General features: G+C 42.7%; 3 protein-coding genes across 3 annotated transcripts in view; 1 reads left to right on the plus strand and 2 right to left on the minus strand.

The window, feature by feature from the left end:
* Window positions 1–624, plus strand: part of cpsf3 (cleavage and polyadenylation specific factor 3) — an 8,029-nt gene extending 7,405 nt beyond the window's left edge. Inside the window, exon 18 of the mRNA XM_038962970.1 lies at window positions 12–624. Within this exon, the coding sequence (XP_038818898.1) occupies window positions 12–113 (102 nt within the window). The 3' untranslated portion in view covers window positions 114–624. The remainder of the gene's footprint in view (window positions 1–11) is intronic.
* A 1,047-nt stretch (window positions 625–1,671) lies between these two features.
* Window positions 1,672–15,705, minus strand: adam17b (ADAM metallopeptidase domain 17b). Its single transcript, XM_038962971.1, has 18 exons — window positions 15,330–15,705; window positions 14,739–14,871; window positions 14,424–14,557; window positions 14,053–14,141; window positions 13,539–13,716; window positions 12,695–12,825; window positions 11,838–11,924; window positions 11,437–11,547; window positions 11,196–11,340; window positions 10,848–10,939; window positions 10,453–10,605; window positions 10,049–10,248; window positions 9,607–9,710; window positions 9,376–9,510; window positions 8,922–9,052; window positions 7,515–7,682; window positions 3,543–3,599; window positions 1,672–2,824 (listed from the first exon to the last, which is right to left on the minus strand). The coding sequence occupies exons 1-18, from the start codon at window positions 15,415–15,417 to the stop codon at window positions 2,402–2,404; spliced, it is 2,559 nt and encodes an 852-aa protein (XP_038818899.1). The 5' UTR covers window positions 15,418–15,705; the 3' UTR covers window positions 1,672–2,401.
* A 7,024-nt stretch (window positions 15,706–22,729) lies between these two features.
* On the minus strand, window positions 22,730–43,347 carry ywhaqa (tyrosine 3-monooxygenase/tryptophan 5-monooxygenase activation protein, theta polypeptide a). The gene is made up of 6 exons (XM_038962972.1): window positions 43,256–43,347; window positions 41,950–42,425; window positions 27,437–27,560; window positions 24,703–24,866; window positions 24,346–24,441; window positions 22,730–23,967 (listed from the first exon to the last, which is right to left on the minus strand). Exons 2-6 carry the CDS (start codon window positions 42,241–42,243, stop codon window positions 23,908–23,910), a joined length of 738 nt encoding a protein of 245 aa, XP_038818900.1. The 5' UTR covers window positions 42,244–42,425; window positions 43,256–43,347; the 3' UTR covers window positions 22,730–23,907.
* Between the last annotated feature and the right edge of the window lie 28,742 nt (window positions 43,348–72,089).

Raw genomic sequence — 72,089 nt, forward strand, 5'->3', positions numbered from 1 at the left:
CTGTTGTGCAGACGGTGCAGTATGAGGAGGGTAGTGCTGAAGATGAGACCCTGAGAGAGATGGTGGAGCTGGCTGTGCAGAGGCTCTATGACGCTCTCAACCCTGTCATCTGAGGAGAGCCATCCACCTCCTCCTCTCTCTCTCTCTGGAAAGGCAGCCTGTACCAGAAGCAATAGGCACGGCCCAACAGACCCCGGTTCCCAAACAGCATAACCCAGAGGCACTTGCCCACTTTTCTTTACTGGCAGTGCAGTACTGATATGGTCTATATGAAGAGTTTTCCCGTGTATTATTAATTGATATGTGTATGTTAGCCGGGCATTGATTACAGTGGATATTTTCTACATGTTGTCCAGTACTTGTATTGTAACGATTCAAAGTATGTAATGTCTTGACAACATTGCCCCCTCCGTTTCATTCCTCTGTAATTCTAGCTGCCTTATCACATAAAGGAAGAATCTGTGTTTGGAAAAGTGTAGATTCCGCAGGAATCAACCTCCCATTGACTTACGTTGAATTCTCAACGTGTAGACTTTGTATATCTGTATTATGCATTGCATTGATAAAATTTGTTTTCAAAAAATAAAGTAATAAAGGACCACTGGCCACATTTCTGAACTAATATTGCAGGTTTATAAAGTAGTTATTTCTGTGAATATATTCTGAAATATTAAGTGCAGCCATGTGAGCAATTTAATTAAATGGGTCAATTTCACTGCCAACGTAAAACACAGGAAGTGAGTCTCTGACATTTAATATATAGCCATTGTAACACCTGAAGACTACCTACCTGAGGCATGATACAAGTTAATCACACATCCAGATACAAAATACTTGTAGGACGCTGTTGGGGTATTTCATCCAGATCAAAGAATAAATGATATTCTGTATGTGAGAGCATAAAATACACAAAGAAATTCCTAAATATGGGATTTACAATGTAAACTTGATTAAACCCATAACAGGTCGGTGAGATCATGTCTGGCAGGAGTTCACAATGAAACAGAAAATACCAGACAATATGGCAAATAAAAGGTAGCTAATGCAACAATACATTTTCAAACATCGGATGAGATATTGTACGATAGTGGCCGAAGCCAGAATTGGGCGATTATATTATATAAATGGCTCGTGTGAGGCTAGAAATATAGACATCTTGCTGATTGTCACAATTGTCGTATGAAAGCATACAAATGATATCAAAAAGACGTTCAGCAATTAAGAGTTGAGTAACAATTAAGAGTTTTGTCAATCTTGCATATCAGACAACTCTGTAATGGTCAGATCTATCTCCATGCATAAGACACCATACATGTCCGGTTTGACAAATTACCTAATAACATTCAGGGTTTAATGTGGTAAACTGGGCGGGACTTCCAACTTTATTGGCTGATCCCTTCTGGTGACCCTGTTGGAGAAAGAAAGCTTCTGGTGACCCTGGAAGAAAATGGACTCCCTCAAAACGGAGATAGCCTCAATGGCTAAGATACAAAAATGAGTCCTCCATCTATCTCTATGAGTAATACTGGTTCAGGCTACGGTTCACAGAATTGAAAAGTAAACATTATGCTGGTTTTGTTATAAGTTACAGCCAACCAATGAAATACTTAGTAACAGTTTTGTAGACTTTTTCATGATAAATTCATCCCCCCCCCCCCCCCCCCCCCCCGGTTACATGTTGTCATGGTTACGAAGAGCAAAGCGGTAAACTAGTGTTATATTGCTGTGCCACAAAGTACATTAACTAGCACCAGGCCAATGATATTACAGACATAGCCACAGTACTGCTGGTGATGTATGCATACGGGTGTTAAGCATGTATTTGTTGACCTATTTTCAAAACCTGATATCAAACTGCGCCAAAAGTGTCACTGTCAACCTACTCAACTACATACACGGAGGCATGGTGTAACATGTTCATATGCCAGGCTGTGCAAGTGAGCAACCCAGGATAGTTTTAAACAATACATCATCAATATGACCTGGTCGTCGCAGGTCCTTCTAATTAGCCAGGCACTACAATTTACCAAGACAATTCTAGACTTGATCGTTTCATCTGTGAAAGATTGACTATGTTGATTTCTAATTTCAGTTCTGAAGAATTTAGCTTTTCAATGCTCAATCGGTTTCATTTTAGCCCAGTGGATCCTATTTTCAACTGAAGCTGCTCTCCAACTTCCTATAATACATTATATAACTCAGCCCACATATAGTATCAGACAAGTCCAGCTTGTTTTACTCTGTGGTCTGCCATTCAGTGGTGATTGGGTGAGCATCCTCTCCCACGCTCTCTCCTCTCCTCCTCCAGTCTCTTTCTCTCCCTTTTTCTTTCTCAGTCTCCTCTGTGTTAAGAGCCCTCTTTATCTCTCTCTCTCTCTCTCTCTCTCTTCCCCTCCCTTTCTCAGCACTCTGTCTCCTTGCTGTTGATGCGGATGTGGGCCTGTCTCTGGAGTCTGAAGGACAGGGCCTTGTCACTGCGTCGGGCCAGGGGCCCACGCTCTGTCAGATCCTCAAAGGAGTGTGGAGCCGAACTCCCCATGGGAAAGTCGCCCTCCAGAGCCTCTTCATCCAGGTGGGAGTCAATACTGGGGTCCTCCTGGATGGTGGCCATCCGTGGGCTCTCCAGGGGGGGCAGGGGACTCTGGCTAGGGCTGGGAGTGGAGGTTGGGACGTGGGCCCCAGGGGTTCGAGCTGGAGTTGGGGCTTGGATGGGGGGAGTGCTGGTCTGCTGGGGGCCAGAGGCCTGGAAGCGCAGGGCTGAGATGGCAGGGGGTTTGAAGATCCGCACGGAGGCTGACTCCAGACTACTCATAAACTCTGCATTCTGGAGACACACAAGCAGGGTCAAAGCCAAGGGTCAGAAAACCAAGATGACTACTGTGTATAATTTGTATATACAGTACCGGTCAAAAGTTTGGACACACCTACTCATTAAAGGGTTTTTCTTTATTTTTTACTATTTTCAAAACTATGAAATAACACATATGGAATCATGTAATCAAAAAAAGTGTTAAAAGTGTTAAGGGCTAATTGACCAAGAAGGAGAGTGATGAAGTGCTGCATCAGATGACCTGGCCTTCACAATCACCTGACCTCAACCTAATTGAGACGGTTTGGGATGAGTTGGAATGCAGAGTGAAGGAAAAGCAGCCAACAACTCCTTCAAGACTGTTGGAAAAGCATTCCAGGTGAAGCTGGTTGAGAGAATGCCAAGAGTGTGCAAAGCTGTCAAGGCAACGGGTGGTTAATTTGAAGAATCAAAAATATATTTGTTTAACACTTTTTTGGTTACTACATGATTCCATATGTGTTATTTCATAGTTTTGATTTCTTCACCATTATTCTATTATTCTATTCTATTATTCTATTATTCTATATTAAACCCTTGAATGAGTAGGTGTTCTAAAACTTTTGACTTGTACTGTGTGTGTGTGTGTGTGTGTGTGTGTGTGTGTGTGTGTGTGTGTGTGTGTGTGTGTGTGTGTGTGTGTGTGTGTGTGTGTGTGTGTGTGAGACATATATATGACTCAAACAATACTTACACTCGGAAAAAGCAGAGACTTGGTGGTCTGTTCATACTGCTGATCCAGTTTTTTATCCTGTAAGTGGGAAAAATATGTTAGATGTGATAATAACATGTGACAGGTACTATATAGCATGTTACATGTACTATATAATAACATGTGACAGGTACTATATAATAAAATGATAATAACATGTGACGGGTACTATATAATAACATGTGACAGGTACTATATAATAAAATGATAATAACATGTGACGGGTACTATATAATAACATGTGACAGGTACTATGTTACATGTACTATATAATAACACGTGACGGGTACTATATAATAACATGTGACAGGTACTATATAATAAAATGATAATAACATGTGAGGGGTACTATATAATAACATGTGACAGGTACTATGTAACATGTTACATGTACTATATAATAACATGTGACAGGTACTATATAATAAAATGATAATAACACGTGACAGGTACTATATAATAACATGTGACAGGTACTATATAATAAAATGATAATAACACGTGACAGGTACTATATAATAACACGTGACAGGTACTATATAATAACATGTGACAGGTACTATATAATAAAATGATAATAACACGTGACAGGTACTATATAATAACATGTGACAGGTACTATGTAACATGTTACATGTACTATATAATAACATGTGACAGGTACTATATAATAAAATGATAATAACATGTGACGGGTACTATATAATAACATATGACAGGTACTATATAATAACATGTGACAGGTACTATATAATAACATGTGACAGGTACTATGTAACATGTTACATGTACTATATAATAACATGTGACAGGTACTATATAATAACATGTGACAGGTACTATGTAACATATTACATGTACTATATAATAACATGTGACAGGTACTATATAATAAAATGATAATAACATGTGACAGGTACTATATAATAACATGTGACAGGTACTATATAATAACATGTGACGGGTACTATATAATAACATGTGACAGGTACTATATAATAAATGATAATAACACGTGACAGGTACTATATAATAACATGTGACAGGTACTATGTAACATGTTACATGTACTATATAATAACATGTGACAGGTACTATATAATAAAATGATAATAACACGTGACAGGTACTATATAATAACATGTGACAGGTACTATGTAACATGTTACATGTACTATATAATAACATGTGACGGGTACTATATAATAAAATGATAATAACACGTGACAGGTACTATATAATAACATGTGACAGGTACTATGTAACATGTTACATGTACTATATAATAACATGTGACGGGTACTATATAATAAAATGATAATAACATGTGACGGGTACTATATAATAACATGTGACAGGTACTATATAATAACATGTGACAGGTACTATATAATAACATGTGACAGGTACTATGTAATAACATGTGACAGGTACTATATAATAACATGTGACAGGTACTATATAATAACATATGACAGGTACTATATAATAACATGTGACAGGTACTATATAATAACATGTGACAGGTACTATGTAACATGTTACATGTACTATATAATAACATGTGACAGGTACTATATAATAAAATGATAATAACACGTGACAGGTACTATATAATAACATGTGACAGGTACTATGTTACATGTACTATATAATAACACGTGACGGGTACTATATAATAACATGTGACAGGTACTATATAATAAAATGATAATAACATGTGAGGGGTACTATATAATAACATGTGACAGGTACTATGTAACATGTTACATGTACTATATAATAACATGTGACAGGTACTATATAATAAAATGATAATAACACGTGACAGGTACTATATAATAACATGTGACAGGTACTATATAATAAAATGATAATAACACGTGACAGGTACTATATAATAACACGTGACAGGTACTATATAATAACATGTGACAGGTACTATATAATAAAATGATAATAACACGTGACAGGTACTATATAATAACATGTGACAGGTACTATGTAACATGTTACATGTACTATATAATAACATGTGACAGGTACTATATAATAAAATGATAATAACATGTGACGGGTACTATATAATAACATATGACAGGTACTATATAATAACATGTGACAGGTACTATATAATAACATGTGACAGGTACTATGTAACATGTTACATGTACTATATAATAACATGTGACAGGTACTATATAATAACATGTGACAGGTACTATGTAACATATTACATGTACTATATAATAACATGTGACAGGTACTATATAATAAAATGATAATAACATGTGACAGGTACTATATAATAACATGTGACAGGTACTATATAATAACATGTGACGGGTACTATATAATAACATGTGACAGGTACTATATAATAAAATGATAATAACACGTGACAGGTACTATATAATAACATGTGACAGGTACTATGTAACATGTTACATGTACTATATAATAACATGTGACAGGTACTATATAATAAAATGATAATAACACGTGACAGGTACTATATAATAACATGTGACAGGTACTATGTAACATGTTACATGTACTATATAATAACATGTGACGGGTACTATATAATAAAATGATAATAACACGTGACAGGTACTATATAATAACATGTGACAGGTACTATGTAACATGTTACATGTACTATATAATAACATGTGACGGGTACTATATAATAAAATGATAATAACATGTGACGGGTACTATATAATAACATGTGACAGGTACTATATAATAACATGTGACAGGTACTATATAATAACATGTGACAGGTACTATGTAATAACATGTGACAGGTACTATATAATAACATGTGACAGGTACTATATAATAACATATGACAGGTACTATATAATAACATGTGACAGGTACTATATAATAACATGTGACAGGTACTATGTAACATGTTACATGTACTATATAATAACATGTGACAGGTACTATATAATAAAATGATAATAACACGTGACAGGTACTATATAATAACATGTGACAGGTACTATGTAACATGTTACATGTACTATATAATAACATGTGACAGGTACTATATAATAAAATTATAATAACATGTGACGGTACTATATAATAACATGTGACAGGTACTATATAATAAAATGATAATAACATGTGACAAGTACTATATAATAAAATGTGACAGGTACTATGTAACATGTTACATGTACTATATAATAACATGTGACGGGTACTATATAATAAAATGATAATAACATGTGACGGGTACTATATAATGACATGTGACAGGTACTATGTAACATGTTACATGTACTATATAATAACATGTGACAGGTACTATCTAATAAAATGATAATAACATGTGACAAGTACTATATAATAACATGTGACAGGTACTATGTAACATGTTACATGTACTATATAATAACATGTGACAGGTACTATCTAATAAAATGATAATAACATGTGACAAGTACTATATAATAACATGTGACAGGTACTATGTAACATGTTACATGTACTATATAATAACATGTGACGGGTACTATATAATAAAATGATAATAACATGTGACGGGTACTATATAATAACATGTGACAGGTACTATGTAACATGTTACATGTACTATATAATAACATGTGACAGGTACTATCTAATAAAATGATAATAACATGTGACGGGTACTATATAATAACATGTGACAGGTACTATATAATAACAACATGTACAGTATTAGGTGATTGATGACAACACTCAGAATGTCTGAATACGGGCATCTAATGTATTATTATGTGTTAAGAAAAAAAAAACTACAGTTCCCACAATGCAACACACACAACGTGAATCTAATGCCTTGCTTGGCTACACACCAATGTATTTTGCTAGCTCAAGAATCTTGTAATCACAAGTAGCTAAACCTACGCCCCAGTTTGTCATTCATCAAGGAACAAACATAACGCCTACCACACAGTGAACCAGGATGCTGAGGGGGACCCAGAAGACCAACGAGAAGACCACCACAGAGCCCACGATGTTGTCCGCCAAAAACTTCCGAAACGTGTTGATGTCCAGCTTGTCAATGAAATCCCACAGCCTCTCAATGACATCCTGAACTTGCTTCATACATTTACCCTGAATAAGACAAAAATATCACATACTAGTTACAAAACCATAGAAATAGAGAATAGAGAACTAGAGAATAGAAAGAAGGCCCTCAGACCACAGCAATCCAGAAAAGAAAACTGTACAGCCATGCAAGACTTGTTGCTAGATGTGACCGAAATAGCTGTAAGTAGCAATAGAAGTATTGTTGTCCGTTAAAAGTATTGTTGTCCGTTAATTTACTCCAATTAGGGAAGGGATGGTAGGGTATGGGGGGAAAGTATCTCCATTTTTTTTTTAAATAATAAGGGGATTAGCAATTATGCAAACAATTCAATTGATAAACGGACACTACCAGCAGTACTACACAGTACTACACCTGCACCTGTCGACAACACAAGTTGTTCTGCTTCCACGAGCACATCCAATGCTAGCATCAGTAATTCTACATTTGTTGTTAGCCCAGCTAGCATGGACACTGACAGTTGTGAATCTGATGCAGCCGAAGAGCTACTGCCCCCTTACCCGGGAAACACCGAACAACAGACAGGGACATTGGACCATCGAAGAGGTGCAAATATGATGAGAACTACATTGATTTGGGGTTCCCTTACACTACCGTTCAAAAGTTTGGGGCCACTTAGAAATGTCCTTGTTTTTGAATGAAAAGCACTTTTTTGTCCATTAAAATAACTTCAAATTGATCAGAAATGCAGTGTAGACATTGTTCATGTTGTAAATGACTCTTGTAGCTGGAAACTGCTATTTTTTAATGGAATATCTACATCAGTGTACAGAGGCCCATTATCAGCAACCATCACTCTTGTGTTCCAATGGCCAGTTCTGCGCTATTCTGTGAAGGGAGTAGTACACAGTACGAGATCTTCCGTTTCTTGGCAATTTCTCACATGGAATAGCATTCATTTCTCAAATAAGGTTTTATATGTAAGATGGTTTAATAAAGAACAAAATTATTGATTATTATTATTATATTATTTGTGCCCTGGTCCTATAAGAACTCTTTGTCACTTCCCATGAGCCGGGTTGTGACAAAAACTCACACTCATTCTTATGTTTAATGAATGTATCGTATAGTGTGCGTGTGGCAGGCTTACAATGATGGCAATAAACAACAATTGAGAGTGCGCTGACCCTGGTGCTAGAGGGGGTCAGCAGCTAGAGGTTGAATGTCTGAAAGGGTACGGGACTATAAAAAGTTTGGGAACCACTGCACTAGAGGGTAAGGGTCAGAGGTCAGGTGTCACTTACTGCTCCGTCACAGAAGCCCACGGTGCAGGGTTTTCCCTTGCGGAGGTAGATGTAGTCCCCTCCGTCGTCCTGGAATGGGGCGCACACTCCACTGGTGCTTCGACAGCACACTTTACATGACGAGTTGGTTTCTAGAGAGGGTAGGAAGAACAACACACTGTAGTATCTTTTAAAGGGGAATTTTACTGTAATTTTTTTATTTTTATGTATTCGTATTATAAGTAAAAGGCATCTTTAATAAAGCAGAACACTTAGCGTATACAGGTTCTATGTGGCTCAGTTGGTAGAGCATGGCGCTTGTAATGTCAGGATCGTGGGTACAATTCCCGCTGAGGCAACCCATACAAAATTCAATGCAGAAATAACTGCTTAATGGCATATGATATGATATTATGTCTTGAGGTTGGATTAGTCCACTACAGCCTTTAAAGGAGGGGTGGTGAGGGGAGCGTACCATTGCAGGCGCAGGACTGCAGGTTCTTGACGGCCTCACAGAAAGGGATACACACACCGTCCAGACACTCTCCGTTGTCCAAACACACGGTCTCGTCAGGGGCGTTCTCAGGAGACGGACACTCACTACTGTTGCCTGGGAACAAAAATATGACATTGTCATTGTTCCTAAAAGGACATAGAAATGTGGAGGGGCTCCCTTTCTGGGGGATATCAGGTGATATCAACTTACCTGTGCAGTAGGACCTGCCCTTACAGGTGGCACTGATGGGCTCCTGGCACACCTTGCCCTCCCTCTCATACTGGCACTGCTTACAGCATGCACTGTTCATGTCACTACACCGAGAGAGAGAGGTTCTAGGAACAGAGGTAGGGTTCTGACAACATTTGGTGGTCGTTTATGATATGTTGTAAGAATGTTGTATGAATGTTATAAAGAATGAATCTTCTCTGTGATATCACCCTGAGAGAGAGAGAGAGAGACAGACAGAGAGAGACAGAGAGAGAGACAGAGACAGAGACAGACAGAGAGACAGAGAGACAGAGAGAGAGATCGGTCATGGTAATACAGGGTGATATCACAGAGAGAAGATTCATTCTTTATAACATTCCTAGAACCTAAGTGGGTGTGGTGTGCAGGTATCCGGGGTTTGGTGGTTCCAGAGAGGGCTCACCTGCACTTGGCTGTGGGGCGGAGCTTGCAGTCGGAGGTACAGCAGCGGTCATCGTTGATGTGCAGCAGTCCCGGGTCACACTCCTCGCCCTGTTCCACCCTGCTGTTCCCACACACGTTACTGTTCCTCTCCCTGAAGCACACTGGAGCCTTGTTCCTCAGACGCTTCACAATGGAGATCTTACTGCAGTTGGAGAAAAGCTGGGGATACAAAACAAGGTCATGAGCCGTGTCCAAAACTGGCACCCTATTTCCTCCTTTGCGCACTACTTCTGACCAGAGCGCTATGGCCTAGGGTGCCGTTTTCGGACACATCCATAATCCTTCTTGGTGTAATGAAGACTTAAGGTTTGCTTGAGATTGATGTTTGGTTTGTCGAGTGGGGGAAAAGGAGGGTATTTGAACCTTGTTGTTGACGTGGTCTCCGCTCACAGCGATGGGGTACATGACGTATTTGCCCCCCTGGTCTTCCCTGGGAGCACAGTAGGGGATGTTATCAGGGTCGTGCTCTGCCCCAAAGTTATGGCCCAGCTCGTGAGTCGTCACCAGGTCTGCCTCCTGAGGGCAAACCATAAGGAAAGGTCATATTAGTGAAATATGATGGTGCCTATTCCAGACAGAATAATAAGTATTGCCTTTGTGTACATTTGGATGTTCCAAATTCTAAGCCTCTTTTTTAAAGTCGCAGATTAAGCCTAGTCCTGGACTAAAAAGCATGCCCAATGGAGAATAGTTTTTTTGTCCAGGTCTAAGTTTATTCTGTGTCTGGGATACCAGCCCAAAGAGTCTCATAAACCCACCTTGGTCAGAATAGTTTTCCCATAGTTCTTAGTGCTGGTGAGCCCTGTGTTGAGATAAATAGCTCTCGTCTCAGGCGAAGACGGAGGGCACTCTGATGACAGAGAAGGCAAACATTTTCCAATATCAGTTTACCAATGTCAGAATTGTGGTCAAGGTTAATGTGTTGACTGTTGTTGACGGGAGGCTTATTATCTGTCCCAAAATGGAACCTTATTCCCTATATAGTGCACTACTTTGGACCAGTGCCTTATGGGCCTGGGAGAATAGGGTGCCATTTAGGACAAGGGACTTGCTCAAAAGTAGTACACTACATAGGGAACAGGGTGCTATTTGGGACGCAGACTTACTCTCTGAGCAGAGGCCCCCAGGGATGCCCTGTCTGGAGGGGGCCACGTAGGCCAGGCCCAGGGTCCCCTCGTCAAAGTCCTGGTAGGTGAACAGGTGAGCCAGACACACCTTGGACGCGTTGTCTGCTATGTCCACACTGAATTGCTGCGATGAGAACAAAGAGGGAATACTATGGCCTATTATCATACAGTATACGACTACTATGATGTCATTACTCAGATGATTACACATGCTGCTCACCTCCAAAAGCTTCTTCACGTCCCAGACATCCTTGCCCTCGACGGGACTTCCCCTCATGTTGAAGTGGGCCTCCCCTGGAGGTACGCGGGTGGGGAGCTTCTCAATGATGATCTACATTGAGGATTAGAGATTGAGAATGATGGGAAGGAAGAATCTATCATCAATCCCACCTCATGGTAAAAAAAGAGCAGTGATCATCTGTTCCGGCAGCATGGCAACGGAGCGTCATGAGATGGAATCCTACATAGAAACTGTCTAAATAAACAGAAAATACAGAAGGAGGACGAGGCTCCATTCTCCTTAAGAAATAAAACAGGGGAAAGGGGTGGGGGGTGGGAGATCTGAGAGGTGGTAGTGGAACATATCATAGGGTGATTCTCAGCCTGTCTCAGCTAACTCACCTGTTGGATCTGAACCCCGTATCCTTTATACTCGTCATCCCACGACGTCGACCTGTAGATGTCATCCACACGGTCAATCAGCTCGATCTGACCGACCAATCAAAACAGGGAGAAAGGTATGTGGTGTTTTTCACAGACAACCATCAAGCCAAAGACCAACCCACACAACATAGGTTCCAACCCACACAACATAGGTTCCAACCCACACAACATAGGTTCCAACCCACACAACATAGGTTCCAACCCACACAACATAGGTTCCAACCCACACAACATAGGTTCCAACCCACACAACATAGACAACATAGGTTCCAACCCACACAACATAGGTTCCAACCCACACAACATAGGTTCCAACCCACACAACATAGGTTCCAACCCACACAACATAGGTTCCAACCCACACAACATAGACAACATAGGTTCCAACCCACACAACATAGGTTCCAACCCACACAACATAGGTTCCAACCCACACAACATAGGTTCCAACCCACACAACATAGGTTCCAACCCACACAACATAGACAACATAGGTTCCAACCCACACAACATAGACAACATAGGTTCCAACCCACACAACATAGACAACATGGGTTCCAACCCACACAACATAGGTTGCATCCCAAATGGCATCCTATTTCCTTTATAGTGCACTACTTTTGACCAGAGCTAAATGGGTTAAATGTGGAAGACACATTTCAGTTGAATGCATTCTGTTGTACAACTGACGAGGTATCCCCCTTTCTCTATAGGTCCTGGTCAAAAGAAAGGGCACTACAAAGGGAGTAGTGCACTACTTTTGACAAGAGTGCCATTTGGGACACACATTACATCTTACTGAACAGCGCCCCCACCAGGTAGTTGAGGGTAGTGCTCTCCTCGCCACGGCCCATCTCTTGGAAGAAGCGATGGTCAGCCACCAAGAGTAAAGGACAGGTGTTCTTCCTGTGGTCATGGGCCTGTCTCTTCTCTCTGACCAGGGGCTCTGTGGATGAGTGGGGAGGAGATCATGTTTCATTGCCAGTCAGTGCCATAGAGACGTTGTCAAGCTGAACTACACACCACTTGTATTTTCTACACTACACAACCCTAAATAGAGCACTGGGCAGATTCAAGATCTCATGCCATACAATTAACAACAGCGACTGAGATCACCGAGTGCTTCTCGTAAAGAGTGACTTGGTTCTCACACCATAACGTCAGGGAACGCGGCTATGTCGTCGTCATCATCATGGGTCTGCCATTACAGCTCACTTCAAATATACGTTTTTTATTTTATTTAACTAGGCAAGTCATTTAAGCTAGCGTGAATAGCGGAATAACGCAATGAGGGTATGGTTATTAATTTAACAGACACTGACAATGTGACCAGGGCTTTAGGATAGCCTGATATGTGAATATGTTTAGTTTGACTGTTGGGTTGCATTAGATGGAGTGGTCACTACACGTGGTTTGGACTTATGAGGGACAGGATTTTACTGTGATCATTATTTGGGGAAGCTCCACCCCACATTCTTCTCTCGCAGTCAACTATGAGTTCAATCCTACTCCCCCCACACTCACTCGTGCTCCCCTACTCCCCCACTCCCTCGTGCTCCCCTACTCACCCTCTCACTCGTGCTCCCCTACTCACCCTCTCACTCGTGCTCCCCTACTCACCCTCTCCGTCTTCACCCTACTTCCCTCTCTCCCACTTACCTTCCTCCTCATCCTCCAGTCTAGCTGATCTCATACTCTCAGGCAGCAGGTCATTGGAGTCAGCCTTCACGTAGCCACAGACCTTGGGCGAGGCCAGTCGGCTGATGTTCCTTATGTGCTCAGGACGGTATACCAGCAAACGGCCATCGGGGGGCGCCGACGTAAACCTCCACAGGGGCTGAGGAAGGACAGGGAGTCAAAAAAAATAAGATTTGGGGTATTTTGACACTTTATTTAGACAGTATGGGAATCAGAAGAGGATTCAGGCAGGTGAGAGAAACATTGGGAAGGGTGGGCACAGGGATTGAGCCCTGGTCTCCGGTGGGGAGATTTATATATGTGAAATATGCCAGGAGTGTTACCACGGCTCTGCCCAGAAAGGATGATTTAATATGATTATAAACTCAGGTGGATTATACACAGAATATTCCTCACACACACTGAGACATTTCAGAGTAGATTGTCATATTGTTGTAATATCACAATCTGCTGTTGAAATAGTGTGATACCATACCTCAATGTTGTACTCTGCTCCGTCAGTGAGGATGTGTGCCGAGAAGTCATTGTCATCAATATGCGCCTGCACTCTAGAGTTCTCCTCCCCTTCACATGGACAACACTCAGTAAACAACTATGTTGAGAAACACCACAAAATATAAACAGGGGACAAAGCCAAATTCCTAAGGCATTAAGAGACGTTAAAGTGATAGTTTACTCCAAAATCAGATGTTAGCCAAATGTTTTCGGACCTCAAAAGTGGTCCAAGATTGATGAGTCCAGATGATACTGGTAGGCAATCTTTTATAATCAATTTAGCACTTTAAAGCCCCTTAATGGACCTCGATCTGGTGGCTGCTGAGCCCAACCATGTGGTGTCCGTCTTACCTATGACATGGCCGGTGAAGAAGTTCTGTCTGTTGACCTCGTAACTGTCCTCCTGTCCATCCTTATCCACGAACACGGCACTGAAGTCCTCTGTGAACAGCTCCGTGTTGGTCCTCAGATACAGCTTGAAATGCCTAGCACACATAAACAGAGTAAGAAACAGGGTGAAAGTAAAACACAAATATCATTAAAAAGATCAGTGACTAGTGCAACTGAGGCACTGACATTTCATTTGCATCCCAATTGAACCCTAGTCCCTATATAGTGCACTACTTTTGACCAGGGCCCATAGGGACACAGCCGTGGAGTTCCTACCTCTGTAAGGCAGTGAAGCTGAGATGTCGTTCCACGTGGGTCTGTGTCTGGAGGTCCCGTCGCCGGACCGAGTGAGTCTGGAGACTGGCGAGGGGCAGCACCTCAAAGTCTGAAAGCATGGAACTGAGGAAGTCTGAAATAAAGGCAGAGGATAACAGAACAGATAAGTACAGGACACATTTTCCTGACTAAATACCAACAACACAAGAACGTTCATATACCAACCTATTCAACCTAAAACTATTCCGTTTTATTCGATTCTATCAGAACAGTTCTCTCATAACTCTCAGTGGAAGTTTTCTCATAACACATCAAGTGCCAGGGGGGTTAACCCAGGAGTTATACTATTATTGCTGCCATAATTGCTATATTGGCGTGTACACGTGGTTGAATATAGTCTCACATGCAAAGTCTGAAATACTTTTTCCTTCAGATGTTATTTCCATATGGAAAATACTATTATGATGTATTCTTTGGCAACTGTTATGTGTGTGGGATGTCTGGTTTGTGACCATTCCCCATCTCGAGTAGCATAAACTCATGACATCTGTTTAACTGAAAATCAAGTTAGCCTAGGCTCTCTCCACTCACCATATTCAGGATCTACAACCTCCGCAGGCGGCTTTGTTGCACCATTCGTTAAAAATAGAGAAACTATAAATAAAAAGACTATCTGCATATCGGTATTTATGGGTGGAACATGTAAAAAAAGAAAAAATCCATACACTGGTCAAAAAAACTGTTTCCACAGTATTTGTTGTATCGGGATAATCTCTCCAAAAGCCCACTAATTGAGTTGTTTCCGAATACCAAAGGCAGGCAACAATTTAACAAAGTTGATAGCAGCAATGTAACAAAATTGGTACGGTGACCATGGAGCAAAACATTCAGTTGTTCCGCAACTATAACCGATTGTTAAAAGTCGGACTTCTAGTTTCGGCAAAAATATTTGTTCTTGAAAACCAGCTCCCGCATACCCGGAAGTGTTGTGACAGAAAAAAAATCACATTTACAGTTGTTCACTTTACATTAACATGACGCGTAGCCTACACACTATTTTCACCGCAATCTATCCCCGGTTGTAGACTAATTTTACCCCCCAAAAATTGAAATTGTTCTTCTGTAGATCTGTGTTCGGAGGATCTTGCAGAACATTTTTGCTTCAGTCACTGCAGCTCTTATATAAGGATAATAAAGCTTTAGCAGCAGCAGAGGGATTGCGAACCGAGCGACATCTGGGCTGATCTATTTTTAATGCTTGGACATCCCATTTTAACGTCTAACATTTGCGTTTAAAATCCCAACCATATGCCTAGGCCTGGGTAGTAGTGTGTGTATAGACCTATTCTGTCAACGTGAAATTATTGTCATTTTTACTTTCAAATAAGATTTTTTTTGGGGGGGGGGGGCGTTCACTGACAACGCTGAAACAACCATGAAATAACTTATCGTATACAGTAACACGCCTATTACAGTTACCTTACATATTATATTCGTGCACAAATATACATTATGTAATAAGCATTGAATCAAATTAAGTAGGCCTACTATATGATGTAGAGGTAACTGCCAAAATAAAGAAAACACTTTATTAAATGAAGGATACAAATTAACTGAAGGTAAATGAAGGATACAAATTATATTGAAAGCAGGTGCTTCCACACAGGTGTGGTTCCTGAATTAATTAGTTAAGCAATTAACGTCCCATCATGCTTAGGGTCATTTATAAAAATGCCCAGTTGCCCATTGATTTGGCTACTATGGCTAGAACAAGACATTTCAGTGACTTTGAAAGAGGGGTCTGAAGCAAGCAAGTGTGTGTGTGTGTGTGTGTGTGTGTGTGTGTGTGTGTGTGTGTGTGTGTGTGTGTGTGTGTGTGTGTGTGTGTGTGTGTGTGCGCGCGCGCTTGTGTGTGTGTGTGTGTGTGTGTGTGTGTGTGTGTGCGTGTGCGTGTGCGTGTGCGTGTGTGTGTGTGTGTGTGTGCGCGCGCTTGTGTGTGTGTGTGTGTGTGTGTGTGCGCGCGCTTGTGTGTGTGTGTGTGTGTGTGTGTGTGTGTGTGTGTGTGTGTGTGTGTGTGTGTGTGTGTGTGTGTGTGTGTGCGTGTCACGAGGAGTGTACTCATTACATCTTGCAACGGAAACCATTTAAGAAGCAAACAGAACAGGGAAGGGACCTTTAGAAACTCTCTTTCAATAGAAACTAACATTTTCGTTAAACGTTTTCAGTTTGAAGTAAACGTTTTCTGGTGCAACAGAATGCGAAACGTTTTGCAACAGGATTGGCATAATGAATACATCCCTGATCTCAACCCAACTGAAAACTTAAGGGAGATTCTAGAGTTGTATTACATCCATTTTCACTTGGTTGGTTTTGCACATATAAATGGAATCACTAGAACGGGTATTTTGAGTGTATCCCAGAATTTAAAAAAAAAAGAGATTGTTGATGGTAAGTGGATGCTTCTTAACCTTCTGTGTACAACAACAAGACAAGTTGCAGCCCTCCAATAGAGTTCCAGTCATCTATGCGCATTGAAGCTGTTCTGGCGGATCGTGGTGCCCCAACACCCTATTAAGACGCTATGTGTTTCCTTTATTTTGGCAGTTACCTGTACATTAAAGTGGTGAGCTCTATTCTTGAAGTGATGTGAGATGGGCTTAAAAGCCTGCTATTTTCATTCTCCAGTCTCAGTCTGTCTTGAGAAGTCTATTAATATTATGTCTGGGCTTTATGAGACTGCTGGACGACAGTGGTAGCCTACAGTAGTTGGTCTGAGATTCGATATTCGCCAGACAGACATAGCGAACAATTTGAGCTATATACCTCAGGTTATTTATGAAGAGAAAAAAGTGTACAACATTGCACAGGTTTTATTATTTTCATAATCACACGGAAACAGTGGAGGCAGCCTGTAACACTGTCAATGTAACTAGTTAGGGACCGTCAACAAAGTGCATGATCACTATTCACACATTTCAATACTTCTACCAATAACATACCAACCTCATTTCAACTGTTGATTATTCCTTACAAAGAGAGGCATGATGCACATGCCTTTGGTTTTCTCATAAAATCATTCCCAGTTATAAATACACTACCATTCAAAAGTTTGGGGTCACTTGGAAATTTCCTTGTTTTTGAAAGAAAAGCAAAACAAATTGTCGATTAAAAAAACATCAAATTGATCAGAATTACAGTGTAGACATTGTTAATGTTGTAAATGACTATTGTAGCTGGAAACAGCTGATTTTTTATCGAATATCTACATAGGCGTACAGAGGCCCATTATCAGCAACCATCACTCCTGTGTTCCAATGGCACGTTGAGTTAGCTAATCTAAATTTGCTAATCCAAGAAGGCCAGCATACCGGAGTTGCCTCTTCACTGTTGACGTTGAGACTGGTGTTTTGCGGGTACTATTTAATGAAGCTGCCAGTTGAGGACTTGTGAGGTGTCTGTTTCTCACACTAGACACTGTAATGTACTTGTTCTCTTGCTCAATTGTGCACCGTGGCCTCCCACTCCTCTTTCTATTCTGGTTAGAGCCAGTTTGCACAGCCAGTTTGCACAGTTTGCACTGGTGAAGGGAGTCTTCAGTTTCTTATCAATTTCTCGCATGGAATAGCCTTCATTTCTCAGAACAAGAATAGACTGATGAGTTTCAGAAGAAAGTTGTTTCTGGACATTTTGAGCCTGGAATCGAACACAAAAATGCTGATGCTCCAGATACTCAACTAGTCTAAAGAAGGCCAGTTGTATTGCTTCTTTAATAAGAACAACATTTTTCAGCTGTGCTAACATAATTGCAAAAGGATTTTCTAATGATCCATTCGCCTTTTAAAATGATAAACTTGGATTAGCTAACACAACGTGCCATTGGAACACAGGAGTGATGGTTGCTGATAATGGGCCTCTGTACGCCTATGTAGATATTCGATAAAAACAATAGTCATTTACAACATTAACAATGTCTACACTGTATTTCTGATAAATTTGATGTTATTTTAATGGACAAAAAAAGAAGCTTTTCTTTAAAAAAACAAGGTATTTTCTAAGTGACCCCAAACTTTTGAACAGCAGTATATATATATATATATATATATATATATATATATATATATATATATATATATATATATACAGTACCAGTCAAAAGTTTGGACACATCTACTCATTCCAGGGTTTTTCTTTATTTCTATTATTTTCTACATTGTAGAATAATAGTGAAGACATCAAAACTATGAAATAACACATGTGGAATCATGTAGTAGCCAAGTGTTAAACATATCAAAATATATTTTTAAATCTGATATTCTTCAAAGTAGCCACCCTTTGCCTTAATGACAGCTTTGCACACTCTTATTCTCTCAACCGGCTTCATGAGGTAGTCACCTGGAATACATTTCAATTAACAGGTGTGCCTTGTTAAGAGTTCATTTGTGGAATGTATTACATTCTTAATGTATTTGAGCCAGTCAGTTGTGTTGTGACAAGGTAGGGGTGGTATACAACACATAGCCCTATTTGGTAAAAGACAAAGTCCATATTATGGCAAGAACAGCTAAAATTAGCAAAGAGAAACAACATTCCATCATTATTTTAAGACTTGAAGGTTAGTCAATCCGGAACATTTCATAGAACTTTGAAAGTTTCTTCAAACGCAGTCGCAAAAACCATCAAGTGCTATAATGAAACTGGCTCTCATGTGGACCGCCACAGGAAGACCCAGAGTTACCTCTGCTGCAGAGGATAAGTTCATTTGAGTTAACTGCACCTCAGATTGCAGTCCAAATAAATGCTTCACAGAGTTCAAGTAACAGACACATCTCGACATCAACTGTTCAGAGGAGATTGCTTGACTCAGGCCTTCATGGTCGAATTGCTGCAAAGAAACCACTACTAAAGGACACCAATAATAAGAAAAGACTTGCTTGGGCCAAGAAACATGAGCAATGGACATTAGACCGGTGGAAATCTGTCCTTTGGTCTGATGAGTCCAAATTTTTGGTTCCAACCGCCGTGTCTTTGTGCAGGTGATAAGGAAAACGCAGTCAGATGAGTACACTCTTGGAAAAAAGGGTTCCAAAAGGGTTCTTCGGCTGTCCCCATAGGAGAACCCTTTTTGATTCCAGGTATAACTATTTTGGGCTCCATGTAGAACCCTCTGTGGAAAGGGTTCAACATGGAACCCAAAAGGCTTCTACCTGGAACCAAAAAGGGTTCTTTAAAGGGTTCTCCTACGGGGACAGCCGAAGAACCCTTATTGGTTCTAGATAGCACCTTTTCTTCTAAGAGTACATGACAGGGGATTTAGGTGTGCAGCATGTCAGAGAGGTAAGAAAGCCAGGACATGGAGTGGAGAGTGGATGTGATGTTTTCCCAGGTTTTGGTGCGGATGTAAGGAAGTTTCGGTTTCCAGTGGTTGAAGAGCTGCTGATATTTTAAAGTTTCAAATATGTATATAAAATTGTGTAAGTGCTTTGCTTTATGTGGAAACCAAATGGTGTGCAATGTGTGCTCCTATCCTGTGAACAATACAACATTGGTTTGAGATGCCCAGGTCATGTGATCAAGGACACAGCACCATCTCGGCTGCTTCTCTAGTTATAAATGACATATACTGAACAATAATATAAACGCAACAATTTCAACGATTTTACTGAGTTACAGTTCATATAAGGAAATCAGTCAATTGAAATAAATGAATTAGGCCCTAATCTATGAATTTCACATGACTGGGCAGGGTCCGCCCTCCCAGGCCCACCTTGGCTGGGGAGCCAGGCCCAGCAAATCAGAATGAGCTTTTTCCCACAAAAGGGCTTTATTACAGACAGAAATACTCCTCTGTTTCGTCAGCTGTCTGGGTGGATCGTCTCAGGCAATCCCCAACAGGTGAAGAAGCCGGATGTGGAGGTCCTGGGCTGGCGGGGTTACACGTGGTCTGCAGTTGTGAGGCCGGTTGGACGTACTGCCAAATTCTCTAAAACGGCTTATGGAAGAGAAATGAACATTCAATTCTCAGCAACAGCTCTGGTGGACATTCCTGCAGTCAGTATGCCAATTGCACGCTCCCTCAAAACTTGAGACATATTTTTTTACTTTCTTAAAACTTATTAAAGCATTGTTGGTTAAGGGCTTGTAAGTAAACGTTTCACTGTAAGGTCTACACGTCTTGGCATTGTGTTGTGTGACAAAACTGCATATTTTAGAGTGGCCTTTTAGGTGCACCTGTGTAATGATAATGTTGTTTAATCAGCTTCTTGGTATGCCACACCTTTCAGGTGGATGGGTTATCTTGGCAAAGGAGAAATGCTCACTAACAGCAATGTAAACAAATGTGTGTACAAAACAAAACCTTTTTGTGCATATGGAAAATTTAAGGTATCTTTTATTTCAGCTCATGAAACATGGGACCAACACTTTACATGTTGCGTTTATATTTTGGTTGAATATTGTTTACGCACTAGACAGGAAACAGCACCGCGCTGCCCTTCATATTGATCTGTCGAAAGCATTCGATACAGTTGATCATGCACTCCTGCTACGGATGCTATCTGAAATTGGTTTAGACCAAGCAGGCCTGCTCACAATGCTTGAACGGTTGTTCTCAGGGCACCATTGGAAATGAGACCCTGGTCTCAATGAGTTCCCCTGGTGTTAATAAAGGTTAATAAATACATTTAATATATTCAACCATGTCTTCTCACAAATGTATGGTTTATAAAATGTCATTTTTATTAATGTTACATAGATGTTCCATAGGCAATTACACATTTTCACAAAGGTTTGGGGACTACAATCAATGGTTAGCAAAAACACTAAAGTGGTCCGAATCTCTAAAGACAATCACTGGACAAACCAAACACCCTCTAACATGTGCACAAACCTGCAATGAAAAGTACGAAGCAAAAACAAATGGGATTTTTTTGTATGCAATATTGATTCCCATTCCAGTGTACATTGAAAAATGGGCATGCATTACTTATTTTGTCATTTCACTATTATTTTTTATTTTTTTTTGTCTTCATAAAAGTGCCACCTTTTTACTGTCAGACATGCTAAAAGAGTAACAAATGGTCACCTCAATGTTGAATAATATAATAACTAGGAAGGAGTGTTGTGACCTTCGAAAAGGGAGAGACTTTGTAACAAGAGCCCATGTATAGCACATGCTCCGCTGACAGTCTGCATCCCAAATAGCATGTATATAGTGCACTACGTTTGTCCAGAGCCCTAGGGGCCATGTCAAAAGTAGTGCACTAATATAGGTAATAGGGACACAACCACTGGCTGGACAACCACAGCAGCTTCATACAATACAGGTGGCAGGAGTGTTCAAGTTACCATACAATTTGCATCCCAAATAGCACCCTATTTCCTTCATAGTGCACTACTTTTGACGAGGGCTCTGGTCAAAAGTAGTGCATAATAAAAGGGAATAGGTTGCCATTTGGGACAGAACCAACATGACAGGTTGGCTTACATGGTCCAGCAGGTGCTGGCAGATGCAACTACCTTGCACCCTTTTTGGAAGACCAAACCGTGGAGGCACGCCAGAATAGCTGTAAAATTTGGGTCAGCTTGACATGTCTTTCCCTCCCCACCATATGCCCAGGCTGCTCCATGCTCGCCGTTTGCAAATGGTCTTTCATAACGTACTAAATAGATCTTTCTGGACACACACATATATTTATTTGAACAGTGAAGCAAAACATTTAATTTGTCTCTTCACTCCAGCAATATGGACTTGAAATCAAATGTTTTGGATTGGAAATCAAATATTTCATACTAGGCGACAGTACAAAATGTCACCTTTTAATTTGCCTTTTTTATTAAACTATGCAAATCAGTTAAGAACAAATTCTTATTTACAGTGACGGCCTACCCCGGGCCAAACCCTAATGACGCTGGGCCAATTGTGCTTCGCCCTATGGGACTCCCAATCGGCCGGTGGTGATACAGCCTGGAATCGAACCAGTGTCTGTAGTGACGCCTCTAGCACTGAGATGCAGTGCCTTAGACTGCTGCGCCACTCGGGCGGTCTATTTGAGGGTATTTTCACTGTTTAGAAATGAAAGCACATTATGCATCTAGTCCCCCCCATTGTAAGGTGTCATAAGTATTTAGACAAATTCACTTAGTGTATTAAATGTAGTCAAAGGTTTAGTATTTGGGCCCATATTCCCAGCACGCAAGGACAACACCCGAGCTTGGGACTACAAATTGGTTGGATGCAATTGCAGTTTGTTTGTTTGCTTCAGATTATGTTGTGCCCAATAGAAATGGTAAATAATGTATTGCGTAATTTTGTAGTCACTTTTATTGGAAGTAAGAATAGAATGTGTCTGAACACGTCTACAATAATGTGGAAGATACCACGATTACGGATAATCATGAATAATGATGAGTGAGAAAGTTACAGATGCATAAATATCATACCCAAAAGAAAATCCTAACCTCCACTGTTATTGGTAATGGTGAAAGGTTAGAATGTTTTGGGGGTACGATCTTTGACCCTCTAACTTTCATCATTATTAACAATTCATTCATGATTATCCGTAATCATGATAGCATCAACATTAACGTAGAAGTGTTCAGAAACATATTCTATTCTTATTTACAATAAAAGTGACCACAAAACAACAACACATTATTTACCATTAATTTCTATTGGGCACAAAATTACCAGAAACAACCAAAACGAATTGCCAAAAAAAAAGGAAAGTCTGTACTGTTGTCTCATAAAACATTTGATCTCAAATCCAAAATGCTAGAGTACAGAGACAAATTAAAAGCTTTAGCATCACTGTCCAAATAAATATGGGAGTGTACATACACATACATCCTATATTGTCATGTTGAACAGACAGTTAATGTTAAAGTGAAGCGAATACTTTTCCACAGCAGAAACTGCACGTCAGGAAGGCCGGGACAAACACAAACTCAGGAATGGCAATATTATTTACTTTAAATTAATTTAGTTTTTATTCATACCGAAAAGTCGTGGTGAAAACGAAAATTATTTAAAATTTGCCATACACTGACAGCTCCTTGGTAACGACAGGCGCTCATTACTAGAATCATTTCAAGTGGAACAATGAGGAATGAAGTGTAAAATATTTTTGGGGGTCTTTCTCTTTTTTCTTGGCGAGGAAGGACAGGGAGCATCTCAGTTCTCTCCTTCCTCTCCAGTCTCTGGCTCATCTGCTGCATTATCAGACGTCCATAGCTGAAACACACAAGACAAAAAAACATTAACAATGCACTGACCAGAAGCATTTCAGAAGTCACTATCTAAAAATGGACACACTCACTGTATTGTAAGTCACTTTGGATAAAAGTAAAGCTAAAATGGTATATTATACATGTGCTCCACTTAGGTCAAATCATTTCAAACCCCTATACCCTAGCTAATCATTCACAAAATGGTACTGCCTCCTGCTTGAGATTAAAACACTAAACTAAGGGGGGTTGCAGTCGGTGCCTGTGTGGGTGAATGTATGTAGGTGGGATGTGTCCACTCATGTCGCTCGGTGGAGGGTGGGCAGATGTGCTGCAGGAGTGTCCAATCCCGTGGCGCCGTGGAGGGAGGCAGGAGGGTACTTACTGTGAGGTTGTCCCTAAGCAGCTGCATGATGAGGGTGCTGTCTTTGTACGAGTCTTCGCTCAGCGTGTCGAGCTCAGCGATGGCGTCATCAAAGGCCTACGAGCACACGCACAAATAATCAAACGGTTGATATATGCATATGAACAAGGAGATGAAAGGTGGAGAGAGAGAGGGCATATAATACAGCTCTGTCCCTGTATAGTGCGCACCCACATAATGGCACCCTATTCCCTATATGGTGCACTTCTTTTGACCAGAGCCATATGGGTCCCGGTCAAAAGAAAGCACCGTATAGGGAATAGGGTGCAGAGTGAGACGCCGCCAGTGTGGGCTTCTGTGTTGTGTCATTATCCCGACCTGTTTGGCCAGTGAGCAGGCCTTCTCTGGGGAGTTGAGGATCTCGTAGAAGAAGACAGAGAAGTTGAGGGCCAAGCCCAGGCGGATGGGGTGGGTGGGCTGCATCTCCTTCTTGCTGATGTCAAACGCCTCTTGGTACGAGTCTTGAGAGTTGGATATCGTCTCTGTGGGAGAGGAGGGGGGGTAAGAAGGAATAATTAAAGATAGAGCTCCGACTCTTAAAAACATTCTCTATGTCCCAAATGGCACCTTATTCCTTATATAGCGCACTACATTTCAGGCCCCTAGGCTCAAAAGTAGTACACTTCATAGGGATAAAGGCGCTATTTGGGACAAACCGATTGTCTCGGTTTCATTTCACAACCTTTGTAAAAATGTGACTTTGGTCAGGAAGTCATGTGTCTCCAGGCATCCATCACTGCTCCAGATGGAGTCACTTTCCTTTCCCTGCTCTGGCCTGGCCAATGTTCTGACCATTGTCAGCCTATCTGAAAGTGTTTCTGAGAGCTATGCCTATATGAGATAATGGACTTATAAATATCCTTTGTTGAGCACCGAAGCTACAAATAGTGCCGTGGCATTAAGAATAACAAAGTACCGGGGGGCTCTAAGGCACTGCATTGCATGCAGTAGTGCTAGAGGCGTTACTATGGTCCCGGGTTCATATCCCGAGCTGTGCCACAACCAGCCGTGGTTGGGAGTCCCATAGGACGGCGCACAATTGGCCCAGCGTCGTCCGGGTTAGAGGAGGGTTTGGCCAGTGGGGTTTTACTTGGCTCGTCGCGCTCTAGTGACTCCTTGTGGGGGGCCGGTTGCCTGCGGGCTGACCTCGGATGCCAGTTGAAAGGTGTTTCCGCCGACACATTGGTGCAGCTGGCTTCCGGGTTAAGCTGGCGGGTGTTAAGAGCGGTTAGCCAGGTCATGTTTCGGAGGACGCATGATTCAACCTTCGCCTCTCCCGAGCCCGTTGGGGAGTTCCAGCGATGAGACGAGATCGCCAAAAAATTGGGGAGAAAAAGGGGGTAAAATCGAAAAATATATGTATAAAAAGAATAACAAAGTACCAAATAATCCCCTGATATGGTCCATGTGGACCTAATTGCAGAGTGCCTGAAGTGGCTGCCAAAATAAGCCAGCGAGCGTTATGCTACTAACTGATTAGACCTAGGCCTACATTTCAACTGTTCATTTGTAGCTGGTGCCAGACAGAGACACATCCTCCCCTTCCCCGTTTCAACCCCGTCCATCTTCAATTGGGGCAGGAGGGAGGGACGAGACCCCCAGGAAGGGAACATTCATACACCCATCTCCACGTTCAGAGCCCAAACTAACTCAGCCTGCAATAAATCAACAAACTTGAATCCCCTGAAGCTAGAGGTCTGGATGGCGCTCAAACACACAGAATGTATTTACATATTTTTTTCTTCCAGAGGGTGATGCATGCTTGAGTAAACGCTTGTTAAATACCTTCGAGCTCTATAATGATTTGAGGGGAAACAGGAAAACAAAACCAGATGCCTTATCAACACATACTGTCTGACAACAAAACAATATCAACAAACAAAAAGATAACTGATGAGCATTCCAAATGGCACCCGGTTCATTTCCCTTCTAGTACACCATGGTTGACCAGGGTCCAGGGATTTGGTCAAAATTAGTGCACTAAACAGAATAGGGTTCCATTTGAGACACAGAGCTGCTGTCCTCCCTGGTACACTGTCTCCTCTACAACATAACCATCATTTCATTTCATGGCCAGACTATAACCTCATAAGCCCCTGTAATCCTTTCTACTACAATGCAGTTTATGATTGAGTCTTTTATCCACTGTAAACTCCTGGCTCCAGATACAAGGAGGGACAGGGAGACCAGTGGGAGCTAGGGCTGGGAATTGACACGGACCTCACGATACGATATTATCACGATACTTAGGTGTCGATAAGATATGCATTGCGATTCTCACGTTTCTATATGTATTGTGAATTGATACGGCGATTTGATGTTCCAAACATATTGCTCACTACATGTCCGCTACAGAGGGAGAAGAGAAAACGAGTTTTGATCAGTCAGGGAAATAAGTGCTGAAAACATGTTGCTCACTATTTAAAAAGAAGATGGAGAACAAGCTATAGGCTGTTGGGCTCCCAAGTGGCGCAGCGGTCTAAGGCACTGCATCTCAGTGCTAGAGGCGTCAGACCCTGGTTCGATTCCAGGCTGTATCACAACTGGCCATGATTGGGAGTCCCATAGGGTGACACACAATTGGCCCAGCGTCGTCTGGGTTAGGGTTTGGCCGGGGTACGCCTTCATTGTAAATAAGAATTTGTTCTTAACTGGCTTGCCTAGTTAAATAAAAAAATACCAGAGTTTTGGTGCAGGTACTGCAAACTAGCGCTAGCTAACACTACCTACACTAGCCAAAAATAAATAAAAATGTTCACAAATTGAAACTTGGAGTCAAATATCGATATAATATCATCCAGAAATAATATTGCAATATGTAACTATCAATCCCCCACCCCCCCCCCCCCCCCCCCCCCGTCCTGAGAGAATGAATCTGAGTCCCAAATGACAGCCTATTCCCTATATAATGCACTACTTTTGACCAGGGCCCTTAGAGAATAGGGTGCCATTTAGGACATGGTCCATGTTCAAAAGTAGTAACATATATGGGGAATAGGGTGCCATTTGGTACGTAGACGGCGACTGATCAGTCCAGAGGACCAGTACTTACCCTTCTTGTCATCTGCGGAGGCCACCTCAGCCAGGTATCTGTAGTAGTCTCCCTTCATCTTCAAATAGAACACTTTGCTCTCCGCATTAGGAGCATTTTCAATCAAATATTTGCTCAGCAGCCCCTGAGGGAAAAAACCGACAGGAGGAGAGTTAATATTAATGTGAAGAACTATTTGAGACGCATGTCTGCGTCTCAAATAGCACCCCATTCCTTACATAGTACACTTGGGCCCTGGTAAAAATGTGTGCACTATATAGGGTGCCATTTGGGACACGTCCCAACTCATTTTGTACACAGACAGGATTCCAAGACAGGCCACAGTTCAATAATTAAAATTGGAGGGAGAAAATAATTGGAAGAAATGCTTAGAAGTTGTAACTTCAAGTAAAAAAGTATATTTTTCATTAAATGTGACCTGCTTTGAAGAGGAGAAAGAAAATACTGTGGCATCCAGAGGGGGAGTGCTTCTTCAGCAACAGAAAATATCATTTACAAAAAGGGAAAAAATAAATGTGATGGGCTCCTTCCTTTGGCCAGTGGTGCAGGATGACTCGGGTTAAACAAAACCTTGGACATGATCTTTTGGAGTTAAATTCTCGCAAACACACCAAAACACTCTGCATGGTTATCGCGCACATAAAACATTGAATGAGTCTCAAACAGCACCCGATTCCCAGAATTGGTCAAAATTAGCGCACTATACAGGGTGCAATTTGGGACAAACCCCTATCAATTATTGTAGCTGCACTTTGTTGACTTATCCGTTGCCTCAGATTGTGCGTTACTCCCACAAACAGGTTGTGGTTGGCATTTACATGCACATAACACTGGTACGAAAGAATGAGCACTCCACAACCAGCTTCCTGTGTAAACCGAACAATCGTCCACTTCCTCTTAATAAGGGCACGCTGCTTACAGCAGTAGACAGAGTCCTACCTAGAGACCACGTGCGTTAGGTAGCCTGGTCCCACATACGTTTGTGCTCGTCTACTCCACAAGTGTTATTGTCGAGTCAATCGTGTTTGGCATGGCAAATGAGTGACAGGTGGTTGGCACGACAGCACAAACTGGCACGAGACTACACGTGTGGTAAGCAGTTATCCGCTCCCTGCATCTGCGGCGGTCAGTACTACAGCATGGTGAGGCCAATGTTCAGCCCCAAGGAGGGAGGCAGGAAGGAATTACAAATGACATCATTTGTGTTTCGTCTGTGTAGCGGGCCGAACCCAGAAAACACAGTGAAAGATGCGGAGGAGGCAGAGAGATAACCCAGTGAAAGGCTCGAGTGAAGGTGATACCAACTACAGGCTGCAGTTAATGCTGGCTCTCTAATACCTGATTATCAGCTCGGCGTGGGTGTGACGAGAATCTGACAGCCTGGGTGAGACGCCCGGTGACAGCACTGACGCACAGGCAACTACACTTGCCAGAGCACAGCACTGACGTACAGGCAGGGCTGTCACGGTGACCGTACTACAACCACACCGGCAGTCACGAGTCATGACCGCAGTCAAATTCCACGTGACTGTTGAGTCATGGAAACTAGGCTTCTCCAAAATGGCACTACCTGGCTGGCATTAAACGAACCGGGGGAAAAGCGTCCTCCATTCGCTATTCAAGTGCATACAGATGTCTTTTATCCCCACTGCCCCTGTTCCCGACAGGTGCATGATAAATCACAACTAATTTCACACGTTATTTAGTATATGTAAAGACAAGATAATATTGAGAATAGTCTGATGAGTGAGAATATCATCACTTGATGCCCAGAGGGTGCAGTCTAAGGCAAGAAACGGCACATTCATTTTTTTGCAACTTTTTCCAATAGTAGTCACATGCTTTAAGTAGCCTAGCCCATAGGCCTATATGTTTTGTATAATAACTGAAGTGGCCAAATACATACACACATATATACACACACACACACACACACACAAAAGTAATAAAATCGAGCACACAGCCATGCAATCGCCATTGTCGAACATTGGCGGTAGAATGGCCTTACCGAAGACCTCTGACTTTCAACGTGGCACAGTCATAGGATGCCACATTCCCAACAAGTCAGTTTGTCAAATTTCTGCCCTGCTAGAGCTGCCCCGGTCAACTGTAAGTGCTGTTATTGTGAAGTGGAAACGTCTAGGATGAACAACGGCTCAGCCGTGAAGTGGTAGGCCACACAAGCTCACAGAACGTGATCGCCGAGTGCTGAAGCGCATAAAAATTCAAAAAAAGAAGAAAAAAAATCAAATCGCCTCTCCTCAGTTGCAACACTCACTACGGAGTTCCAAACTGCCTGCAACGTCAGCACAATAACTTCTTGTCAGGAGCTTCATGAAATGGGTTTCCATGGCCGAGGAGCCACAAACAAGCCTAAGACCATGCGCAATGCCAAGCGTTGGCTGGAGTGGTGTAAAGCTCGCCGTCATTGGACTCTGGAGCAGTGGAAACGCATCGTCTGGAGTGATGAATCACGCGTCACCATCTGTCAGCCCAACGGACAAATATATTTCGATTTGTTTAACACTTTTTTGGTTACTACATGATTCCATTTGTGTTATTTCATAGTTTTGACATATTCACTAGTATTCTACAATGTAGAAAATCGAAAAATAAAAAATAGCCCTGGAATGAGTAGGTGTATCCAAACTTCTGACTGGTACTGTATATTAGTAGGCAATATGTAAAGACCAGATTAAATTGAGAATATTCTGATAGGTGAGAATATTATCAAGTGCTTTTAAAAATTGTGAATGAGAGACTGATAAAGTGTGTGCAGCCTGCGCAAGAGAGAGCAGAGCGCATGCCTTTCATGCAACTTTTTTTCAAATCATCAGTCACATGATGCAGGCCATTTTTGTATTTTTCTAATACATTTGAAGGTTTGTATCACAACTACAGCTGCAAAATAATTCTAAATTAAGGAGAACCTGTTTCAAATGATCACTTAACCACTCAACACAGAATAGCCACACGTGCGCACTCCCTCAGAAATTGTTAGGGAAAAATATCCTTTCCATTTTATTCAGTTATCTTCAATTGTATTATTTTTACTATATACAGTTGAAGTCGGAAGATTACATACACCTTAGCCAAATACATTTAAACTCAGTTTTTCATAATTCCTGACATTTAATCCTAGTAAAAATTCCCTGTTTTAGGTCAGTTAGGATCACCACTTTATTTTAAGAATGTGAAATGTCAGAAAAACAGTAGAGAGAATTATTTATTTCAGCTTTTATTTCTTTCATCACATTCCCAGTGGGTCAGAAGTTTACATACACACAATTAGTATTTGGTAGCATTGCCTTTAAAATTGTTTAACGTTTGTCAAACGTTTCGGGTAGCCTTCCGCAAGCTTCCCATAATAAGTTGGGTGAATTTTGGCCCATTCCTCCTGACAGAGCTGGTGTAACAGTCAGGTTTCTAGGCCTCCTTGCTCGCACATGCTTTTTCAGTTCCGCCCACAAATGTTCTATAGGATTGAGGTCAGGGCTTTATGATGGCAATACCTTTGGGTTGTCCTTAAGCCATTTTGCCACAACTTTGGAAGTATGCTTGGGGTCATTGTCCATTTGGAAAACCCATTTGTGACCAAGCTTTAACTTCCTGACTGATGTCTTGAGAAGTTGCTTCAATATATCCACATAATTTTCCTCGTGCTTCACGGTTGGAATGGTGTTCTTCGGCTTGCAAGCTTCCCCCTTTTTCCTCCAAACATAACGATGGTCATTATGGCCAAACAGTTCCTATTTTGTTTCATCAGACCAGAGGACATTTCCCCAAAAAGTACAATCTTTAGTCTGGCTTTTTTTATGGCGGTTTTGGAGCAGTGGCTTCTTCCTTGCTGAGCGGCCTTTCAGGTTATGTCGATATAGGACTTGTTTTACTGTGGATATAGAAACTTTTGTACCTGTTTCCTCCAGCATCTTCACAAGGTCCTTTGCTGTTGTTCTGGGATTTATTTGCACCTTTCGTACCAAAGTACGTTCATCTCTAGGAGACAGAACCCGTCTCCTTCCTGAGCGGTATGACGGCTGCGTGGTCCCATGGTGTTTATACTTGCATACTATTGTTTGTACAGATGAATGTGGTACCTTCAGGCATTTGGAAGGCATCCTTGCTCCCAAGGATGAACCAGACTTGTGGAGGACTACAATTTTTTTCTCCAGATTTCTTTTGATTTTCCCATGATGTCAAGCAAAGAGGCACTGTGTTTGAAGGTAGGCCTTGAAATACATCCACAGGTACACCTCCAATTGACTCAAATTATGTCAATTAGCCTATCAGAAGCTTCTAAAGCCATTACATCATTTTCTGGAATTTTACAAGCTGTTTGAAAGGCACAGTCAACTTAGTGTATGTAAACTTCTGACCCACTGGAATTGTGATACAATGAAGTGAAATAATCTGTCTGTAAACAATTGTTGGAAAAATTACTTGTGTCATGCACAAAGATGTCCTAACCGACTTGCCAAAACTATAGTTTGTTAACAAGAAATTTGTGGAGTGGTTGAAAAATGAGTTTTAACGACTCCAACCTAAGTGTATGTCTAAGTGTATATCTTAGGTTGTAGTTGCCCCGCAGTACTGACGTACAGGCAACTACACCTGCCCCGCAGTACTGACGTACAGGCAACTACACCTGCCCCGCAGTACTGACGTACAGGCAACTACACCTGCCCCGCAGTACTGACGTACAGGCAACTACACCTGCCCCGCAGTACTGACGTACAGGCAACTACACCTGCCCCGCAGTACTGACGTACAGGCAACTACACCTGCCCCGCAGTACTGACGTACAGGCAACTACACCTGCCCCGCAGTACTGACGTACAGGCAACTACACCTGCCCCGCAGTACTGACGTACAGGCAACTACACCTGCCCCGCAGTACTGACGTACAGGCAACTACACCTGCCCCGCAGTACTGACGTACAGGCAACTACACCTGCCCCACAGTACTGACGTACAGGCAACTACACCTGCCCCACAGTACTGACGTACAGGCAACTACACCTGCCCCTCAGTACTGACAGACAGGCAACTACACCTGCCCCACAGTACTGACGTGCAGGTAAAGTGTTTTATTGTCACATAGACCAGACAGATCTTTCACCTCGTCAGCTCGGATATTTGAACCAGCGATCTTTCAGTTACTGGCCCAATGCTTTAACCACTAGGCTACCTGCCACCCACCCTCACTACAACTACCCTACCAACTGTTCACAGTGAGTGTCCCATGACACCATACTACCGCTGTAGATATGCACAGACAAGAGGGGAGATACTTTGGGATTTTGGGAATGAGGCCCTTTGTCAGAGTCAGATTAACTCGTGGATATCTTGTAGTTGGAAGGAAGCTGCTAACTAGCGGTAGCGCAATTGCTAGCGCTAGTTAGCCACTTCCTTCAAATGGCACACAGAGACATACAAATGCTATTCATGAGTTCATCTGACTCTACTTCCCAGAGGGCCTCATTTCCAAAATCCCGAAGTATCCGTTTAACTGTACAGCTTAAACTGCTGCTTGTTCTGTGAAGTCACTTGCTCACACATGCACACACTTAAGCCACGCAGCAAACCCAGGAAATGGGCTGAACCGGCTGCCATTTCCTCCGAGTGAAATCGTCACCACAAACATCCTTAGAGAAGCACTCCTCCATCCTCAGCAGCCACAGCGCTGAACGTGTGTGTGTGTGTTAGTAGCAGGTCAGTGAAGCAGAAGTCCTTCTCCTCAAAGGCTCATGGCGTGATTCAGCACCTCTAACTGAACATTTTACAAGGCAAAATAAAAATCTCAAAATCAGGCCTGACAGTTAGAGTGGAGAGCTCACTTAGACTCCTCAAGTGAGCATGCTGGGTTTTAATTTTATTTAACGAGGCAAGTCAGTTAAGATCAAATTCTTATTTACAATGACGGCCTACAACGGCCAAACCCTATGGACTCCCAATTACGGCCGGTTGTGATACAGCCTGGAATCAAACCAGGGTGTCTGTAGTGACGCCTCTAGCACTGAGATGCAGTGCCTTAGACCGCTGCGCCACTTGTTCAAGACTTATTGAATTATACACCAATTCTATCCTCCAATTTCTCTGCTGCCATCCTCTCTATGGTAGTGTCCCAAATGACACCCCATTTCCTATATAGTGCACTACTTTTGACCGGGACCCATAGGACTCAAAAATAGAGCACACCTTAGGGAATAGGGGGCCATTTGGGACGTAGACTATTTCTTCCAGTTTGATCTTATCCCTGGAGGGAGGGTGGGAATCAGGACAGAATAAATATATTCTCTTCCTATCATCACCAGCAACCTTCACAGATAAAGAGGGGAGGAATTTGTACACCTCCCTACCGCCTCCAGACAAACATGTGCTCAGACATTCAGTACGTCCCAAATGGCACCCTATTCTCTATTATAGCACACGACTTTTGACCAGTGCCCTATGGGTGGTGCACTACCACGGGAATAGGGTGCCATTTGGGACACAGCCATTCAAACAGAGCGCTGGGCACGGTCATGTCGTCAACACTCAGCCAACGTTGACTTTCACCCTATACCACAAGTGTTAGTCACTGACCTCCCTATGCACCTGGACAACCAAGCAGCAGGAGCATGTGAAATAAGGTGAACGTGGATGACGCTGTAGTGCCATACTGTGACCACCGAGCTTGATTCTTTCCATAGTCTAGCTACATTTAAAAACGGTCATCTGACCACAGCAGATGGCATATCCCCGTTATTCATGGTGACGAGAGCAAATGAACAGTATTACTAGCACAGGAAAAAAAACAAAAAGCTACCGGTGGCCATTTTATTTGGACTTATTTAACCCATTGAGCATAACACAGCACAAGAAGCAGCATATTACACAGTCAAACATTGGTCAAGTCAGTATCCTTACGGGTTTGTATGGGTTCGTGAGCAGCTTACCGTAGGTTACACAAATCCAGCCTGGTCCCAGATCTGTCTGTGCTCTTGCCAACGCCATGCATGTGGGTAGAGAGATCATTGGGAACGCAGAACGTGGGGGATAGAAGGGCGCCGTCATTGGCACCCATCCAACAAATATACCAAAATGGATATTCGCCAAATCCGTCATGATTTCTGTGCTCCAACATCTATACAAGCATTATACTCAGATTTGTACCCCGACATAGTGTGAAATAGACAAACAATTGCTAAATGTAGGCTAATTTGACGGGCGGCGGCGAGGAGATTCTCAATCTCTCCCCCACAGGGGGGGGGGGGGGCGCATGGGTGGCGTTGTCATTGTTTTGGTCAAATTCCATTGACCTCTTTACCAAACACGGAATGACAATGAGTTGACGTGACAGCACAGCACAGACAGGCAATACAAAATCACCTACTGTACCCAAAGTGTGATAACTTGACCAGACACAAACATCCCTGTCCCTGCGTGTACCCACTACCTAGAATATGTAATAACATACATACTTATTATGTAATAGGAGGCTGGAGCCATGAAGGCACTAGCCCAGAGGGGTCCTGTGTAGAGCAGGGCACTAACAGATGGCCAGTGCAGAATTAGAGCACACAGATGCTGCTCAGCCAGTGTGCGAACTAGCTCAGCATTGAGCCTGCCACACCAAAGCACTAGGCTACATCCTCAATGAACATTCGTGTCTGTCAGGGTTACACCTTCCTATACACACAGGACAGGAAGTGACACGGCAGGATGATGCTGTGTTCTTATATAAACAGAATATCTTTGGTTCTTTATTTGACAGGTATAGCTATAGAAGGGTGACATAAGATGAAAGGGTGGAGACTGGGATTGAACCCTGGTCTCCAGTGGGGAGGCGTGTACATGTGGCTTGTGCCGAGAGTATTGCCCACTTGACCATGGCTCTGCACGCCATATAGAGTATACCAAACATGAAGAGCACCCACCCCCCCACAACAACCTCAATTCGTCAGGCGTTCCACAGGGATGCTGGCCCATGTTGACTCCAATGCTTCCCACAGTTGTGTCAAGTTGGCTGGATGTCTTTTGGGTGGCGGACCATTCTTGATATACACGGGAAACTGTTGAGTGTGCAAAGCCCAGCAGTGTTGAAGTTCTTAACACAATACGGTATACCTGGCACCTACTACCATATCCCATTCAAAAGGCACTCTGAATGGCACACATTCCATGTCTCAATATTCAAGGCTTAAAAATATTTATTTAACCCGCCTCGTCGCCTTCATCTACACCGATCGAAGTATGTTTTGTACACTCAGTGTATGTCGGTTAAGTTAAGGGCCCGTGTGGATGAGAGCTTGGCTTGCTTCGATGACCAGCCTGACACCCCCATCACAGATCAAAAGGGTGTAAAGACCAGAGCAGCGTTTCCCCAACTCGTTTAACAGCACACATTTTTATTGTAGCCCCAGACAAACTCACCTAATTCAACTCTGAGGGTTTAATAAGTAAGTGACAAGTTGAATCAGCTGTACTTGTCCAGGGCTACAACAAAAATGTGTGCTGTTGAGGGAACTGGAGGACTGGAGTTAGGAAACACTGGAATAGATGATGGCCCCGTCTGGATTACTGGTAATCTGCTTTAATCCACCAGGGTGCTAGATCTAAACCTGATCCACAAGAAATGTAATACAATACTGAGCTTACCTCCATCACTAAACACCTAGAATTAAGTGTGTACTGCACAATTGAGTATGGAGGACAACTGTACAGACCAACATACAGTACCAATCAAACACACCTACTCAATCAAGGGTTTTTCTTTATTTTTACTATTTTCTACATTGTAGAATAATAGTGAAGACATCAAAACAATGAAATAAGACATATGGAATCATTTAGTAACCAAAAATATGTTAAACAAATCAAAATATATTTGAGATTCTTCAAAGTAGCCACCCTTTGCCTTGACAGCTTTGCACACTCTTGGCATTCTCTCAACCAACTTTAGGAGGAATACTTTTCCAACAGTCTTGAAGGAGTTCCCACATATGCTGAGCGCTTGTTGGCTGCTTTTCCTGCACTCTGCGGTCCAACTCATTAAAAAGGAAAGAAATTCCACAAATTAACAAGGCACACCTGTTAATTGAAATGCATTCCAGGTGAATACCTCATGAAGCTGGTTGAGAGAATGCCAAGAGTGTGCAAAGCTGTCATCAAGGCCAAGGGTGGCTACTTTGAAGAATCTCAAATATATTTTGATATGTTTAACACTTTTTTGGTTACTACATGATTCCATAGTTTTGATGTCTTCACTATTATTCTAAAATGTAGAAAATAGTAAAAATAAAGAAAAAACCCTGGAATGAGTAGGAGTGTCTAAACTGTTGACTGGTACTGTATGCTCAGGGCTAGTGTGTCTCCCTTGCTAAATGTCAAAGGTCTCAGACACAGCCTGTTGAACGAAGACACCGCACAAGTTCCCTTTTTGACAGGAAACCAACGAGTGTTAATACCCACCCCCAACTGTCACCACAGAGACAGAGCACCAGACAGACTGCAATAAATGTGGCTTAAGTGGTGAGGTAGTCCATTTCCACATTATAGAACTCTTCCTCTGGGAGTGTTGAGGTTGTGCATTAGGTTGTTCCATAGTAGACTAGCCAAGCTTTTAGAACCAATCCACCCCCTTTCCTTTGGGGCCCTGGATCTGCGTACCAAATGGTACCCTATTCTCTACATGGGGCTCTGTAGAGGTAGTGCACTATCAGCCCTGGTCAAAAGAAGTGCCCTATATAGAGAATAGGGTGCCATTAGGGAAGCACACCACACTGTTCGGAGGGATAAACTGAAAAATACAGCTAAGCTTCGCACAAACATCTCTGCCCTATTTAAAGCATGAGGGTGACGCATATATACTGAGGGTTATTGAGCTGGTTGACTAGTTAACCAGTACTATATATGGATGAAACGGTTACCGGTTTCACGATAAACCACAGTAAAATTCCTGACGATTAGTATTGCCTTTTCAATTATCATTAAAACCGATTACCACGGTTTGAAAAACTCACGGTAAATACTGTCCAGCATCAACCAAAGTTCAAATCAAATCAAAATTTTATTTGCCACATACACATGGTTAGTTAGCAACAGTCTGACGTAGGCGCAGCATGCAACGTGGGTTTTGTTTCGTGTGAAACATGGCGGAAGGCAGTGACAGCGCTCGGGAGATCTTTCTGCCTTCTAAGAACACCAAATCTGAAGTGTGGTCGTATTTTGGGTTTTACAAGAGTGCTTAGGGAAACTTAAAATCGAAGATGGTCACCTTGTCTGCAGAACATGCCGCCCCAAAAAATTGCTGCGAAAGGGGGCAACACTTCAAATCTCTTAAGTCATCTTCGTGACCACCACCCACTACTTTATAGCGAATGCAAAGTAAGTTCACTTTTAGCTCAATGCATGATGCGGGGACTTCGGAATGGGGGAAAATGCCCGTACGGGCTCGGGAGAGACGAAGGTCGAAAGCCGAAACACAACCCAACCGCACTGCTTCTTGACACAATGCACATTCAACCCGGAAGCCAGCCGCACCAATGTGTCGGAGGAAACACCGTGCACCCGGCTCCCTTGGTTAGCGCGCACTGCGCCCGGCCCGCCACAGGAGTCGCTGGTGCGCGACGAGACAAGGATATCCCTACCGGCCAAACCCTCCCTAACCCGGACGACGCTAGGCCAATTGTGCCTGGGCGCGAACCCAGAGTCTCTGGTGGCGCAGCTAGCGCTGCGATGCAGTGCCCTAGTCTTCTTAAGACTCATTTGTATTTATGTAAATTGTGCATGGGGTCATTGCAAATACGCAAATGCTACACAGAAGATAGACTGTGTGTGTGTATAATAATAAATATAATGTAACACCAATAATAATAATACTAGTACTACATTTGCCATTCCTTTGTTTACAGAGTGGGCGTGCAGTAGGCAAACCCAGTGATGCTACTGGTCCCTCATCTACAGTTGTGACACAGACACTCCAGCAAGTATTTCAAAGGCAGGCTGCTTATGCACCCACGTCAAAACATGCTCGAGACCTCACTGCAGCCCTTTCATATTACATTGCAAAGGAGATGATGCCATTTCAAATTGTTGAGAGGCCTGGCTTTCTGAGGCTGATGAAGGTTACCGTGCCTCACTACAAATGTTATTTGTTGTTTGTTTTGATTTGATTATTTGATTTGCTTACTTAAGGTTGTGTTCATTAAAACCTGCACGAGGGAAACTTACCTCTCATGGCCACACTGTGCCATCTTTAAATGTTAATGTTATTATTTTAATGTTTAAAACTTGGTGAAATTATTTCAGTGTGTCTCAGTACTTTTTGAACATTTCCGGCACATTTTAACAATACCGCGATAATACTGATAACAGGGATAATTCTGGCCACTATAATCGTGATATGAAATGTTCATACTGTTTCATCTCTAATACCATACACACAAGCTGAATACAGTGAGCCAATGGGAAGGTCATGCACTACTAATGCGAATCTCAGTCTTGTTTTACGCTTTAGGTGACTATGTCAAGGATGCAGTTGACAGAGACACCATCCAGGGTGTTGCATGAGTCTTCTTCTACGACTGGGTCCTGGTCAGATAAAGCAGGGCTCCTGCTCTTTTCTATCCATATCTACCCGCCGGATGGGGATGGGGAGGGTGGGGGTGGGAAGCTATGATTACACGAGTCAATCATAAAGAGTAGATCCTGCTGCAGTGGATAAACTGGCCACTCCAGGAACAGGCAGAATTAGAAGTAAATTAGCCCATAGTATTGGCACACCGTGGTGTTAAACCGTGTCTTTTAAAGTGGATGAACAATTAGGGGGCTGTGGCACCGGCAAGTAATCTAAGAGAGATTACAGGTACCGTCTGTCACCATGGCCACACCCACTTAAACCCTGCAGGCAGGAGTAAGAATAAACTCTCCCATAGTGACGGTAGATAAGACATCAATGTAAACAGGTCAGGCAACTCCCAGCCAACACTAGGACTCTGTCTCAAATAGCACCCTTTTGACTACTTTTTACCAAAGCCCCTATATGGGCTTGAATAGTGTGCCATTCGAGATGCAGCCACAGCCATTCTGTATAACAAAGAACTGAGGGACACCAAAGGCCACAGGATCCACCACCATCTCATTGGGTCGGGCACATGATCAGCCCAATGACAGCTCATGCTACAGTTGATCCCCGAAATAGTGTCACCGAGTCATTCAAAACAACATGGAGATCAAGGTGTGTGCTTAAAATTAGCTCAGTTGAACCGGAAATGTATAGAACATGTAAAAACCTTCCTGTACAAAAAAAAATAAAAAAAATAAAAAAAGGGCCATTGAATGAACAAAAGGGTAGGTCGGCAGGGGGCACACATTTTTAAAACATAGCGACAGGATTATGGCAGTGCTGTCACTTGCTAATATTATCTGTACCACAACTGCTTAGTATTATTTTAACGCGTCATCGTGTCTAGATGCTCCAACATCCCCACTGGAGGCCCAGTTCACATACTGCTGTTTAGCCTCATTTGATCTGGCATATCAAACTCAAGCAGCCAAGGCAACTAAACATCAGTCCAAGCAGAGCCCATTATTAGGTGGACATTTGCCATGCCCTTTGACTCAGAATGTATGACTATTCTGTTGACAACCCGTATAAAACTATTCAGTGAAATGTAAAAAGAGGAAGGGAAGACGTCCTGCCTGCCTTTACGGCCTGTGCCCGCCCTGCAAACCATACAGTGCATTCGGAAAGTATTCACACCCCTTCACTTTTTCCACCTTGTGTTACATTACAGCCTTATTCTAAAATGGAATCTTCAATCTACACACAATACCTGAAAATGACAAAGTGAAAACGGGTTTTTAGAAGACAGGATTGTGTCGAGGCACAGAATCTGGGGAAGGTTACGCAAAAAGCTCCCAAAGAACACAGTGGCCTCCATCATTCTTAAATGGAAGAAGTTTGGAACCACTAAGACTCTTCCTAGAGCTGGCCGCCCGGTCAAACCGACAGCTATCTCTACAGCCCTCCACCAATCAGGCCTTTATGGTAGAGTGGCCAGACTGAAGCCACTCCTCAGCAGGCACATGACAGCCCGCTTGGAGTTTGCCAAAAAGCACCCAATGGACTCTCAGACCATGAGAAACTATTTTCTCTGGTCTGATGAAACCAAGAATGGTCACATCTGGAGGACACCAGGCACCGCGGCAGGGACTGGGAGACTAGTCAGGATCGAGGGAAAGATGAACGGAGCAAAGTAGAGATATCCTTGATGAAAACCTGCTCCAGAGCGCTCAGGAGCTCAGACTGGAAGTAGAACCTTCGCCCCAACAGGACAACGACCCTAAGAGCACAGCAAAGACAATGCAGGAGTGGCTTCGGGACAAGTCTCTGAATGTCCTTGAGTGGCCCAGCGAGAGCCCGAACTTGAAACCAATCGAACATCTCTGCAGAGACCTGAAAATAGCTGTGCAGTGACGCTCCACATCCAACCTTACAGAGCTCGAGGGGATCTGCAGAGAAGAATGGGAGAAACGCCCCAAATACAGGTGTGCCAACCTTGTAGCGTCATACCCAAGAAGACTCAAGGCTGTAATCGCTGCCAAAGGTGCTTCAACAAAGTACAGAGTAAAGGGTCTGAATAATTGTAAAAAAAATAACTAAAAAACAGTTTTTACTTTGTCATTATGGGGTATTGTGTGTAGATTTATAAGGGGGAAAAAACAATTGAATCCATTTTAGAATAAGGCTGTAAAGTAACAATGTGGAAAGGGTCAAGGGGTCTGAATACTTTCCGAATGCACTGTATTGATTGTGAGCAGCAGTGGAAAGGGGAGGTCATTCCACTGCACCACTGTGGCTCAGATAATCAATTGGTGCAGCCGTTCTGCATAGTTTCAGACAAACATCACACCAATAGAAGCACTGCAATGTTGAAGTCCATGAATGAGGGGCAGCATTGCATTAGTGGAAACCAACACTGTTCTCAGGGCAGGTTTTAGCTAGATACTGTATATGTTTGAGTCGTGTCTGAGGAAATGTTTGCATTTTAACCTGCCACATTCATTTGCCTAACCTGCCACGTTAATTATTCTAACCTGCTACGAAAAGTAACTTCTGCTAGTCAAAACTGGCAGACCCAGCCAGAGAACAGTCTTGGTTTCCACTAACGCAATACAGCAAATAAGGAATTTATAGGACTGCTCTATTTTGCACTACTAGAAAAGAGATTGTCATAAAGAAGGCGGATACAGTCAGTCAACCAAATCATCTCATCTCCAAAGAAAAAAAAATGGATGACAGCTTCTTTCTCTCTCCTCAGCCTCACAGAAACAGTGAGAATTTGTTGGTGATTCTATCAAGAAGCTTTTTTATACCACGATTGACCCCCACAAATGGTTTATTGTGGTCGTCACATACAGCCTGTCCTCAATTTCCAGCAGAGAAAGTGAACAGGGTAAATCAAATCTGGTTCTCGCAAAGCCATGCATGCCCACTCATTCTGACTGACAGAAAAACATTAACTCACCAATACATCGTTGCAGATGTCTCGCAACTCGGTCTCCACCTTATTCCGGTATTCCTTCACCATCTGAAGCTTCTTGTCGCTGCCCTCTGTCTTCTGCTCGATGGCGGAGATGACCCGCCATGCGGACCTCCGGGCCCCGACAACGTTCTTGTAGGCAACCGATAGAAGATTTCTCTCCTCACACGACAGCTCTGCCCCCTTCTCAGTTACCTCCTTCATGGACGAAGCCATGTCGTCGTAACGCTCAGCCTGCTCCGCCAGCTTGGCTTTCTGAATCAGCTCCGTTTTATCCATATTTATGTGTTATTTGATGTTCAAACTGTCGCTCGCAGATGCAAATAGAGTCCCAAGAGAGCAGAAGGAATGGGACAAAGATGTGGGGATAGATCGTGTAGATAGATCGTGTAGAACGATAGATATTTATAATCGTTGGACAGGTGAATGGAGGTACAGGTATGTTATCCAGACAGGGACACCTGGGGAGGACAATTAGATGATTGTTTAGGATGGCCAATGCTTGCACACAACTTGTAGTGATGAAGTTGGTTGGTTAGTTCACCTTTTACAAAAACAAATACATGAAATAGTTGACTTGTTAATATAACATTAGCTAGCTGGTTAACAGTCCTGGCTTGACACATAAATTACTCCGACTACTGCACACAGCTTTCACTCTCAGCGTCAAGCCAACCCAATCATGGTCGTGAGCGACCCAGTTCGGTTAAATGACACTAGCCAGACAATACTGTGTAACCTTGCCGCTTCCCCAATACTACAGTAACGTTAATACTTTTTTAAAACGTATGATGCCAATTTGTTAGTTAACGTTAGCCAACCATCTGCAGCGGAGGCTAGCCAGGCAGATGTAGTCTGCTAACTAACGTTAGCTGGCTAAAGTAACATAACTACTCTTCTAACTAGCTAATGACGTTAGACAGTTATAGTGTACTAGTAAAATTATTGGACGGATATGTTGTAATTCACTTGACTTGTTCAAGAGTTTACTATATCCTAATGTTACAACTTATGCCATCTCGTTTACAAGCAAGTGTGATGGTTTGCCCAATATCCAAATTTGATTGCCTAACAAACGAACGTTAGCTAGATGGCTGTCTGGCTGCAGTAAATAGCACGATACCGAATCATTTTTCTGAAGCAGTGGCAACCACACACCGTAAACTAACTAGCCATAGATAGACAGTTTACATTTCCTTACAAGATTGGCACAATCGAACTTGATCTTAAATATAGTAACCAAGCTACACATTCATTTCCAAGATATAAAGAAGAAGCAATATTTCCCAACCTTTAGTTCGCTAGGTTGTTCCGATCAGCCACTCCAAGTAGATACACTATGAGCTTCGGGCAGGCGAAAAAAATCTACGCCTTCAACCAAACATGGCCAAAGGGCGTGTCCAACTAAACAATAGCCCTATGAGAACCCGTCTTTGAATCGGAAATACCCGTCACAGTTCAAAACAAGAACTAATAGGACGATAGCGCGGGGAAAGAAGAAGGGATTTTGAGGCAACGGGGTTTCCTCCAATGGGCAAATTTCTTTTGCATGGCCAGGTAAGCGGAGTTGGTATGTTTTCTACAATTCCATTGGATCTTTAGGAAACTCTCCACTTATCCGGGGCACCGGGCCATGCAAAACGAACTCAACCAATTAAAGCAAGAGAGGAGACGTCATCATTACCATGGAAATCCAACGCCCTCCCGTCACACCAATAGAGATCGCCAGTTTGTACACCTAAAACCCGGAAATAAGTTACCTCTGGTTCGTTCAGCCATCATTTATAGGGAAAGAATAGGGTTTTGGAATAAACGCCGAAAATAAGGTCTATGGTTAACACAGGTTTAGGAGATCATATACGTTTTCTTCTATGAGATAATAATCAGTTAACGTGGCCTTTATGAATTATGAAGCCTTTATGTGATTTATGTGTTTTTTTATGATTATATACATTCTTCAAAATTAACAAAAATTACGTTAGTGGATGAAGATTATCTCATAGAACAAGACGTATAAGATCTCCTAAGCCTGTGTTATTTTTGTAGTTTAAAAACTGCATTCATTTTCCTCATAGGCTTTGTCCAACTAACTGTGGTGGAGTTGGTGTTGGTGCCTACAAAAACATGCCATTACTATTTCTCTCTATATACCTCAGTGCATTCCTCCAGAGATACTTTTGAGGAGATGGGAAACTCCTTTGGAATAGTATTAATGGCCATTGTGTACGTTGCCCATGCATCGTGGTCTGCCATGAATGGTCTGCCTACCCATGTGAGAGACGCAGACTCGGTCTCAACTTTTAAGTCTTTACTGAAGACTCATCTCTTCAGTGGGTCATATGATTGAGTGTAGTCTGGCCCAGGAGTGTGAAGGTGAACGGAAAGGCTCTGGAGCCCTTGCTGTCTCTGCCTGGCTGGTTCCCCTCTCCACTGGGATTATCTGCCTCTAGTGGTGTGGGGGCTGTGCTTTGGCAAAGTGGGTGGGGTTATATCCTTCCTGTTTGGCCCTGTCCGGGGGTATCATCGGATGGGGCCACAGTGTCTCCTGACCCCTCCTGTCTCAGCCTCCAGTATTTATGCTCAGGACTACCTGGCATGATGACTCCTTGCTGTCCCCAGTCCACCTGGCCGTGCTGTTGCTCCAGTTTCAACTGTTCTGCCTGCGGCTATGGAACCCTGACCTGTTCACCAGACGTGCTACCTGTCCCAGACCTGCTGTTTTCAACTCTCTAGAGACCGCAGGAGCGGTAGAGATACACTTAATGATCGGCTATGAAAAGCCAACTGACATTTACTCCTGAGGTGCTGACTTGCTGCACCCTCGACAACTACTGTGATTATTATTATATGACCATGCTGGTCATTTATGAACATTTGAACATCTTGGCCATGTTCTGTTATAATCTCCACCCGGCACAGCCAGAAGAGGACTGGCCACCCCTCATAGCCTGGTTCCTCCCTACGTTTCTTCCTAGGTTTTGGCCTTTCTAGGGAGTTTTTCCTAGCCACCGTGCTTCTACACCTGCATTGCTTGCTGTTTGGGGTTTTAGGCTGGGTTTCTGTACAGCACTTTGAGATATCAGCTGATGTAAGAAGGGCTATATAAATACATTTGATTTGATTTGATCGTCAATGGGCCACGAGGTGCATTCTGGGTGATTCTGGGACAAGGAGAGCTCTCCTTCAAGGAGTGAATTGGGCGCAAACGCAAAAACCCAACATTCGCATGAATTTCGTCAACAACAAGTACAACATTAAAACATTTTCAGAGATGTAAGATAATTAACTTGTTCTCTGTAATATTATATTCCTTTGGAATCGTGAGATTACGTACTTTTGAGGAAAATAGGCAGGTTTCTCAACTAATAGTGCTTTCAAGAAAACTGGGAACTCAAAAACAATTGGGTCAAATCATAATGTCAGTGACGTCTTCAGGTGAGAAAGTCAGAGCTTTAGGAAGAGGCCAATCGTTGCCAACTTGGAATTCAGAGTTGGATGACTGTTCAAAACTATTTTTCCCAGTCAGAGATCGTTCCCAGTTGTCTTGAACACAGTGAAGTCGGAAGTCTGACATTTCCGAGTTCCGAGTTGTTTTGAAAGCAGCATCATACCCTGACTTTGAGAAGGGATTACGTGACAATTAGCGTTAGCAACAGTGTGACGCAGCATGACAACATGAACGCGATTGGTCCACAGTCTGCTGGTTGGGGCGTTACGCGTTCCTCCAATTCATTTATTAATGGGATTCCTATCTCCTTCTTTCTGTAATATCTCTGATGTCACACACATACGCCGTCAATATAATCCATAGAGTAAACCATATTTGATCAGTAGGCTAGTGGGTGTGGCAGATTGAACAGGATTGTAGCCACACACACAGTTTTGCAAGATACTTTGCAGTTAAAATGTCATTAATGGTTGGATCAGCCTATACTGTTTTACCCAAATGTGTGACCACCAAGGATAAAGGAATAAGCTATTACAAGGTTTATGAACCCACTTGTTTTATTTCCAGGCCCTGGTCAAATGTAGTGTACTATATGGAATAGGGTGCCATTAGCGACTCAGCCCCCCAGAAGTGGGAATACACCTGCAATGCTGCATACACAAATGAATGGGTATCATAACCTCATGAAAAAAAATGCCACTATGTGAACAATATTGAATACAGATTTGATGGATTTGTCATCCATTGATTTGTCATCCATTGATTCAGAATGTCTTCATGAGGTCACCAGTACAATTAGACCCTGGTCTTGGTGGTGAATATCTGGGTGAGAGTTATGGGAGAGAATGTAATGGGGGAGGAGGGGTTGGTTTTTGTCATAAGGGCCAATGAGTGAAAGCAGTTCACAGTCTACATGGAACACTTGTCTTGTAGAACATACAAATCATACTGGAACGTCCAGATTAGCCTAACAAGTTTGAGAATGACCACCACAAATTCTAATGCAAGGAGGACTGCAAGGACCAGCTCTTTATTGTGGAATCTGTCGACAAGAGATCACCACCCACGTGTGTGTGTGTATGTGTGTGTGTGCGTGCATGCGTCTATGTGTGACATGAAATAGTAAAGTAAACCAACTCGTTTTCATTTTGTTCCGTAGTACGATTCTTTTAATAGATTATGATGACTGTACGCTTAAATAAAGGACAAATGAAATGTGCATTTCCCCGTGGCTTGGATGCAATCATTCCGGATGGCAGCGCCTGTATCCAGTGGTAGGCTCCTGCTCCTGCTCCTTTACCCCATCATTAGAGCCAGTCATGCAGGAAGACTGTGGAGAAGGAGCCCAGTGTCTGTCATGGAGACAGTGTCACAGTGAGAGAGGAGGGAAAGAAACAGGAAAGCCCAGTTGATATGCCCTATTCTCTACAAAGTGCACTATTTTTGACCAGGGCCCATAGAGTGGGTTGGAGGTAGAATTCCCTATCCCCCAGGAGACCACAGCCAGAAGACACAGACAACCTTTCATCTCAGAGAGAAGGCAAAGGTTTTTATGTGTGTATCTATGACAGAAGACACTGATGCCATGAAACCACTGTAGGTGTGTCAGCCCATTTCACAAATTCCACAAGATGATTGAGTTTAAGTGTGTACCCTGCAGAATGTGGCATTTTGAGTCCCCTCGGGAGATTTCTGGGCACTTTCACTAACTCCTGACATGCATACAGTCAGTCAATCAACGCCAAAGGTTTGTTTTGAAAAAGAAAGATACCAGATACCCATTATTCCTCTGTGTAATAGCAAAATCACATTAAACAAGGAGAGCGGTGTCTTGTCTCTCGTTCTGCTCTACAATTATGGTGTTACATAGGCTTTAATAAGCAAGGCAAGCCTAGGCATATGTATGGTGAGGTATGGCTGCACAGTGAATAGACAGGATAGATCGAGCTGCGTTTGTCAGTGTAACTAGACGGAAGCATTACCAGGAAAGCTTTGATAAAACACTGGGTTTGAGGGTTTATTCATCTGTAGAATGTTCTATTGCTGGTAGAAGAATGGGCAATGCGATTCTCTCTGTAGCAGAGATATGGATACGATTCTGGAGGTCTGGAATGTTCTCCTTTATGTGATCCCATCCATTATGCCAGAGGCAGAATGATGAGACACACCACCTCTTTTCCTCTGATTTACTGGAATGTTCTTCCGTTGCTAAGTCATAAATGTCATACTCTCTAGACTAGAGGAATCTTTGACACTCAGGGATCAACATAATCCAGAGAAAGCTAAGGCTCTGTATCTGAGGCATATGTACATTTTATTTTGTGCTGTTAAGGCTTTTTTGCATAGTCTTGAGTCACTGAGATCTAAAACAGCACGGTGCTGTCCATTGGTCACTATCCTCTCCTCTTATTTATGTATCAGTCATTCAGTCAGCAGCCTCACCTTCCCCGTTATACAAGCACAGTTCTGTGACAGGTAAATGTGTCGGAGAGGTTTCATGGGTTCAACGACCACAGCCCAGGTTTTATCTCAGTGGGTGTTTGATATACTGCACCTGCTCTGAGGGTGTTGAGAGAGAGAGAGCAAGGACGGGTAAAAAAAGAGAAAGAAAAAGAGAGTCAAAGGTACAGAGAGAGAGAGGGAGAGAGTTGACCGTAGCCTTATGTGTGGAGGTGGCTCTGCAATAGGGAGGGGAGGTGAAGTTAATGGCTAGAAAAGACTCTCTGGATTCCAGCTAGAACAAGGACACCGACACTGCTTTGTCAGGGTTGTGTATGTGTGAGAAGAGGCAGCCAGGGAGTGGCTATGCCCCTGCAAGACGCCACTAACCCCTTCTAACACACACCCATACCGCTCCTCTTCCTGCCAGCAAAGTAGATCACACAGGCTTGCAGCTAACTGTCGAGCTGCATTACGTAACAGGCACTCTTTCAGAAATGAGGAGAGAGAGAAGCCTCTGGGCGTTGTCTGGTCTCCTGAAACCTGCCTGGAAACAGGGTTTACTCAGGCATGCTCACTCAGCCTGAGCAGTAAGTATCAACCAACCTCCCCCTCGCTTCCCTTCTCAACCCCACACGCTCTGCTACTGCTATGCCTAATAGTGCAGTCAGTATGGCATTGAAGCACACATTCCTCCTTCTGTGCTACTGACTGTCTTAAAAGCACCTTATTTAGAGGGTACATTGAACGTGGTGAGTGGTGATTACACAGACTTAGGTTTATCCATGTACTCCCTCCTCTTTCCTCCAGAACAATGGCTCTAAAAAATATAGGAATACCGTGCACCAAGCTTGTGAAATTTCTCAAAATCATTATCATTTTATTGCAGTTTCATCACTCCCATTTGCATGCACAACGTCCCCTGAACTCTCTGTGATATTGCTCTGCTCGGCGGTACTGAAACTAATTCCCCAATACAATTTTTTTTTTAAATTTCCGCTACCGTGAAATTGAGAGAGAAAACGTTTTTAATAAAGCTTAAGGGGACTTTAATGTCATTTTCAGCTCAGTGAATTTCACACTTTTGATTAGTTAACCTTGAAATGCTGAGTCATCACGATGCTCCAGGGGTAGCTAGCGTTACATGGTGCTTCTTGTCCCCACAGGTAGGCAGACGTCACTCAGCCATGGCTCAGGCTTAGTCATACCCCCCAGACCACCTTCCCAAGCAGGCTGGGGCTGAGTGTAGGATGGAGCTACCCTTATGCACAGGGGCTGTATGTATCAAGTGTCTTAGAGCAGGAGCAGGGATTCATGAACAGTTTTGCCTTTCAGATTGTAATGAATACAGTTATTTGGACAGGGGTGACCTGATCCGAGATCAGCACCTACTCTGAGACACTTGATGCTGTACATATGGCCCCTGATCAAAGATAATGCTATGATTTTACCTTCAAATAGTTTTTGTTGCACAGAGGTTTGGTGAGCTGACCCTAGGTCAGGTCTGTAGATGGGCGCAAATTCTACTGTACATCCAGCTTGACAGAAACATAGCAACATCAGAGGGACATGTAAAACCACGAGATGGGTTCTTTATCCATCAGCATTGGCACAGGTCAAGTTGAGCGGTGGGACTTTTTCCACAAGGTTCCCCTTGGTCAGATACAGTAGCATAGAATTACATATAGAACATGTATATTTAATAGGATCTCTATGGTCCATAGGACCTTCTGTAATACCCATTGAGAGATTCTGTCATGATGTCATCTACACTGAGTGTACAAAAGATTAGGAACACCTGCTCTTTCCATGACAGACTGACCAGGTGAATCCAGGTGAAAGGTATGTTCCCTTATTGATGTCACCTGTTAAATCCACTTCAATCAGTGTAGATCGGTGGCCCGTGGCCCCCATTTTGTAGGCCCGTGGATGTGGGCACGCAGACACACGAGCCACTGCAGCTCCTCATGATGAGTTCCGTTTTTTGTGGCCCCCATCAAAGTTGCCCATACCTGGTGCAGACGAAGGAGAGGAGACAGGTTTAAGAAGGATTTTTAAATCTTGAGACAATTAAGACATGGATTGTGTATGTGTGCCATTCAGATGGTGAATGGGCAAGACAAAATATTTAAGTGCCTTTGAACGGGGTATGGTAGTAGGTGCCAGGCGCAACGGTTTGAGTTTGTCAAACTGCAACGCTGATGGGTTTTTCACGCTCAACAGTTTCTGTGTGTATCAACAATGGTCCACTACCCAAAGGACATCCAGCCAACTTGACACAACTGTGGGAAGCATTGGAGGCAACATGGGCCAGCATCCATGTGGAACGTTTTCGGCACCTTGTAGTCCATGCCCCGACGAATTGAGGCTGTTCCGAGGGCAAAATGAGGTGCATCACAGTATTAGGAAGGTGTTCCTTATGTTTTGTAACCTCAGTGTATATATGACCACCGTACCCATTAAGAATGCCCATTTCACCTTTCACAGACACATTAGGATTTTCATGTTACTGTGGGTCAAGAAAAAGTCAGCAGAAACGCGTAGAGATGTGATGTGTGCGTCATGCTTATCGGTAGTTTCACTGCACCCAAACCACCTCATTGATTACCTGTGCCTGAGTGTACAGAGAGAGAGAGATGTGCCATGTTATAGGGCCCTCACTTGTTCATCATAAAATGTTGTATCTACCACAGTTGAGGTCTATTCAAATTCAAGACATTCAATTCAGGTAGTAAAGTGAAATTAAATTCAATAATTTAAAAAAGGCCATCTAATTTCAACACCTTCTCAATAAGCTCAAAAGGAGAAGCGATTTATGGGAATCTTTTAAACATTTTTGGATTTTAAATTCAAACCACTTCCTGAATTGACTGACTTCAATTCAAATTGACCTCAACCCTGGTTGGTACTTCCTCCATATGAACCCCATATATAACCAGATGGGTGATCCTCAGGGATGTGTCTACAGTCTAATGACTTTCCCCATTGAGTGATGAAATAGGCATGTCATCTACATAGTGCAAATGGAATATAGATTTTTCAGGAAATACATTTGGCTAATGGACGTTTGATACATAACCGTTGGGATACAGCAGTAACTATCATACATGATAAATGGGTATGACAACTGTTTCAATCTGTTATATTAATATTAATCAGATGATATCTGTCCCCCTCCTGTATCAGTGTGGAACTGAAAACAAACTGTCCAATTAAAAACAAATCAATAAGCCATAAAATCTATCAGCCATAATATATATACAGTTGAAGTCAGAAGTTTACATACACCTTAGCCAAATACATTTAAACTCAGTTTTTCACATTTCCTGACATTTAATCCTAGTAAAATTCCCTGTCTAAGGTCAGTTAGGATCATCACTTTAATTTAAGAATGTGAAATGTCAGAATAATAGTAGAGAGAATTATTTATTTCAGATTGTATTTATTTCATCACATTCTCAGTGAGTCAGAATGTTACATACACTCAATTAGTATTTGGTAGCATTGCCTTTAAATTGTTTAACTTGGGTCAAACGTTTCAGGTAGCCTTCCACAAGCTTCCCACAATAAGTTGGGTGAATTTTGGCCCATTCCTCCTGACAGAGCTGGTGTAACTGAGTCAGGTTTCTAGGCCTCCTTGCTCGCACACGCTTTTTCAGTTTTGCCCACACATTTTTTATAGGATTGAGGTCAGGGCTTTCTGATGGCCACTCCAATACCTTGACTTTGTTGTCCTAAAGCCATTTTGCCACAACTTTGGAAGTATGCTTGGGGTCATTGTTCATTTGGAAGACCCATTTGCGACCAAGCTTTAACTTCCTGACTGATGTCTTGAGATATTGCTTCAATATATCCATATAATTTCCCTTCCTCATGATGCCATCTATTTTGTGAAGTGCACCAGTCCCTCCTGCAGCAAAGCACCCCCACAACATGATTCTGCCAACCCCGTGCTTCACGGTTGGGAAGGTGTTCTTCGGCTTGCAAGCCTCCCCCTTTTACCTCCAAACATAACGATGGTCATTTTGGCCAAATAGTTCTATTTTTGTTTCATCAGACCAGAGGACATTTCTCCAAAAAGTACGATCTTTGTCCAGTTGTAAACCATAGTCTGGCTTTTTTATGGAGGTTTTGGAGCAGTGGCTTCTTCCTTGCTGAGCGGCCTTTCAGGTTATGTCGATATAGGACTCGTTTTACTGTGGATATAGATACTTTTGTACCTGTTTCCTCCAGCATCTTCACAAGGTCCTTTGCTGTTGTTCTGGGATTGATTTGCACTTTTCGCACCAAAGAATGTTCATCTCTAGGAGACAGAATGCGTCTCCTTCCTGAGCGGTATGACAGCTGCATGGTCCCATGGTGTTTATACTTGCATACTATTGTTTGTACAGATGAACGTGGTACCTTCAGGCGTTTGGAAATTGCTCCCAAGGATGAACCAGACCTGTGGAGGTCTACAATTTTTTTTCTGAGGTCTTGCCTGATTTCTTTTGATTTTCCCATGATGTCAAGCAAAGAGGCACTGAGTTTGAAGGTAGGCCTTGAAATACATTCACAGGTACACCTCCAATTGACTCAAAGGATGTCAATTAGCCTATCAGAAGCTTCTAAAGCCATGACTTAATTTTCTGTAATTTTCCAAGCTGTTTAAAGGTACAGTCAACTTACCTGTTTAAAGGTACAGTCAACTGTATGTAAACTTCTGACCCACTGGAATTGTGATACAGTGAATTATAATTGAAATAATCTGTCTGTAAACAATTGTTGGAAAAATGACTTGTGTCAATCACAAAGTAGATGTCCTAACCGACTTGCCAAAACTATAGTTTGTGAACAAGAAATTCGTGGAGTGGTTGAAAAACGAGTTTTAATGACTCCAACCTAAGTGTATGTAAACTTCCGACTTCAACTGTAGGTGCCGAGAATAGAATGAGAAAGAGATAGTGCACAGTTTGCAGATTATTTGATATCACTGTATTCAGAAGGAGACCGGAAGTACGATAATGAGACAGAGGGTGTGTCCCAAATGACACCCTATTCAAATTGGACTCTGGTCAAAAGAAGTGCACTATATAGGGAATAGGCTGCTATTTGGGATGTAGACAGAGGGAGATAGGATGGCAGGGTGGAAATTCAGGCGTGTGAGTTGTGTACATACAGACAGGGCAGGCCGGGGGAGAGTCTGGACACAGACCCTTGAATGGGAGAATATATAAGCTTTGATCAGTTTTGCATTGTGTGATGAATAGTAATACCTGTTGCCATGATCACAAATTGCAGTCGTGAGTGTTGTGGTGATAGATCTTAGAGGAAGCGTTTTGTATTCTGTTCTAGACTATACTGTCTGAAATAAGCACGTCTGAAACAGACCAAATGTGCCCGAACAAGATATCCAATTCATATTAGTCAGATATATTCCTCTGCAGAAGGAAAAGTATAGGCAAATTGACATGCTGAGACATTTCTCAGTGCCACACCTTAATGCCTCCAAGTAACCAAATGATTTTCATGAATAAAAGATGGTGAGCTTGACTCAGGGAAGAGAACTAACTCAGCCTGTGTCTCAAAAGGCACCCTATTTCCTTCATAGTGCACTATTTTGGGGCCCTGGTCAAAAGTAGTGCCATTTTGAGAAGCAAAGCCTAGTCAAGATGCAGGGAAAGATTAGCCCATAGCACTGCTACTTAGAAAATGGTGCTCCTGTTCAGTTCTGTGCCAATTTCTCAAGTTGTAGTACCTGATAAGGGCCTGTACCTGGGCCCATTCCATCCAGGTATTTTTCTCCCTCTTAAATGCTCCCTTCCCCTCGATTAGACTCTGTGGGGCTCAGGGGTAGCCTCGTAATTATCAGACTGACTACAGCAGTGAACACGTAAGCTCGCCAGATCAGGCCGCTTGCGAGGCTAACTCAGTGGCTCGCCAAAGAGGGTTGCCCCAAATCAGAAATCTATAGAGTCTATTTAACTTAGCATCAACTAATGATCTGGTTGACTGGTAGCATCGTCACATGCCTCAGAGGATTTCGTGTTTGCACTTGAATGAAGAAAGGGTTTGATCAACTCAACTGTATAACCCTGGAGTGCATATTGGTGGCTTGCTTCTTGGTGTGCAAGGGCTGACAGGAGCACTAGCAGAGACTATCATCTCGTCTCAACTATCTCGAAACTGCAGTGGTAGCTCTGTACCAGAGGAGGCTGGTGGGAGGATGGGCTCAGAGTCAAACATGTGGTTCCCATATGTTTGATGTGTTTGACACCGTTCCATTTATTCCATTGCAGCCATTACAATTAGCGCGTCCTCCTGCAGCTCCTCCCACCAGCCTCCTCTGCTCTGTACGGCTGCCTTGGATGGTCTGCAGTGAGATGAGAGATGTGTGACGGGATGCTGATATCGAGCGTGTGTTGATGTATGGCTGGATGCATACTGAGATTGTTTAATCAAATCACCGCCAGACTCAGAGGAGGACTGCCTCTCAAATGGCACTTCATTCCCAATTTAGGAGAAAAATTCTGACCAGGGCCCGTATGGTTCCATTTGGGACGCAGTCAAGGAAAGCAGAACCTATCTATTATCGGAGGGCTTCCTAGGAAGAGTACAACTTTTGGGCGCTGTTTGAAACGCTGGCCCTGGTAACTTCTTGGACGTGGTTTAATATCGTACAGTATAAGGCTGAGTCAAGTATCATCGCCTTCATTTCTGGGCCTGTCAATACCTTGTCACCATGCAGAGCCTGTCTAATCAAAATGCTCAGGGGCATAAGTAGGTTGTGGTGTTTCTTTCCTCTTTGAAGTCTTATCTGGCTGAACTTTGCATGGTTTTTCAAGTGTGTACTCCGATCCCGCTACATATTGATTTCCTATGTCTATGTATTCTTTCTGGGTGGGCCTATTAAGTGCCTTGCTGTTCAGTTGCCACACAATACCATAGAGAAAGTAACTGAGTTGGTCTGTAACATAATATCCTACCTTAAAATGTCTGGAATTGTCATATCCATGAGGTCAAAAGGGGTTGCAACCTGCTATATGGTGTGAATTTATTGCCACCAATCTAGACCACTCAGAGTCAATATCACAAAGGAAATGGTTCGTCCAGTGCTGCTGTCAGCCAAACAATTCATCACAAAGAGTTATTTTTCATCACTGAATGTTGGATAGTACTATCTCAAGCAGCATAACAACAGCAGACGAGTGCTTTATAATGTAAAGTACCACTGTATCCGGTCAGTGGTACATACAGTGCCTCCGGAAAGTATTCAGACCCCTTACGTTTTTCCACATTTTGTTACGTTACAGCCTTATTCTAAAATTGATTCAATAAAAACAAATCCTCAGCAATCTACACACAATAAGTCATAGTGGCAAAGCAAAACCAGGTTTTTAGACATTTCTGGGGAAGATCTGGGGAAGAGTACCCTGTCGCGTTAGGCAGCTTGATGTACAAGTAGGGTTGCACATTTTGGGGAATATTCAGAGGAATTAACGGGAATATATGGGAATTAACGGAAATATATGGGAATTAACGGAAATATATGCTAATTAATATTAATACCATTTAAATGTCAATGTTTTTGACATTGACAACCAAGGTCGCCAGGTGCAAGGTGTTTCCTCCGACACATTGGTGCGGCTGGCTTCCGGGTTGGATGCGCGCTGTGTTAAGAAGCAGTGCAGCTTGGTTGGGTTGTGTTTCGGAGGACACATGGCTTTCGACCTTCGTCTCTCCCGAGCCCGTACGGGAGTTGTAGCGATGAGACAAGATAGTAATTACTAACAATTGGATACCACGAAATTGGGGAGAAAAAGGGGGTAAAATGTATATATTTTTAAAATGTCAATGTTTTTTGCATTGGATATACTTGCCACACCTGCTCCCGCTCTTCCTTCCCTTCCCCCAGCTGGCTTGCCCAGCGCCTATGTCTCGGCCGGTTCGCCCAGGTGGGACGCCGTGTGGCGCCCCTAGAGGGGGGGGGGGGGTACTGTCATGCCTGCTCCCGCTCTTCCTCCCTCTGGCGCCCTTGCCAGACTCCCCAACATTACGTACTCAAGCCACCTTCAGTATGCACACCTGCCTTTCCCTGTCACGCGCATCAGCGCTCATTGGACTCAGTTGGACTCAATTACTTGTGTAATTTCCTTCCCTATATCTGTCTGTTTCCTAGCTCTGTTCCCTGATTCGGGATTGTTTATCATATGTCCTTGTTTACCCGTGTGCTGACGCTGTTCCTGTCGTGTTCTATGTCTGTTCCCGATTAAATGTTTGACTCCCCGTACCTGCTTCTCATCTTCGGCGTCAAGTCCTTGCAATATTTACCATATCATATGGAGACAGACACATAAACCTTTTAGCATAAGTAGACATAATTGCAAATGATTAAATCCTTCCAATAGAAATAAAAAAAGTGTTTAGTTACAAATTGAACTATAATTAAATGAGTTGACCGTTCACATGGGATGATTTCACTGAACAACAAAAGATAGGGAATATTGAATGATCCCCAATGATTGATCGCAGCTCCCAAAAACGTTTTCAACATACATCTGTAAAATGATAGTCTAAACTGATGATCGTCTAAACAACTCCTTTGTAAGATACATTTTTTTAAATGAAACATGTTGTCACGACTTCCGCCGAAGTTGGTCCCTCTCCTTGTTCGGGCGGCGTTTGGCGGTCGACGTTACCGACCTTCTAGCATTCGCCGATCCACTTTTCATTTTCCATTGGTTTTGTCTCGTCTTCCATCACACCTGGTTCCAATTCCATCAATTACATGTGTATTTAACCCTCTGTTCCCACCCATGTTCTTGTCCGTAATTGTTTGTTGTAGTGCTCGTGCACGGTATGCTGGTATTTACCGGGTTTTGTTTGACCCATTTATTGTATTATTCTGTTGACGGTGGTTTATGGTTATTAAACACAACCGTTGTAAATTAGTTTCCGCTCTCCTGCGCCTGACTTCTCTGCCGCCAGTAGCATCGCATTACAAATGTATGGAAACAGGTGAATTAACGCTCCTCAGTTAGCAGGCTCAAGCAAGCTAAAACCCACATGGTAGCAAAAACTAACTAGCAGAAAGTGTTAACAAGTTAGAAATTATTTAAACACACTTTGCTGTAGGCTACTATTTACTAGTTAACAAAAAATCATGTATGTCATATAAAATATATTCACCCCTCCCAGTATTGTAATCAAAACTTACCAGAAAGCATGTAGTCCTTGGCTCAGACAGTGTAGTAGTGTGGGCTCAATAGCAACTCATTAGTGTGCAAGATCTTGAGAATCAGCTGTACATGTGATGGAAGAGTGCACTGCGCATGCAGAGAGTTGCAATTCCATTGAATTGGGGATAGTTTAACCAAAATATGCCACAAGACCTAGAATAGCCTTATGTGTATCACATAAAAAAAGGTTCACTGTTATAAGCTAACTTTTTTGAAGAATTTAAGCTAAATTCCCCAAATTCCAGGGCTTAACTTACCATGGAAAATTTCCAGAAATTTACCGGAAAGTTTCCGATCCTTTGCAACACTACATACAAGTACACCCCTTGGACAGGACGCTAGTCTATCGCAGGGCATTACCCCCAAGCTATCTCCTTAATGCTAAGTGCCAAGCAGAGATGCACCAGGTCCCATTTTTACATTCTTTGGTGTGACTCGGCAAGGGATTGAAATCACAACCTTGCAATCTCAAGGCGGACACTTTAACCACAAGGCCACTGAGTCAAGATGGTGGATCAGGCTCCTAATGGGGATGAGGCCCATAACCCTTTAAACCAGCGGGGGCTCTGATTCTACTCAACACCATCAAGAACAACCCCAAGTCAGCCCTGGAAGAGATCAACATCTCAACATTCTCGGAGGACCTGAGCCCTAGGACCATGCCTCATGACTAGCCTTCATGATGACTCCTTGTTGTCCCCAGTCCACCTGGCCGTGCTGCTGCTCCAGTTTCAACTGTTCTGCCTGCGGCAATGGAACCCTGACCTGTTCACTGTGATTACTATTATTTGACCATGCTGGTTATTTATGAACATTTGAACATCTTGGTCATGTTCTGTTATAATCTCCACCCGGCACAGCCAGAAGAGGACTGGCCATCCCTCATAACCTGGTTCCTCTCTAGGTTTCTTCCTAGGTTTTGGCCTTTCTAGGGAGTTTTTCCTAGCCACCGTGCTTCTACACCTGCATTGCTTGCTGTTTGGGTTTTAGGCTGGGTTTCTGTACAGCACTTTGATATATCGGCTGATGTAAGAAGGGCTATATAAATACATTTGACTTGATTTGATTCAACGGTGCTGGTAAACGAGGCCTTTGTGGAGCTGCTTGAGCCGTTGTGTCAGGACCATTCAGGTCTGGGGGTCCAGTAACAGGGGGTTACAGGCTCTGTCACCAGGACCAAGAAACCCTCCGTCGCACTCAACATCACACAGGACTTCCTTGCGGAGCCAAAGGAGGGCCTGATGGAATTGTTCCAGAGTTTGGATAAAGAGGGAACCATGTCTGTGGACAACAAAGAGTACAAGAAGATTGTGCAGCAAGCTAACATACCCCTGGATCAAGACCAGCTGGTGTGTCTGATCCAGAACTTTGACAAGTATTGTACAGGCAGAATAGACTACAGACGTTTGTGTAGGTTCTGGCACAGAAACAAAGACACAGCACTAGGACCGATTGTCCTCCATGATTATTAAAGTAAACAGAGAGTGTGGAGGGCGCTCGCCTTAAGGAGGCAGCTGCAGTCACTCGAGGGCAATGTCCATGAAGAGGGGATGAAGAGAGGTAGAAAGAGAAGGAGGAAGGACTGGGCTAAGCAACCCTCAAACTGAAGAAAATGTACTGAAACGGGGAGGGACTATCTGGACTTGCCCAATAAGAATTGCTTGTTTTCCCTTTCTGTTGAAAAAGGTTTTGCTACAGTGTGCATTAATGAATAGGCCCCAGATCCATCTCTGGGTTAGGATTCATCTGGGTCCAGTCCAGCAGTGTAATGACATACAGCAGCTAAGGAACAAAATGCTATGTTCCTGCGTCCTCTTCAAAGGGACAATCTGCGATTGCCACATCCCATTTTTGACTTTTAAATCATTTATATGTACCATTTGATTCTTGAACAATATAACTTATAAATGGCTCATGTGCTTAGTTCAACTGTCCTACCCAAACTTTAAGCTTGTTTTACTCCATTGTTTGTAAACACTGTAATTGTAAACAAATAGTGTATAGCCTCAGAATATGGTTAAAACTATAATGTTACCATGGATGGCCAGACCATGCATCTATAGCTCCGTCTATGAATTTGAGAGTGGTTACATTTCTCCAGTCCCATCCATCAGCTGTTTACGGAAACAGTGGCCCGGTGTCTGCTTTGTTATTGTTTGAACTGCAGATTGTGCGTTCAATTACACTCTGTTACCATTACATCAAGAGCAGGATGGGCACATAGTCTGGCTGACTGATTCTTAATGTCTTCCTTTTCATTAAATAAATAACAGACACCAGCACACTGATGAACGGTCCCACAGTTTTATTGTGTAACGTTTCGACCCGTGGTGCATCGATCCTTTATTTCAAATGTTTATTTTCTGTACCCAGCATCTGCATGTTACTGGATGTACATTCCAAACTAATCTTCCTTTCTCTTGCTCCCTCTCTACTGGGCTACTGTGATCCATGTTGCTGAGGAAGGTATATATAAATATATTAGATAGGAAGGGCAAAATAAATACATTAGATATATGCTCAAAGAGGGGAAGAAAAATCCAAGACAAGCATCTAAAACTAGGATGTTTCAATGTTAGAAAGCACTTTATACTAACTAAATGTAATTAAGCATTTATAATGGATTAGTAAATAGTTTATCAATCATTATTCACACATTTCTTAATGTTAGTAACCTAGTCATTCACACATTTACAAACAACTTGTAAAGTATTTAATAATGATTCGTAAGATGATTTATAAGATGTTTACTATAGGTCATTGTAAACCATTTACTAATCCTTCATATTTTTTGCGTGGTCTAATCTAAAGTGGGAAATGTATGCTTTATAAATCATTTATAAATGTTTTGAGTGACCAGTGTAATTTCTCACAAAAAGATGGACATGCCATTAGTAGACATTCCAGCAGTACCTGATGCTCCTCAAAATGGCCCCTAGAAAATATCCATGTGCTGACGCTGTTCCTGTCGTGTTCTATGTCTGTTCCTGAATAAATGTTTGACTCCCCGTACCTGCTTCTCATCTTCGGCGTCAGGTCCTTGCAATATTTACCATATCATATGGAGACAGACACATAAACCTTTTACCATAAGTAGACATAATTGCAAATGATTAAATCCTTCCAATAGAAATAAAAAAACTGTTTAGTTACAAATTGAACTATAATTAAATTAGTTGACTGTTCACATGGGATGATTTCACTGAACAACAAAAGAAAGGGAATATTGAATGATCCCCAATGATCGATCGCAGCTCCCAAAAACGTTTTCAACATACATCTGTAAAATGATAGTCTAAACTGATGATAGTCTAAACAACTCCTTTGTAAGATATTTTTTTTTTAAATGAAACATGTATGGAAACAGGTGAATTAACACTCCTCAGTTAGCAGGCTCAAGCAAGCTAAAACCCACATGGTAGCAAAAACTCAAAATGGCCCCTAGAAAATATCAATGGTTAAACAATAAGCACACAATCAAGAGGATGTATTAAACATAAGTGTTTTTTGGCAGTGACTTTTCTACCAAAACCAGTGTGGATTGCAGTCACTCCTTAGAGCAATCTAATCTCAGTTAACCCAGAACTAGAATCTTGCGTAATTTGGTCAGCTTCGTTATTTGGTTCTGGGTCCATGCGTGTTAGAAGTTGGGAGTTCCAGTTGCGAGATCTTGTGAGATCTAGGGGAAAACTCTCAGCCGAGGTGTGTGTGCGTGCGTGTACATGCAGAAAGAGAGTGAAATAGAATAGCTCACACTCTACACTCTGAATATACAATGAGCAACACTCACAAACTCTTGTCATTACTGTTAGCCCATATGACTAAGGTGATCGATAAGAGGTTGAACATCTTGAAGCGTTGCCACTGTGTCAGATAATCGATTCCAGTTGTATAATGGATGTTTTAGCCCAAGCTTTCACACACACACGCACAAACACAGCTTTCGTTATCCTGTTGAGCAGTGACAACAGCAGCTATCCAAACAGTCCCTCACCTCTCCTCACTGGTGGTAATGTATGGCTCCGTGGGGTCCATATTGTCATCACTACAGCTTGTGTCTCATGCTGGCAGAACAACTCTCAGAGAGAGGGCCCCATACAGAGACACTCTTCACACAATTAGCCTATACGTCTAGGGTTTCTCTCTCTCTCTCTCTCTCTCTCTCTCTCTCTCTCTCTCTCTCTCTCTCTCTCTCTCTCTCTCTCTCTCTCTCTCTCTCTCTCTCTCTCTCTCTCTCTCTCTCTCTCTCTCTCTCTCTCTCTCTCTCTCTCTCTCTCTCTCTCACACACACACACACACACACACACACACACACACACACACACACACACACACACACACACACACACACACACACACACACACACACTCACCCACTCTTAGGTATCTAACTGGGCTATTCACCAAAGTTGTAATTGGACTTTTCACATTGCTGGAAACATTATCTACACTGTGAAGGGGTAGCCGTGAATTTGACAGTAATTTACAAGAAGCACATTGGTAAGTTAAGTTACTGTATTTCATATTGCAGTACACCTTCTGTAATCTACAGTATCTAAGCAAGTACTGTGTAATGACACACAGTACAATACTGTATAATTGACTGTATTATACTGTAAAAAAAAGAAATAGTAACTGCTACCATAATCCTAATTAATTAAGGAATGGATGGATGAATGAATGAAATTCATTGAGGGGATTTGGGTTTGTATTTCACAGTATTTTACTGTAATTACATGGGATTGGTGCAAGCAGGTTGGCTGCTATGTGATGTGTTTAATGAGTCAGAAACAACAATACCATGAACTCACTAGTGGTCAAAATGTTTTTGGCACTCCAAAAATATGGTACGGTACGGTATTCTGAGGGATGGAATTGCAGTACACTTTAAAATACCCTGTTGTTTTTACAGTTATTTACTGGCAGCCAGTTACCTGTAAGAAACAATATATCGTTTAAAAAAGTGCAGTATGTTACCATACTGTATTTTATGGTATCCAATACTGCTACTGTAATTAATTTACGGTACCAATAATGCTACTGTAGTCATTTTATGTAACAAATACTCTTACTGTAATCTTTGGTACCGTTGTTTTATGTTAACTTACAGGTATATTTCCTGTAACCGGCTACTGGTTGCTATAAAAATACAGTAAATATACAATAAGTTACTGTGTTTTTACTGATAAATTGAGGTGTTTTTGCTGTATGCTGCTTAGTGTTAATTCATTGGGACTAGGAGGAGGGTGATGGTGTAGGGTTGCTTTGCTGGTGACACTGTCTGTGATTTATTTAGAATTCAAAGCACATTCTGCAGCGATACGCCATTCCATCTGGTTTGTGCTTAGTGGGACTATCATTTGTTTTTCAAGGCCGTGTATGGGCTATTTGACCAAAGAGAGTGATGGAGTGCTGCATCAGATGACCTGGCCTTCACAATCATCCGACCTCAACCCAATTGAGATGGTTTGGGATGAGTTAGACTGCAGAGTGAAGGAAAAGCAGCCAACGAGTGCTCAGCATATGTGGGAACTGCTTCAAGACGGTTGAAAAAGCATTCCCCATGAAGCTGGTTGAGAGAATGCCAAGAGTGTGCAAAGCTGTCATCAAGGCAAAGGGTGGCTACTTTGAAGAATCTCAAATATATTTTGATTTGTTTAACACTTTTATTGGTTACTACATGATTCCATATATGTTATTTCATAGTTTTGATGTCTTCACTATTATTCTACAATGTAGAAAATAGTAAAAATAAAGAAAAACCCTTGAAGGAGTAGGTGTGTCCAAACTTTTGACAATGTTGTGGGCGGGGAAAGAATTGCTGCATTTCGAATGATACTGTAATTCCACCCCACAGAATACAGAACCGTACCAAGTCTTTGGAGCGCCAAAAACCTGTTGACCACTAGTGGGTGAATGGTATTGTTGTTTCTGGATCATTAACATATTTTGAGGCATGCCTTGTAAGAGGCTATTTGTTTCACCCGTGAGTGAGAATGCTGTACCAATTTTACTCCCATGTGGTTACACTGCCCCATTAATTTAAACTGTATAGGGAACAGATTGGAGTAACAGTAAGTCTTAAACCTTAATTGGTTGCCATTTTGCCATGTCCTTAAGGGTCTGTTTTGCCCTGTAGTCGCTGCCAGTTTGTGACATATAAACATTTTTAGTTAGGGCAAATAATGTCTGAAATGTTGAAGTGGAAATTACTAACTTTAGAAACCTTTTTAAACCTTGAAGACAGTACAAGTTTGCATTATCTACTGTTCAAGAAATTTCCTACAACTACAGGGTGATAAAATGAAGATCCTACACCTTTTTTAAAATTTAAACTTAATTTAATCTATTTAACTACACCTGTATAAGTAGTGTTATGATTTTTGTGCTGTTAACAGACAATTTCAAACTAACCTCATGACAGGAATTTTGACTGAGTTGTGAAACACCCTGAAAGCCCATAAAACAGAGGATCCAACCTGGAACCAGATGCAGTGCTGGTCATAAAAATACAACAAATTATCTTTCCGCCCTGTCTGCTTCTACTCCCTCCCTGAGTATGGATCGTGTCCCAAATGGCACCCTATTCCCTATGCAATGCGCTACTTTTAACCAGGGTATGGTCTCTGGTCAAAATAAGTTAACTACATAGGGAATAGGGTGCCATTTGGGATGCAGACTGTGTCTTGTTTTAGGTGATGGGACGGCTCCCTACCTCTGAGGCAGCACTAAATATGGCTCATGATCAAGTGTCTATTTACCCCATGTTTTCCCATCTCTCAGGGTAACGGTGAGCATAAAGAGTAGCCTAACCCCTGAAGTGATTGTTTAGAGTTTGTTAGTGTTATTATTATGTCAGTTCTGTCACAAATATCACCCTATTCCCTATATAGTGCACATTTGACCAGAGCCTAATGACAGAAGTGCAAAACAGGGAATAGGGTGCCATTTACGACGTAAGCGTCCTTTGCATCTCTACTGACTTATCTAGGCTTGGTAAGGCAGGAAGGAGGATACAGCCAGCTAGACTGAAAAATAATGTAACTGTCACACCCTGATCTGTTTCACCTGTCCTCGTTATTGTCTCCACCTCCTCCAAGTGTCGCTTGTTTTCCCCAGGGTATGGTTTAAGACTGTCTCTCTGTGCCAGTTCGTCTTGTATGTCCAAGCCTACCAGCGTTTTTTCCCGTTTTCCTGCTTCGCCTTCCTGCTCTGCTTTGCTACCTCTGAAAAACCCCAATCACCCAGTCATTCTTTCCCTATCTGTGGTGAGTTTGTACAGCCTATCCCGACTCCCCGTGAACCCCGCTTACCTCCTCCAGAGCGATATTCGGGGAATCCTGGTACCTGCCGGGGTTTTCTTTCTCAGTGCTCGCTTATTTTTGAGCTACAGCCATCTTTGTTTTCTTCAGACCGATCGAAGATAGCGTATATAATTACGCTAATGTCGGGAAGGGCGCTCTCCTGGGCTACGGCAGTTTTATAAGGGATTTGCGTCAATTCAATCTGGTATCAGGACAAAATGTGATTCAGAGTCACCGAATATACTTTAGGTATTTTTATTAAACTCAAGCGATAAATGGTAAATGCAATTTTCGTATATACGGGTTCTCTGTATCACCTCGCAGGGCAGAACAGAGAACTGGCAGGATGTAAGTAAACAGCTGTTCTTATACTGTGACAGACTAGTTCCAACCCGTCTGTTGGCCTATCACAGTAGAGGCTGAGCGTGGTTTAAACTTTGCTCAGCCTATCGCCAGCGCTCAGGCTAGTCCCAGCCTCTTGGCGCTCTTTGGTGTCCCGGCGCTGTTGCTGTGTAGATTACGCTCCCTCACCCCAGAGGCTGAGGTCAGACAGCTCTGCAACATTGTCTGAGCTATTTGCACCTGCATACAAAGCACACTGTTCTCGCTCAAGGCTAACCACAGCTTCCCAGCACACTTATCTGGGGCTAACTGTTACTTCCAGCACACACACACAGACACCCAGGCGCCCAGGCTAACAGTTGCTAATATTATATCACATGTGATATAGCGTGGGTTATAGTGCAATAAACACAAATCGTAACAGTTTGGGAACAACAATCTGCCATTTGCGGTCATTTGGAGGAATTCATGGCAGAGCTGAGAAAAGTTTTTGAGTCTCCAGTATCCGGGAGAAAGGCGGCCAGCAAACTGCTTGACTTACGTCAAAACTCTCGTAGTGTGGCAGACTACGCGGTGGACTTTCGCGTGGTGGACTTTCCCACGTTGGCTGCCGAGAGTGCCTGGAATCTGGAGTCTCTTTTCGATACTTTTCTGCATGGATTATCTGAGGTAAAGGATGAGCTAGCTGCTCGGGAACTGCCGGTGGACCTCGACTCCCTTATCGTTTTAACCATTATAATTGATGGATGCCTAAGGGAACACAAGAGTGAGAGGAGGTCTGGTCTAGGGCACACTCGTGCACCCGATATGGCGCGTTCACCTCCTATGGAATCTGGAAGTTTCCGAAGGCAGCTCTTCCGAGAGGAGTCGAAGCCACCCGAGCTCTCTCGTGAATCTACGACGGGTGAGTTGGATACTCCTGAGCCTATGCAGTTGGGAAGAACTAGGCTATCAGTTTGGGAGCGCTCACGGAGGAGGACATTTTATAGCTACCTGCCCTATTAGGAAACCCTTGTCTTTAGTGGGTACCAGTACCATGGTGAGTCAGACTGGGAGTTCCCTAATTCCCATCACCCGCACACCCCTTTTTGCTCTTGTGCTGTGGGGAGACCAATCTAAGTCTCTCCGAGTACTCATTGACTCTGGGGCTGATGAAAATCTTATGGATGCCACAATAGCTTCGGAGCTTGGTATTCCCACTCAGCCTCTCTCTGTGCCCATGGATGCTAGGGCACTGGACGGTCGCTCTATAGGGGAAGTCACCAATAGTACTGTGCCCGTTCAATTACGGGTTTCTGGTAACCACAGTGAGACAATACATTTCCTCCTCATTACATCTCCCCATGTTCCGGTTGTGTTGGGATTTTCCTGGCTCCAAAAGCACAATCCTGTGATTGACTGGAACACAAGCTCCATCCATTTTGCCATTCCCACTGCCTTCAAGCACAGACTTCCTCAAGTCACCTCCCTCAGGATGTTAGCAAGACTGTGGATGTCTCTGCTATCCCCACAGAATACCATGACCTCCTGGAAGTGTTCAGTAAGGCACGTGCTACTTCCCTTCCCCCGCACCGTCCTTATGATTGTGCCATCGATCTTCTCCCAGGCACTACAGCACCTCGGGGTCGATTGTATTCTCTGTCTGGACCAGAGACCAAAGTTATGGAGGAGTACATAGAGGAGTCTCTGGCCACTGGGGCCGTCCGTCCGTCTGCATCTCCTGCCGGCGCAAGGTTTTTCTTTGTGGACTTTCTCCACAACTTTGGAAGTATGCTTGGGGTCATTGTCCATTTGGAAAATCCATTTGTGACCACACTTTAACTTCCTGACTGATGTCTTGAGATGTTGCTTCAATATATCCACATAATTTTTCATCCTCATGATGCCATCTATTTTGTGAAGTGCACCAGTCCCTCCTGCAGCAAAGCACCCCCACAACATGATGCTGCCACCCCCGTGCTCCCCCTTTTTCCTCCAAACATTACGATGGTCATTATGACCAAACAGTTCTATTTTTGTTTCATCAGACCAGAGGACATTTCTCCAAAAAGTACGATCTTTGTCCCAATGTGGAGTTGTAAACCGTAGTCTGGCTTTTTATGGTGGTTTTGGAGCAGTGGCTTCTTCCTTGCTGAGCGGCCTTTCAGGTTATGTCAATATAGGACTCGTTTTACTGTGGATATAGATACTTCTGTACCTGTTTCCTCCAGCATCTTCACAAAGTCCTTTGCTGTTGTTCTGGGATTGATTTGCACTTTTCGCACCAAAGTACGTTCATCTCTAGACAGAACCCGTCTCCTTCCTGAGCGGTATTACATTTACATTTAAGTCATTTAGCAGACGCTCTTATCTAGAGCGACTTACAAATTGGAAAGTTCATACATATTCATCCTGGTCCCCCCGTGGGGAATGAACCCACAACCCTGGCGTTGCAAGCGCCATGCTCTACCAACTGAGCCACACGGGTTGAACCAAGGCGAAACAACATGGTTGTGGACCGAATTGTAGAATCTCCACATGAAACCTGTACGTAGTCTGAGGACATGATCTCGGAGAAACTGAAGATGGACAACAGGAAGATTGAGGTGCACCCACAGAGCTGGAAAACCCACCACCAGCCCAGGTGACAGGCCCAAGCCGATAGTTGTCAAGTTCCTGAGGTTCAAGGACAAGGTTCTGGAAAGAGCCAAGAACTTGAGAGGAACGTATATCTTCCTCAACAAGGACTATCCTGAAGCTGTGCACCAGAAGAGGAAAGAGCTTATCCCAGCCATGAAAGCTGCCAGAGCGTGTGGCGACATTGCTTTCATCCGCTATGACAGGCTCATTGTCCACCCACCATCCAGAAGCCTGGAAGGAATGAGAGAGCCAAGCCCACGGGTTCGTAGCTTCAACCCCGCAGCACACACTCACACACACACACACCAACTGATTAATGGACTGCTGAATGTATATATATTTGTGTCTTGCTTTGTTTGCTCTTCTCCATATTATGTCTATCTTTGATAAGCTACCCAGGAAAAGGACTGAAAATAGCCCATATTAATATATAGACATCTGAGAAATTATGTTCAGGAAATCAATAACTTGCTAACATCAGATATCATTTGTATATTAGCCATTTCTGAAACTCAGTCAGATAATTCATTTGACGATACATCAGTAGCAATACAAGGATATAGCATCTATAGAAGAGACAGTAATTATTATGGAGGAGGTTTTGCTGTATATATTTAGAGAAGATGTCAATTGTTATTGAAGTGTTGTGGTTGCAGGTTCACTTGGCACATCTAAAGCCTTTTCTTTTGGGGTGTTGCTATAGGCCACCAGGTGCAAACAGTCAGTATCTAAATAATGTGTGAAATTATTGATAGTGTATGTGATGTAAACAGAGAGGTCTACTTTCTTAGGGACCTGAATATTGACTGTCCGCTCAAGAGGAAGCTTCTCACTGTAACCAGTGCCTGTAATCTGGTTCAGGTTATTAATCAACCACCCAGGGTGTTTACAAACACTACAGGAACAAGATCATCCACATGTATTGATCACATTTCTACTAATACTGTAGAACTTTGTTCTAAAGCTGTATCCGTACCCATTGCATGCAGTGATCCCAATATAGTGGCTATATCCAGGAAAGCCAAAGTTCCAAAAGATTTGTTCATCTGATGTGGTTAATTAGGAGCATCCAGACGCTGCACTTGATGAATTTATGAAATTGTTTCTTCCAATTATTGATAAACATGCACCTGTTAGAACTGTCAAGCCTCCATGGATTGATAAGGAATACCTAAGTCAGAATGCTGTTCATTGACTATAGCTCAGCCTTCAACAACATAGTACCCTCCAAGCTCATCATTAAGCTCGGGCCTTGAGTCTGAACCTTGCCTTATGCAACTGGGTCCTGGACTTCCTGACGGGCCGCCCCCTAGGTGGTGAAGGTAGGAAACAACACCTCCACTTAGCTGATTCTCAACACAGGGGGCCCACAAGGGTGCGTGCTCAGCCCCCTCTTGTACTCCCTGTTCACCCATGACTGCGTGGCCACACACGCCTCCAACTCAGTCATCAAGTTTGCAGGCATCACAACAGTAATAGGCCTGATTACCAACAATGACAAGACAGCCTACAGGGAGGAGGTGAGGGCCCTGGCAGACTGGGGCCAGGAAAATAACCTCTCTCTCAACGTCTACATAACGAAGGAGCTGATCGTAGACTTCAGGAAACAGCAGAGGGAGCACACCCCTATCCACATCGACAGAACCGCAGGAGAGAAGGTGGAAAGCTTCAATTTCCTCGGCATACACATCACTGACAATCTGAAATGGTCCACCCACACAGATGTGTGGTGAAAAAGGCGCAACTGCTCCGCCTGCAAACGCAGGGCTCTCCAGAGGGTGGTACGGTCTGCCTAACACATCCCCGGGGGCACACTGCCTGCCCTACAGCACCCGATGTCACAGGAAAGCCAAATAGATCATAAAGGACATCAACCACCCGAGCCAACGGCCTGTTCACCCCGCAATCATTCAGAAGGCGAGGTCAGTACAGGTGCATCAAAGCTGGGACCGAGAGACTGAAAAACAGCTTCTATCTCAAGGCCATCAGACTGTTAAATAGCCATCACTAGCCAGGTACTCATATGCGTATACTGTATTCTATTCTACTGTATTTAGTCAATGCCATTCCGGCAGTGCTCGTCCTAATATTTATATTTATATATTTCTTAATTCCATTCTTTTACTATTAGATTAGTGTGTATTGTTGTGAATTGCTAGATAATACTGCACTGTTAGAGCTAGGAACACAAGCATTTCGCTACACCCACAATAACATCTGCTAAATATGTGTATGTGACCAATAACATTTGATTTGATTTTAGATTTCAGTGCAGCCTTTGACATTATTGACCATAACCTGTTGTTGAGAAAACTTTTGTGCTATGGCTTTTCAGCGTCTGCCATATCATGGAATCAGAGCTACTGTATATATCTAATAGAACTCAGAGGGTTCTCTTTAATGGAAGCTTCTCTAATGTCAAACATATAAAGTGTGGTGTACTGGAGGGCAGCTATCTAGGCCCTCTACTCTTTTCTATTTTTACCAGTGACCTGCCACTGGCATTAAACAAAGCATGTGTGTCCATGCATGCTGATGATTCAACCATATATGCATCAGCAACCACAGCTAATGAAGTCACTGAAACCCTTAACAAAGAGTTGCAGTCTGTTTTGGAGTGGGTGGCCAGTAATAAACTGGTCCTGAACATCTCTAATACTAACAGCATTGCATTTTGTGCAAATCATTCCCTAAGTTCTAGACCTCACCTAAATCTGGTAATGAATCGTGTGGCTGTTGAACAAGTTGAGGAGACTAAATTACTTTGTGTTACCTTAGATTGTAAACTGTCATGATGGTCAAAACATATAGATTCAATGGTTGTAAAGATGGGGAGAGGTCTGTCCATAATAAAGTGATGCTCACACTCCAAAAAGCCAGTCCTGCACGCTCTAGTTATCACGTTTAAGGTAAGACCCAGGTGCAGACAGTATCGAAATAACAAAAGTTTATTATTCGAACAGGAGCAGGCAAAAGGACAGGTCAAGGGCAGGCAGAGGTCAATAATCCAGATAGGTGGGGCAAAGGTACAGGGCGGCAGGCAGACTCAGAGTCAGGGCAGGCAGGAATGGTCAAAACCGTAAACAAGAAAACAGGAACTATCGCAAAGACAGGAGCAAGGGAAAAAACGCTGGTAGGCTTGACAAACAAAACGAACTGGCAACTGACAAACAGAGAACACAGATATAAATACACACGGGATAATGGGGAAGATGGGCGACACCTGGAGGAGGGTGGAGACAATCCCAAAGACAGGTGAAACAGATCAGGGTGTGACACTAGTTTTGTCTTATCCTGATTATTGTCCAGTCATGTGGTCGAGTGCTGCAGGGAAAGACCTAGTTAAGCTGCAGTTGGCCCAGAACAGAGCGGCACGTCTTGCTCTTCATTGTAATCAGTGTGCTAATATAAATACTATGCATGCCTGTTTCTCTTGGCTAAGAGTTGAGGAGAGACTGACTGGATCACGTCTTCTTTTTATAAGAAACATTAATGTGTTGAAAATTACAAATTGTTTGCATAGTCAACTTACACACAGCTCTGACACACACACTTCCCCCACCAGACATGCCACCAGGGGTCTTTTCACAGTCCCCAAATCCAGAAAAAATGCAAGAATGTGTACAGTATTATATAAAGGCATTATTGCATGGAACTCCCTTTCATCTCATATTGCTGAAATGAACAGCAAACCTGGTTTCAAAAAACAGATAAAGCAACACCTCACGGCACAACGCCTCTCCCCTATTTGACCTAGATCGTTTGTGTGTATGTATTGATACGTAGGCTACATGTGCCTTTTTAAAATTTATGTAGTTCTGTCCATGAGCGGCTGTGTGGACCCCAGGAAGAGAAGCTGCTGCTTTCGCCACAGCTAATGGGGATCCTAATAAAATACCAAATACCATCCTAGCTGTAAAATAACCCAGCATATCTACAGTATATGGTAGATCTGAGGAAGCAGGTAGTGTTTTCTTCTTATTTCAAATGCTGAACTGTATTCACCACTGTATTCACAGTTTACCACAGAAAACACAAAGGTTTGATGATACAGACAGGGAATCCATCAAACTGTGTGCTGTATATTTCTGTCGTTGTCATTCTTGTCATCATAAAGTGGTCATGGTTAGTTTTCTTCAGTATTGAGCAGTCCAACCACAAATTGTCCAAACATGTGTCCGTCATGCAGACAACATAACCACTGGGCACACACTGGTTTGAATCAACGTTGGTTTTTACATAGGCCAGGCCATGTTGTTACCTCATATCCCAGTGATAATACCTTGCATGAAGAAAACACTTCAATTTGCTCAACCATTGGTTCAACTTACCCCATGGCCATTGGTTCAACTTACCGCAAGGCACACATTTGGACTATATTAGCCCACACAGCTGCAAGGATGCACTTTCATGTTAGGTTTAAGACCTCATATTGAAGCGTATAGAGAGATACCCCAACTGATAGTTTAGAACAATCTTAGGTCACACTTTAGGTCTACAGATGGACTATCCAAATAAAGTGTTACCCAATCTTAACATTTTCTAGTTTGGTTGAGATACAAGCCTCAGGAAACCTCTAACAGAATACATTTATTTGACTTTGTGAAAATCCGTTTTTTGGACCCAACTTGCTTACCACTTTAGCCATGAGGTTTCTTCCTTCACAGCGCTCTACAAGGTGCTGATTAATTCAAAGCATTTTAGACGTCACTGCAGTATGCCCACATACTTGAGTATAGCTCCGGGTCTTACACA

Source organism: Salvelinus namaycush, chromosome 24 (genome assembly GCF_016432855.1).
Source record: "Salvelinus namaycush isolate Seneca chromosome 24, SaNama_1.0, whole genome shotgun sequence".
NCBI classification, from domain to species: Eukaryota; Metazoa; Chordata; class Actinopteri; order Salmoniformes; family Salmonidae; genus Salvelinus; species Salvelinus namaycush.

Bases quoted from the DNA above. Each gene is read 5' to 3' on its own strand.
- adam17b (XM_038962971.1), bottom strand. From the start codon at position 15,417: ATGCAGATAGTCTTTTTATTTATAGTTTCTCTATTTTTAACGAATGGT. The intron at 14,558-14,738 runs GTAGGAACTCCA...TATGTGTGCTAG, and splicing joins AGCTTCACTGCCTTACAGAG to GCATTTCAAGCTGTATCTGA. The intron at 2,825-3,542 runs GTAAGTATTGTT...GTGTGTCTCCAG, and splicing joins AGTCTCTGCTTTTTCCGAGT to AATGCAGAGTTTATGAGTAG.
- ywhaqa (XM_038962972.1), bottom strand. From the start codon at position 42,243: ATGGATAAAACGGAGCTGATTCAGAAAGCCAAGCTGGCGGAGCAGGCT. The intron at 27,561-41,949 runs GTGAGTTAATGT...TTTTTCCCTCAG, and splicing joins ACATCTGCAACGATGTATTG to GGGCTGCTGAGCAAATATTT. The intron at 24,442-24,702 runs GTCGGGATAATG...GTGTGCTCGTAG, and splicing joins CCTGCTCACTGGCCAAACAG to GCCTTTGATGACGCCATCGC.